Source organism: Triticum aestivum, chromosome 5D (genome assembly GCF_018294505.1).
Source record: "Triticum aestivum cultivar Chinese Spring chromosome 5D, IWGSC CS RefSeq v2.1, whole genome shotgun sequence".
In the NCBI taxonomy this organism is placed as follows: domain Eukaryota; kingdom Viridiplantae; phylum Streptophyta; class Magnoliopsida; order Poales; family Poaceae; genus Triticum; species Triticum aestivum.
Window position 1 is genome coordinate 311,872,785 of NC_057808.1, and position 72,089 is coordinate 311,944,873.

The 72,089-nt window shown below is 47.3% G+C and overlaps 2 protein-coding genes across 2 annotated transcripts; both read left to right on the forward strand.

Moving 5' to 3' along the window:
• Positions 1–13,081: 13,081 nt before the first annotated feature.
• On the forward strand, positions 13,082–15,996 carry LOC123121404 (uncharacterized). Its single transcript, XM_044541363.1, has 4 exons — positions 13,082–13,354; positions 13,453–13,645; positions 14,064–14,070; positions 15,721–15,996. The coding sequence occupies exons 1-4, from the start codon at positions 13,121–13,123 to the stop codon at positions 15,938–15,940; spliced, it is 654 nt and encodes a 217-aa protein (XP_044397298.1). The 5' UTR covers positions 13,082–13,120; the 3' UTR covers positions 15,941–15,996.
• A 16,343-nt stretch (positions 15,997–32,339) lies between these two features.
• Positions 32,340–34,207, forward strand: LOC123124754 (serine/threonine-protein kinase BLUS1). The gene has a single exon (XM_044545314.1). It carries the CDS (start codon positions 32,406–32,408, stop codon positions 33,960–33,962), a length of 1,557 nt encoding a protein of 518 aa, XP_044401249.1. The 5' UTR covers positions 32,340–32,405; the 3' UTR covers positions 33,963–34,207.
• Positions 34,208–72,089: the final 37,882 nt, after the last annotated feature.

The window sequence follows — 72,089 nt, forward strand, 5'->3', positions numbered from 1 at the left end:
GAGCCTGGTCTTTACCCACGCGCCGCCGCTGCAGGTGGCGCGCGATCTTGACATGGTGGTGCGGGGAGTGCAGGAGCATCTTCTTGGGGCCGCGGGATTTCTCGGCAGCTTCCTTCTTCACGCGCGGGTGCCCTGCATGGTGGGTCGCGCCGCAGGGCCGCGCGTCTTGGTGCAAGGGCGACGTCTTGATGTGGAGGTGGTGGAGGCGCTCCGTGGGCCACGTCGCCCGCAGCAGGAGGCGGACGTGGCAGCGAGAGGGATGGTGTAGGAGAGCCCCCAGCTGTCGGTGTCAAAACCGGCCGATCTCAGGTAGGGGGTCCCGAACTGTGTGTCTGAGGATCGAAGGTAACAGGAGGTGGGGGACACGATGTTTACCCAGGTTCGGGCCCTCTTGATGGAGGTAATACCCTACTTCCTGCTTGATTGACTTTGATGAGTATAGGGGTTACAAGAGTTGATCTACCTCGAGATCGTAATGGCTAAGCCCTAGATGTCTAGCCTGTATGATTTATCCTCCCTCTACGGACTAAACCCTCTGGTTTATATAGACACCGGGGGGCCTAGGGTTGTACAGAGTCGGTTTACAGAGAAAGGAATCTTCATATCCGAACGCCAAGCTTGCCACCCACGCAAAGGAGAGTCCCATCCGGACACGGGGGAAGGCCTTCTATCTTGTATCTTCACGGCCCATCAGTCCGGCCCATACCACATAGCCCGGACGCCCGGGGACCCCCTAATCCAGGACTCCCTCAGTAGCCCCTGAACCACGCTTCAATGACGATGTGTTCGGCGCGCAGATTGTCTTCGGTATTGCAACGCGGGTTCCTCCTCCGAATACTTCAAAGTAGTTGATCAAAAGAACTATATCTGGCTCTGTATAATAGTTACAACTCGGAACCACAAGGGCAAAATGTTTAAACAAGTCACGTCTACTGACAGCTTTTCCGGTGAGACGTTATGTTCCGACCTTATTATTATGTTGAATCGTTTTTCAGCCTCCCGCTTCACGTTTCAAGGCGCGGTCTTCATTGGCACGTCTTGTCAAAGCAGAGATCGTGTCCCCTTATTGCAGGATTCTCATTCATACGGGTTTGGGTAATCCCAATCGTGCCGTTTGCACGACCCCTTGGGAATAGGCGAGTTTTAAGGCTCGTGGGGGGACGCTTGATATCCACTGCGTTTATAAGAAGATAAGGATCCTTCTTTTTACCCCACGCCTTCTTCCTCCTCAGCCCTTCCGTCCTTGAGCTCCAGCGCCCAAGTTTCAAGCTTTCCCTTCACCACCAATTACTCCAGCCATGTCCGGATCTAGAGCGCATGGCAAATGGATGGCCTCCTCCGTCACGGAGGGGAATATCAAGGAACTCCGAGGAGTGGGGTACTTAGCCGCGGAAATCGCTCACCGGCTCCCTGCCAAAAGGCAGATCATTCCCGCCCCGGAGCCCAATGAGAGGGTAGTATTCATCCCCCACTTTCTTTGTGGGCCAGGGTTTCCACTCCACCCTTTCGTCCGTGGGCTCATGTTCTATTACGGGCTAGACTTCCAAGATTTGGCCCCGAATTCCTTCCTCAACATCTCAGCATTCATCGTCGTGTATGATGCATTTCTCCGCATTCCCCCCCACTTTGGCCTATGGCTCAAGGTCTTCAATGTGAAGCCGAAAGATGTCAATGGTCAACACGCGGAGTGTGGCGGCGCCATGGTGAGCAAGCTCCCCAATGTCGCCTGGCCAAAGGGAACCTTCGTAGAGACCGTGAAGGGATGGCAACAGGAGTGGTTCTACATCACAGAACCTCGCGACCCCACATGGACCGCCACCCCTGAGTTCAAATCCGGGCCCCCAATGCGGCTTACATCATGGATCAAAAAGGGCCTGGACTGGGCGTCGTCCGACGAGGTGATGACGCTGCAGAAGCGGGTCAAGAGTATGATGGAGAAGAATACCAATCTTGCCGTCGTGATCCAGGTGATGATTTTTCGCTGGATTCTCCCCTGCCAGCGCCGGACTCTCCATATGTGGGAGTTCGATCCAGCCAGTCCCCGGACCTTGCAGCAGTTCTTCGGCACAAAGCACGAAGATATTTGGAAGCTACTTTTCAAGGCCCAGAAGTCATGGCCGAAAACGACCGAAGATCTCGGCCTCGGCTGCACTCATCCGGCTACTCTAGTAAGTTTTTCAGATTTCCGAACATATCCTCAACTTGTAGATCCAAGGAGCATGTTGAGCCTTCCCCTTATCTTTCAGGGCTGGACGAAAAAGGCAGAGCGGATCCAGTGCCCGGCTCCACTACCCGAAGACCCGGCTATTCCTCTTCTGATGAAGATGTTGGTTCCGGCGCCGTACCAGGCGCCGGAGAAGAAGGCCAAGAAGAAGGGCAAGGAGGCCAGAAGTGGCCTCCACCATAAAGGTACCTCGGATATTACGTCTGAAGATACCGAAGCTCTCTCCTCCCACGAGGGAGATGAAGACGAAGAGGGAGAGGAGGAGAGCAATTCTCCCCTTAAAGAGGGGGAGAAGAAAAGGGCGGCATCCGTGGACCTAGAGGCGGAGGCGTCCAAGAAGGGGAAGATCTCCCTTTCGGACGATTCGGATTCGGGTACCGAAGTCATCCCCAAACGGCGCCTCAGGCCGAAGCCCCGGCTGAATCGTAAGTATTCAAAGATACCATACATATATCCGACTTTTTACAAATTGTAGGATAACATATCATTTGCGTATTTCAGTCCAGCCCGTGATCTCCCCAAACCATCGTTGTCTTCGGGGAATTCACTGGCGCCGGAGATGATGGAGAGTGAAACGCCTCCGCGAGCCTCTCCGCCACACGCCGCGGATGACACCAAGGTGTTTTCCCAAAGGACCTTTCCAGGCCAGGGAGAGGTGTGGAAGGCCACTGAAACGGCGGCAGAGGGTAATGCCTCGGCTGCCGGAAACATGGGGGGCACAACCCCCATGGAAACTGATGACGGGGCCTGGATCAGTCCGGCCCCCAGCCGAATACAACTCCGGAGACTCACATGGCTTCGGTGTTGAGCGAGCAGCCCCCTTTAAGGGAGGGGGGAGTGCCGACTCCACCGGCGACCTCTATCAATCCGGAGGCGCCGGATATGCTGAGGGAAGCACTTCGACGTGCTTCTGCCGTGGAAGAGCACCATACCTCGATGGGTACGGTAGTTAAGAAGGTTTAGTCCGCCAAAAGCGGACTGAATGAAGCTTTCACTAGCCTATTAACAGGCTTTGAGGTATGTGCAATAATATGCTTAGCCACTTTTCGCATTGGAAGAATATGCATGTATATAGACAGTAGCCCCTGAGACTCTGTTCGGTTCTTTGGAAAAAGGAGCCGGACAGAGGATCAAAATTCGCAGGAGATAACACCGTTAACTATTTTGGCAAACATGCTTCAATGTTGGCGGCTGCAGCCAAGGACGCTGAAGTTTCCGAACTCCAGCGGAAACTAAAGCTGGTTGACGATGAGATCGACCGCATTAACAAGCGGTTCGATGAGACCCAAGGTATGCTTTTAAAAGACCCCTTACAAGACTAAGTTATAATGCAAACTCAGAGTTTCCGCTCATGTGCTGCTATGTATATGATTGTAGGGAACGCGACCGAGGTCAGGGCCCTCAAGAGTGCTCTTGCTGAAGCCAAAAAGGAGGCGCAAGCAAGCAAAGCGACCGCTGACAAAGCGGCTGCGGATTTAGAGGCCAAGCAGGTCACCCATCGCAAGTATGAGGGGCAAGTGACCGAAGTGGAACAGGTGCTTCAAGACGCCGCCAACAAGTGTGAGGCGTTAGAGGAGAGTAATAAAGCGCAAGCGGCCGAACTCAACAAGGCTCTTCAAGAGGCGAAGGATGCACGGGGCGAGTCCCGAGAGGCTTGCGAGGAGATCAAGCAAGCCAGACAGATAGCGGTTGGTAAGCCTTTTCTTTTACAGAGTATATTTGGAGGTCGAAGGTCTGCTTTGCTGAATCGACTATGGAGTGCTCCAGACGCTTTTGCGGATCTCCCAAGGAGTGCAGCCGACGCCACACAGTATTTCCGGGCCCAAGAAGGGAACACGATGGACAAGCTCTTCTGGATATAGTACCTGGCGCCAGAGCGGCCAGCGCTGCTAAACAACCAGATGATGCAGCTGGCGGAGCTGCATAGAATGCCCGGATTGGCCATGAAGGACCTTATAGTCCGGCTGTGGCCAGCCGGACCCATTTCGAGCAACTACTTCGGTTTGGTCAAGCGGCTCGGCGATGCCTTGCCCCGAGTTGACGCTGTCAAGCGCTCGGCGTGCATAGAAGGTGCACGGATGGCCTTTGCCCATGTCAAGATGCACTGGGCAAAGATGAAGGTTGCCGACGTAGCCATTGAGGGTCCACCCGGAGGCAAGGACCACCGCAAGCCGGAGCGCTACTTCGAAGACGTCCTTGAGGGTGCCCATTTGATAGAGGGTTAATGTTCGAAGGATATAATGTTTGAGTAAATGTATCTGAACTGCCCAGACGGTGTATAAACCAATGATTTTGTAATATATTTATGTTGTTTATGTTAAAGTGTTTTTCCTCCTGTGCGGCCATTTTTATTACTGAGACTTTGCCAGTCGTCGGCTTCAGCCCCCACGTAGATACTACGGGGGTGTTCGGGATGGCACGTAACCACACTTGACCCAACATCTTTGTCCGTGAAGGAGGTGTTAGTGCGGCGAACCAGGCAATCGGACTATGCGGCTTTATCATTCTCACTTAGCCATAGGAGTTTGATATTGGGACTGTGAGATAGCCCCTAGTGCGTGTGCGGCTATCCGAACTTGGATGCCTTAAGCACGTGACTGGCAAAAGCCAGACCTTCGTGTAATATGGAAGAAATCGCTAGAGATTTAGTAGGTCACCGAATTGCTGACTAGCTCTTGCCGCATCACGACAGTCAGTTTTCGGCTTTCTCTACTGAGGTGTTTGACCGGGCCAGCAGGAAACACAATCGCAGTGGTTCTCCCTTTACTGCCTTAGCCGAAAACGGAATGTAAGGTAGCAAGTGCTACCTCTTGAGCACTGCATTGGTTTTCCCTTGAAGAGGAAAGGGTGATGCAGCAAAGTAGCGTAAGTATTTCCCTCAGTTTTTGAGTACCAAGGTATCAATCCAGTAGGAGGCTACGCGCGAGTCCCTCGCACCTACACAAAACAAATAAATCCTTGCAACCAACGCGATAAGGGGTTGTCAATAACTTCACGGTCACTTACGAGAGTGAGATCTGATAGATACGATAGGATAATATTTTTGGTAATTTTGTGATAAAGATGCAAAGTAAAATAAAAGCAAAGTAAAAAGCAAAGGAAATAACTAAGTGTTGGAAGATTAATATGATGAAGATAGACCCGGGGGCCATAGGTTTCACTAGTGGCTTCTCTCAAGAGCATAAGTATTTTACGGTGGGTGAACGAATTGATGTTGAGCAATTGACAGAATTGAGCATAGTTATGAGAATATCTAGGTATGATCATGTATATAGGCATCACGTCCGAGACAAGTAGACCGACTCCTTCCTGCATCTACTACTATTACTCCACTCATCGACCGCTATCCAGCATGCATCTAGAGTATTCAGTTCATGAAAATAGAGTAACGCCTTAAGCAAGATGACATGATGTAGAGGGATAAATTCATGCAATATGATAAAAACCCCATCTTGTTATCCTCGATGGCAACAATACAATACGTGCCTTGGTGCCCCTACTGTCACTGGGAAAGGACACCGCAAGATTGAACCCAAAGCTAAGCACTTCTCCCATTGCAAGAAAGATCAATCTAGTAGGCCAAACCAAACTGATAATTCGAAGAGACTTTCAAAGATAACCAATCATACATAAAAGAATTCAGAGAAGATTCAAATATTGTTCATAGATAATCTTGATCATAAACCCACAATTCATCGGTCTCAACAAACACACCGCAAAATGAAGATTACATCGAATAGATCTCCACAAGAGAGGGGGAGAACATTGTATTGAGATCCAAAAAAAGAGAAGAAGCCATCTAGCTACTAACCATGGACCCGAAGGTCTAAGGTAAACTACTCACACTTCATCGGAGAGGCTATGATGATGATGTAGAAGCCCTCCATGATGGATGCCCCCTCTAGCGGAGCTCCGGAACAGGCCCCAAGATGGGATCTTGTGGGTACAGAAGGTTGCGGCGGTGGAATTAGGTTTTTGGCTCCGTCTCTGATCGTTTGGGGGTACGTAGGTATATATAGGAGGAAGGAGTACGTCGGTGGAGCAACAGGGGGCCCACGAGGGTGGAGGGCGCGCCCTGGGGGGGTAGGCGCGCCCCCCTACCTCGTGGCCTCCTCTTTTGTTTCTTGACATAGGGTCCAAGTCTCCTGGATCATAATCTTCCTAAAAATCACGTTCCCGAAGGTTTCATTCCGTTTGGACTCCATTTGATATTCCTTTTCTGCGAAACTCTGAAATAGGAAAAAAAATAGCAATTCTGGGCTGGGCCTCCGGTTAATAGGTTAGTCCCAAAAATAATATAAAAGTGAATAATAAAGCCCAATAATGTCCAAAACAGTACATAATATAGCATGGAGCAATCAAAATTATAGATATGTTGGAGACGTATCAGCAAGCACAAGAGCCGGGCAACCCAACTATTGACCAAAGACGTGATTCAGAGCTGATGCATATAATGTAGTATTCGGGACGCCGAAGTGTACTCTCAGAGTATTCAGACTTTATATTGTGGAAGATATATATATATATGGCTTGAATAGAGCCCCTGGCGATTTAAGTCGTACCAAGGTGTATATGTCAATTCGGACATGAAGTGGAAAAATGGATTAAAAGATGAGCCAATACCGAACAGGGTTGGGCGACACTGTTTCCATTATAGTCTGATTGGTACATCAAAACGTGTTTTTACAGGAGATGCGATAAGCATCACGGCTATTTTACATGCCGAGGACAAGGGAAACCTGTATACAGGCCCTAAAATTAAAAAGATGATCTTGAAGATCATTTGGACACTATGCCGCACGTCTGTGCTGCTTTTCGCCTTGGTGTATGATCCTTTGAGAGGATCAACGATCTAGTATTTATAAGGGGCCTAGAAAAAGGGCCCTTAGTACCATCAAAAGGTGATATGGGTTGTAAAGAACCTGAAAAATAAAGAGAAGAGGAAAGAGAGAAATATGAGGGTTCGGATAGGGTCAAACTGTATTGTGGACCTTATTTTTGGTAGGCCTCCATCCTTGCCCATGGTATCTTTAGTGCGTAGTGATGTACACGCGGTACGTATGCCGCTGTCAGGTTGAGGCCTTGACGGAGGCTGAATTACTAGTGTAGCTCTGAACGAGCCAGACTTCCATTCTGCAGGGTAGACCGGACTCGTTTGACAGTGTTCGGGGCTTTGACTGCCGATGTAGTATTCGGTTTAATGATCCTACCCTGTACTTCGGCTGCGAGGGCCGCGGTATGCTCCTCAGTACGGAGAGAGCGCTCTGTATTTCCATTGATTGTTATGACGCCGCGTGGTCCGGGCATCTTGAGCTTTAGATAAGCGTAATGCGGGACTGCATTGAAGCGGGCAAAGGCGGTTCGTCCGAGCAGTGCATGATAGCCACTGCGCAAGGGGACGATGTCGAAGATCAAGTCTTCGCTTCGGAAGTTATCCGGTGAGCCGAAGACGACTTCCAGCATAATGGATTCTGTGCAACAGGCCTCTACGCCGGGTAAAACTCCTTTAAATGTGGTTTTAGTGGGCTTGATTCTTGACGAATCAATACCCATTTTAAGGACAGTGTCCTGGTAAAGCAGGTTAAGACTGCTGCCGCCGTCCATAAGGACTCGCGTGAGGTGGAATCCGTCGATAATTGGATCGAGGACTAATGCGGCCGAACCTCCGTGACGGATACTGGTCGGATGGTCTCTGCGATTGAAAGTGATTGGACAGGCTGACCATGGGTTAAATTTTGGGTCGACTGGCTCTATGGCATAGACGTCCCTTAAGGCGCGCTTGCGCTCCAGTTTAGGGATATGAGTGACGTAGATCATATTCACCGTTTTGACCTCGGGAGGAAATTTCTTCTGTCCCCCTGTGTTCGGTGGACGAGGCTCTTCGTCATCGCCCTCGTTGGGCGGCCCTTTCCCCTTATGTTCAGTGTTTAGCTTACCGGCCTGCTTAAAGACCCAACAATTTCTGTTGGTATGATTGGTAGGTTTGTCAGGGCTGCCGTGAATCTGGCAAGACCTATCGAGTATTCTGTCCAAACTGGATGGACCATCTTTGTTTCCTTTGAATGGCTTCTTTCGCTGACCGGATTTAGAGCCGCTGAAAATCCGGCGTTGACCGCCGTGTCTTCAGTATCTTCATTTTTGTTTCGACGCTTGCGTTTGTTGCGTCGTGGCTTACCATTGCCATCCTTGGCCTCGGAGGTGCCAGGGTCGCTAGTGCTATTGCTTCTACGAGCTAGCCAGCTGTCTTCTCCCGCGCAAAAGCGAGTCATAAGTGCGGTAGGGGCTGCCATGGACTTCGGTTTTTCTTGACCGAGATGTCGGGCGAGCCACTCGACCCGGACGCTGTGTTTAAAGGCTGTGAGGGCTTCGGCATCCGGACAATCCACAATTTGGTTCTTTTTAATTAAGAACCTGGTCCAGAGCTTCCGGGCTGATTCTCCGGGTTGCTGGACTATTTGACTAAGGTCATCGGCGTCTGGAGGCCGAACATAGGTACCTTATTTGTCTCTAAAGGCATCTTCCAATTCTTCCCAACTACCAACAGAGTTTTTTGGGAGGCTGTTCCGCCAATGCCGTGTTGTCCCCTTGAGTTTTAGGGGCAGGTATTTGATGGCATGGAGGTCGTCACCGCGAGCCATGTGAATGTGGAGAAGAAAATCTTCAATCCATATCGCGGGATCGCTCGTACCATCGTATGATTCAATGTTCACGGGGTTAAACACTTCTGAGAACTGATGTTCCGTCACTTCGTCGGTGAAGCATAAGGGGTGTGTGGCGCCTCTGTACCGGGCGATGTTGCGACGCAGTTTGGATGAAGTCCGTATGCGGTTTTCGGCCCGGGTGAGGTTGTGCCTATCACGCCAGGCCTGATGGCCGTCCTCTCGCATTGGAGCACGCCCCCTAGATCCATAGATTGATCTTGTCTGACCGGCTCTATTATCCAGGTCCTTGCGTAGGTCGTAGGTATAGCCCAGGGCTGTTGCCTCCTTGCCTCTACGGAGGGGTGGCGCGGGCTAGTGTTCGGCATAAGTAGCCGGTCTGTCCCGTCCACGTGGTGGTCGGTCGGGTTCGTCAGCAGTTTTGTGCTTTGGCGGTATTGGCTCCAGGGCCTCGTCGTCAAATTGTGGTAGTAGCTTGCGCTTTGGGTAACTCTTAGTTGGGCGTTCGAGGCCGTATTCCTCGGCTGCCAAGACATTAGTCCATCTGTCATTGAGTAAATCCTGTTCAGCTTGAACCTATTGCTGCTTCTTTTTTAGGCTTTTCGCAACGGCGATTAGCCGGCGCTTAAAGCGCTCTTGTTCGAGGGGTTCCTCTGGTACGATGAAGTCTTCGTCGCCGAGGCTCGCATCCTCTTCGGAGATCGGTAGGTAATTACTATCCTCCGAGTCCTCGTTCCCGATAGGATCGTCGGGGTTAACTTGCTCATCCTCCCAATCGTCCTGTTCGGATGTTGGTTCGACAGGGGCTTCTGGGTCTTCGGCATTCTCCGGGGTGTTGTTCTTTCGGTGCCGGTATTGCTGTCTTTGTCGCAACGCGATTTTGAGCGGCGCCGCTGACGTCGATGTTTTGGTGGTGCTTCAGCAGGCTTGTCCTCAACCAGATCCTTCTCGCTGTCATACTCTTTGGGTGTGTCCACCATGTACACGTCGTATGTGGAGGTGGCTGTCCAACGTCCGGTAAACGGAGGGTCTTGGCCTTGTTCGTCTCCGGCATCGTCGTCCATGCCGTCGATGTCTTCGGAGGCGTAGTCCAGCATGTCGGTTAGATCTTCGACTGTGGCTATGAAGTGGGTGGTGGGTGGGACGTAAAATTCCCCGCTCTCAGCCCCTATTCCGGGCTGGGCGTAATTCAGAAGCGATTCCTCTGTAATGGCGAGGGATCACATTAAGTCCAGAGCCTCGTTTAGGAGCGAGGATTGGACAGAGAAGCGAGAGTCCGCGGGGCTGACTGGGGTGAGAGCCTCCTGGCCGCGCCCGCTTGACGCGGACCTCGAGAATTCAGATTTAGAGCCCGAGGGAGAGTCCGGCACTTTAGCGACAAGAGGAGCTCGGTTCGTCTTTGGGTTTGCCGATGACGCCGTCCCCTCCAGATCCCCGGTAGCAAGTTCCATAATTGCAGGGAGTCCGGCGGGCTCTAAACTCCCGTCTTCGGACCTGGTAGTCTGCTCTGGATCTAAGGCCAGAGCGGCGGTCGGGGCCACGAACCCTTCGAAGATCAAGTCTCCTCGAATATCGGCAACATAATTTAGGTTCCCGAAACTGATCTGATGACCAGGGGCGTAGCTGTCAATCTGCTTAAGGTGGCCAATCGAGTTGGCTCGCAGTGCGAAGCCGCCGAATACGAAAATTTGGCTAGGGGGGAAAGTCTCCCCCGAAACATCATCATTGTAGATGATCGAACGAGCCATCGGACCTTCTGTCGTCAGCATAGAGGAACTCTCAATGAAAGCACCAATGTCGGTGTCAAAACCGGCCGATCTCAGGTAGGGGGTCCCGAACTATGCATCTGAGGATCGAAGGTAACAGGAGGCGGGGGACACGATGTTTACCCAGGTTCGGGCCCTCTTGATGGAGGTAATACCCTACTTCCTACTTGATTGACTTTGATGAGTATAGGGATTACAAGAGTTGATCTAAGCTTTCCACCCACGCAAAGGAGAGTCCCATCCGGACACTAGGGAAGGCCTTTTATCTTGTATCTTCACGACCCATCAGTCCGGCCCATACCACATAGCCCGGACACCCGGGGACCCCCTAATCTAGGACTCCCTCACCAGCGGCGCCGACGAGCTCGGCGATGCGGTCCAGCTAGTCCTCGTAAAGGTCGTCGACTGGGTGGTAGCGCGGGAGCTCACGCGCCATGAGCAGCGCAGCCTGCGCGTCCGCGGGCCCGCGGCGAGCGTGGGACAACGAGCCGGGCGGAGTCAGCGACGGGGTGGCGGTGCAGCGATGAAGCTTGCTGCTCGTTTCCCGCCGGGCCGGTGGCGGCGTTGGCAGCAAGTGATGGAGAGCGACGGGGAGGCCCGCCAACGGGCGCCATCTGGGCAACGCGAGCGTTGAGAGCGGCCCGACGCTCTACGCGGGCTCGACGAGCATCAGCCATGGATGCGGTGGAGCAGTGGAGCGTGGATCGACGGAGGAAAGCTTCGGCGCACCCCTACCTGGCGCGCCAAAATGTCGGATTACGGGTTCCGGCAAACCCTTGCGAGGTTCGAACTCTGGGGTGCGGACGAAGAACACTCTCTTCCTATCTCGCTCGCTCAATGATCTCACGGCCTAGCTCGACGAACCCAAAGAACACGAGACACAGAGGTTTATACTGGTTCGGGCCACCGCGTGGTGTAATACCCTACTCCAATGTGGTGGTGGATTGCCTCGAGGGCTGAGGATGAACTAGTATAGTGGATGAACCGCCTCAGGAGGAGAGGTGTTCTTGAGCTCGATGAGCTGGTGGATGTGAGGATGGAATGGATCTAATCCAAGATGAGTTGGTGAGGGGGTTAGGGTTGAATCGATCCCCTCCATGGTGGTGGCTAGGTCCTATTTATAGTGGCCTTGGTCCTCTTTCCAAATGTAGGCTGGAAGGGATCCCACAACGGCCAATTTTGAAGGGAGACAACTAGTACAAGCTATTCTGACAAAAGTAGTCTTCGCCTGCTAAAGGCTCTGGTGGTGACGCTATTGTGGGCTCCGTGGTGACCTCCTTCCTGCCGTCCTGCTGGTCTTGGTCTTGTTGCATCGATATGGAAACCTTTGCCTGATGCCTCGGGACTCCTCGCTTGCGCTTGCCTCTTTAGCACTAAAGAGGAAACTGGTGCACTGCGCCCGCTGGCGCCCACCTGGCCTTGGTCGTCACGTCTCACGTCATGTGAACCTCGCGAGGTGCCCCCTGCATAGATATCTCAGCTCCTCGGGAGCCGGCCTAGCGAGGCCGCCCCCAGGGAGGTCTTGGTATTGTCTGCCTCGCGAGGCTTGGCCCCTCACGAGGGTCTTGGTTTGTCGCTGCTGAAGCTGGGCCGTACCAGGCCGTTGGTGGAGCCACGCTTCGGGCCGCAGGCAGGCAAGTCTGGGCACCCCGGTCCCAGAACCCCGACACCCAGGGCTTGTGGCCTCCCCGTAGGTCTTCTGGCCTCCTCTCCAAGTCTCCTGGGTGTCTTCTGGTCCAAGAAAAACCATCGCGAAAGTTGTATTCCGTATGGACTCCATTTGATATTCATTTTCTGTAAAATTCAAAAAAAGGAAAAAACAGAAACTGGCACTAGGCTTTGAGTTAATATGTTAGTCCAAAAAATAATATAAAATAGCATATTAATGCATATAAAACATCCAAAATAGATAATATAATAACATGGAACAATCAAAATTATAGATACGTTGGCGACGTATCAGTAGGCACAAAGTTAAAGAAAATGGAAGGCCCCGTCAAATTTTAAAACATTATAGCTGTGCACCTTAGGAGCCTCCTCAGACATTCTGCCTTTTCAGCCATCCGATCAAGCTTCTGAACATTCCTGGCCATCCGATTGGCAGCACTTCCCGCAGTAGATAGATTTACGGGCCAGCATTGTTGCGGGTCGGGCGCATCGTCAATTGGGCAGCTGCTCCTGGAACAAAATCTGTAGATTCTGGCTTATTCGGGTTACAGGTACGTACGCGGACCCGTTAAAGGCCAGTTCTTTTGGTGGCTTCTAGAATAAGCTGCAATAAGCTGCACCCTACCTAATCTATAATACCTAAATAGTTCATCCCCACTAACTTATTTCTCTTGACATGCAGCCTATCCACCTCAGCAGTTTCACCACATCATCAACTCTGCCACGTCATGTGTTTCGTTTCTGGCATACCGTGCTGTGCGGCATGTACGAGGATGGCCTGCTAGCCGTTGGCCCATCTGCTAATGGCGCACGTCGGGGTCAATCGCCCAGACTGCTCATCTTCACCGCTTCTCCTCCTGACTCTCAATCTCCCCACCACAAATGCGCGCATGAAACGGATTGGGGCAGGCGAGCGATCGTATCCTTCATCACAATGGAGGTGTAGAAGAAACTGGTGGAGACCTCCGGCAACTGTCCACCCTTTAAATATTGTTCTGCAGAAATTTGTGCCGGCGCCTCTGCTCGAGATCTGCAAGGTGCCCGTCTGTCTTCTTCCCCACGCTATTTTCCAAAAGAACCTGATGGATTTTCTTCTTCCTCACCATTTTCTCCATTCCCTTCGTTACCACCACAGCTGGGTGTACGTGCTTCATCTCCAGATTCGTTATTTTCTCTGCCGATAAGTCAACGCGAGTTGAATCTCCCCACCACCGTCGACGCTCATCTCCTTCCGGTGCGACGCGTGCCGGACGAGGCAGATTGGATCCCTCGCCGCCACCACCGCGTCGCCGCGGACACATGCTCGGAGAATCTGAATGCCTCTACAGGTACACCTTCCTCCCTTATAAGCTGCTCACTGCTACAGCCTTTTAATCCCCAATCGATGGACTCTTTCTTCCTGCCGTTCAATTTTTTCATGTACAAGAATCGAAGGTGGTTGGATTTAATAGGAGGAAGCGAACTGGTACTGGAATTCCTAGACATGTGTTTCTGAGGGAGGCAGGGCAAATAATCTAGATTAGGGGGTTAATTGATGATATTCTGTCAACGTCCCCTTCCTGAGGTAGATATAAGTTCCTTTTGGAATAGGTTCTGAATGTGCCCGCTCTTCCGTGAAAAAAAACACTCCTTAATAACTGAATAATATTTGTGCTTCGAATTTTAAGGGGCTCCTATTAATTTGTATCTATTCTTTTCTTTTCCCTTGAATTTATAGCTTATTGCATACTCTTTTGTTACAAACAGGTTACAGGTAATTGGATGGTGTTCTGGGAGTTAGAAAACGAAATAGGTGGAATGATTGATGCTACAAACATATATATTGGCACTATAATGTTCTTCTTACCAGCTGAAGCTAAATAAAAGTAGTCTTACTTTGCTGGTAACTGCTATCAACTGAAGCTTATTCTGCATGATTTATGAGCATGGGCAACATTGATCTCTCTATATATAACTCCTGAACTTTTGTCCATATTTAGTTTACAGGCAAAGCTTTACCGCCCTATCACTTTTCCTGGATAAATAATGCGCTCTATACTTCCATATTTAGTTTACAAGAAAAGCTTTACAACCATTGGTTTTGTTGCTTTTGTACATTCTTCATTATCTTTACCCAGATTGCAGATTTGCACTGAATTAGCAAAAGTAAAAAAAATGCAGGCAAAGTGCTCTTACGATTGTTTATTTGGTCAGTACCAGATGTTTTGATGAGTTATATCATTGCCTTTTATTTTGAATGACAAACGTAATTAATGATTCATGCATGATGTACATACATGCTTTACTACCCAGTTCTGATGCAATAGTGACAAAGCTTTTTGATCCATCGCTCTCTCAAGTAGTGACCATCAGGATTATACAGATCACAATAGGCATGCCTCTTTTATCATTCCATCACTATATCAGGTATATCTTTCCCTCTAAAGGGTTACAAATGTTTTGACCTACACATCTTAAGTTTATGCTGGAAATATATCTTCCAATGCTACACTGTAGTTAAAGTTGAAAATCGAGGATCTATTTTAGTATTTAACACCATCTCAAATCATGAGAACCTTAAGATTGTGCTTAGTAAATTGCATTTTCAATGACGGTGTTTATTTGGTAGTTATCTCCATAACACATTTTGGCTTATTTTTTCGCATATTATTTTGCCATGCCAAGAACTATAGAACTCATGCAGAGATGTTTGTAAACGTACTGCATTTGGTGTCTGCTTTCTCATCATAAAAAAAGAAGAGGCTAAGGTATCCTTTTTGGTGGCACAAATTTGGTTCATGTCAATAAGAAAAAACTTCGCACCTCAATTTAACTTTTGCAATATATCATTTTTGTGACCTCCAGTTTCTTACGTTTTTGTATGCAACTTGCAATTGTTCCTCCATTATATAATTCCTTATAAACATCTTTTCATCAGTCACAAACCATTACGTGTTGTTCACCGGTGTTTAATGTAGGTCGTATGTAATCCCTTCCAACACTTGATCAGGCTAACTGTGTTTATTTTCCACACAAAAAGGCTAGCTATGTACATGTCGATCTACATTTATTAGGTTGATTTATTATATAATAAACCTATACCTGACAACCAACACACTTTTTTTTCCAGCTATATAGGTTAAGGAGATGTATTTGGCCACCTTGCCTGGATGTTTTTCTGCAAATATGTTATGTAGTACATACACTCTATGATTGTCTCCTTTTTTTGTTATCTCCCATACTTCCTAGGGATTTAGTATGTTGTATATATATTGAACAAGGGCACTGATGAATTGACTTGATGAGTTTTGTTTTAGACATATGGCATTCCAAACCATTTTCAGATTTTCTGTTAACTATGCTATGATGATTACCAATTCTGTAAATGATTTTCATTGCCTGATGACCATTCATATCCATCCAGCCCAGCTTTGGCCATTTCTCACGGAAAGGAAGTTACGGGCTGGCATGGCCCAGTTAAAATCAAGGGGTGGGGTCAGCTAAAATCAAGGAGGGGTGAATTCATGGTGGAGAGGATGACACATCTCCCTGTGAAATCAGTCCGTAGCACACTTTCCGTAAGTGTAGGATTTTTGTTAATACTGCTATTTTGTTTTGGTCCAAGGTTGAGCTTTGGGGAGTAAACACAAGTATTGTAATTTTTTGATTGGGGACCTTCAGTGTGGTATCTCTGCTTTCATTACTTCTCGGTTAATCCTTCATAAGCCCTTTTAGCTTTAATGATTAAAATATGTAGCTTATGTGCCTTTCCTTTCAGTGGTACTCTATGAATAATCTCTTCCCGTGGATTTAAACTCCAAGTTAGCCATTAACACATGGTTCTAGAAATATGGAGTGTTTGGTCGACCAATTCAATGATTTTGGTGTTATATTGTAATGCATGTTTTACTCTAATACGTGCAATACTCATTCTTATGTCCGTCGTGCATTGTACATCTTGGCAAGCAAAGTATTTTTTTTGGATGATCTCCTTCAAAACATTTGTTCCATTTACTATGTCGCATATTGTTAAGTGTGTTACCAAGGCATGATGTACTATCCTTTTTCGTACATTGAGCCTTTTCATGTCTACCGAAATACAACTTTTGTCTCAGATTGTTACAAGAAAAAATTTACTACTACAAGTTTCCGCAGCAACACGCGGGATGTCATCTAGTTTATTCTAAAAGCCCAACTAATTTATTTTTTTAGAAGCCTAGTGGTTAAGAATTAACTAATAGGCTTCTAAAAGGAAAATTTTAGTTGGGCTTCTGGAATAAGCTGGGTACGAGGCAGCTTATTCTGGAAGCCCGAAAAAGCTAGCAAGAGAACTGGCCTAAAGCTGAGCGACCGCTCCATGCTCCACCCCACGAGTCACGACTCATCCACTCATCCCCTTCTCCGTCTGCGCCCCTCCCTCACCCTCTCGTCCATGACCTGAATCCTAAGTGCGCGGCGGCGGCAGATCCTCTCCTCCGTGGCCCCTCCCCGGCGAAGCAAGCGACGCCACATCATTCCTCTTGACATCAAGTTTTGTCTTTTACGGCAACATCGGCCATAGGTTCGCCGCGACTGCCACTGTGGGCACTGATGGAAGCTAGCTCCACTCTTAGGTATGCCGCCGCATCTATCGTCGTTCTGTCCACCTTCTTCCCTGTCTTCCCTACTTCTACGGTTGCGGATGCAGATTTTTGACATCGATGACAAAGGAGACGAGAAAAACTCGAGGCCGCGCTTGGAATCCGTGGTACTAGGGTTCAGTAAAAGAGGAGCACGCGATGCTGTTATGGCCATGTTTACGTAGTTTCTACCGTTTTTAGAATTGTTGATTCCTTCGTGCCGCCGCTGGCAATACGCAACTCATATGGCGAGATCGACACTACAAGTTCCTGGTGAGTTTCTTTATTCTCTCTGTTCGTGCTTTATTTTAATTCACCTATTCAACCGTCACTTCTCTCTCGCCATCGTGGGCCTCCCGTCTCTGGATTCAACAACCAATGTATGTCCTGCACATACTGTGTGACTGTGTCTACTTCATCGGCTACTTATTATCCTGCTTTTTTTATCTCAGTTGTGCTCGAGTGATAAATGTCAGGATACTTAGTGGTTATAGTGGGCGGATAATTGAGCAGCGAACACTACTGCTCAGATTTTGTCTCCCATTTATCCATGATTTGGTGCTACATATGGACAAGTTTAATTAATATCATGATTGTGCAAAAAATAAATTGAAAGGAGATGAACTGAAACTAATCTCACAAAAAGATCACTCGATGCAAATATATCTGCTCAATACAGTAGCTGATTTGTAAAATGAACAAGAGGTAGAAAAACTAACCAATTTGTGGAAGCGTAATGCAAGACAAATTCATATTCATATGTTATACGAGTAGTATATAAGTAATTCCTACTTTATAGTAGGAGAATCCATGTCATACTGGTGAACGTGAACCTGCAATATTTAGCTCATTAGTCCTTGCATGACAAAAATTGTACTATATATTATATGGCTAACTAGTTTTTGGAGAATTTATATTTCGTACCAAAAAATTGCAGGTGTGGTGTTACTTAGTTACAAATATTGTAGGGTGTTTTTTGGCTTAGCAAACTTGACTGCGGTATGTAGCATTCAGACTTTCAATTCATGTGTGTGCTAAGCAATCTGGTTTGGTTCAAGTTTCAAATCCATGTATAAACAGATTGCTGGGTGTATTACGTCTTAACAAACCTTGACATATGCTATATGTAGCTTTCAGACAACCAACTATTTTCATGTAGATTCTGGTGGTCAACTAAATCATGGATAAATTAGATGTTACAACAAGAGAAAATGTACAAAAGTGATGCAGAACCATAATGATCAATGGTTTTACATTTTACGGGGCAATAATGGTTTGATGTTACGAAATTTTGTAGTAACAGGCATGGGAATCCTTGAGGAATACCCAAGCCAAAGTCAACATTGTTAAATTTGTTATGTGTTTCTCCAGGTCTGTGATCATTGGGATTATCCCAACATTTGAACATGACTTGTGCTCGAGGTAATCAACCTTACTTTGCACAGTAAAACATATTGTTTTGAATACAAAGCATCTTTGCTAAATTGAGGAAAATGACATAACCCTATTTTAGTTCACAGGTTGCACAGAGGTTATCCAAGCTGAAAATGTGTAGGATAAAAGTTGTTTGATTGCTTGTCCTTTTTTTCCTCCGTATCTTTATGCATCTTTCTACTATTAGTAACTTCCTTCTTTCACTCTATCTTATCTTTCTAGGCTACCATTGTTTGACGTGATGCTGTAGAAAAGTGGAACTTTGTTTTTGGCTCACTAGGCATTTATTCATAGGCAATGCAACCTCCAAATATTACCTCATCAGTCTCAGTCAAAACGAAAGCTTCGAATTGGAATTGACACTAGAGAAATTACAGAATTACAAATAGAAGACCGGACTTCCTAATCCTGGGTGTAGGTGTACTCCCTTATCCAAGTTTTTCTTTTCGAGACAATCGAGACGTGGATCATGTACAGAATATCTAACCATGCTTGCAGGCTATAGCAACAGTAATCCCGCTTCTGTTATTTGCGTCTTTTTCCACTTTCTCTTGTGAAAAATTGCTTGGCTCTTATATTTCCCTTTTTTGAGAATGTTGGCAGTTATTGACAAGAGAACATCATTACAATCATGCTCTTATATCTCTGAAGTCTTTGTGAGACGTTCACTTAAGGTTGTATAAAGTGAAAAGACATGCAAAGATTCGCAATATTTATTTTTGTCTCATGTTGAGCAGACTCAATGTACGGGACTTCATAAATTTACTACGGGATCTTTCAGTATTGATTCAGTTGCTATGTGTGCACTTGAACTTTTTGTTGGGAGTATTTTAAGATGCTTGAATCATGTGAAAATACATAGCTATTGTTCTTAATTGTCATATAGCAATATATTTGCAATATAAAACGAAAGCTGAATCTAAAGTTGTTCTATACCATGTGAACGCATTATCTTTGCAATATATTTCCTCCGTCCTTAAAAGAGTGTACTTCCAACTTTATTGGAAAGTCAAACTTTTTTATGTTTGACCGTATTTATACAATAATAGACCAACATTTATGCCATCAAATTAGTAGCGTTAGCTTTATGATAAAATATATTTTTCATCATATACCTATTTGGTTTCACAAGCATTAACATGTTTTTGCACAAACTCGATGAAATTTTGAGATAGTTTGACCCTCCAACAAAGTTGGAAATATACTCTTTCAAGGACGGAGGGAGTATATTTCAATACATGTTAGTGACCTCTGACGTGGTTGCGGCATGGTTGGTGACAAGATAACCTAACAAATATAGAAGAATAGTCACATAAAATGGTCAATAGTTGGTTGGGGTAAATGAAACGGATAAGAAATTCAAGTGTTTCGCCGAAAATAGGAGTTTAATTCTCTCATGCATCCATATATTTAAGATATTCCTACCATTCTATAGGAAAAATAGACGGGTGCAGCAACGCGCACCGTCATGGTCTAGTGATAATCTGAAGCTCAATATAGACAGTGTGCATATATATGGTCAAAACCTTGGAGGGTCTGGATCGGTTGCATGGGATGGAGAAGTGGTTACAGAGAGAGAGAGAGAGAGAGAGAGAGAGAGAGAGAGAGAGAGAGAGAGAGAGAGAGAGAGAGAGAGAGAGAGAGAGAGAGAGAGAGAGAGAGAGAGAGAGAGGTGATGTGAATGCATTGATGATCCGTTCATGGCGCAACACTTTAATGAAGGAAGCAACAAACTTGTCCTCCTCAATTGTGTCGGTTCGTGGATGCAAATGGACCATTGGTCAAGTAGGACCTCAACAACAAGGTTTCGGATTTCTCCCTGGTGACATCGCTTATGTAAAGATCTGTAAGTCCAGTATCGAGATGCCAACGATGTAGCACATGAGTTTCCCTAAATCAGTGTTTGTATTTGATACGTTTCAAACATATCTATAGTTTTTGCTTGTTTCATACTACTTTTATATAATAATTGCATACTTTTGGCACCAATATTTAATATTTTTCTGGAATAACATATTAATTCAGTGCCCACAGTCAGTTGTTGTTTTATGGTATTTTTGGACAGGAATCAATTTTGCAAGGACAAAAAAATCAAATAAAAATACATCGCGAAGTTTCAGAAGGATACAAAGTTGGGATCAGCTGAGATAGTGAGAGAGGTGCCCTAGGGGCCCCAGGCGGCGATCCCATGAGGTCAACCCATAGGCCACGAGGTGGGTTCCTGGAGGCACATCTCCACTGCCTCGCAGAGCAGACGCCTTTATATTTCCCCCAGAATTTAAGTTTTATTTATTGAGGAATATTCCGTCGCTACCACCTCTCTATTCAGTGAAGATCCAATCTGGAGGCCTTTTTTGGCACTCTCCCGGAGGGGCGATCCATCGCTGGAGCCATCTTCGTAAACCTCGCTGCCACCATGACCATGTGTGAGTAGTCCTCCTTGAACTATGGGTTCATAAAAGTATCTAGATGGCATTTTCCTCTACCTTGTTCTTCAATACAAATATCTCATGAGTTTTCCTACATGATTGAGATCAATTTGATGTAATTCTTTGCGTCATTTTTCGGTGTGATGAATTGTTACCTTATGATTAGATCTTCATGTGATTTCATTGTGCACGTGCAGCAATCCATGAGGAGCTTACCAAATGGTTTTCTTTATTATACTATATTACTCAACATTTTATAATTATTTGTATTTAAATTTGTAGATATGTATCTTTACATTCCCTCAGCGCATACATGCAGCAATGCGCGGGGTATCATCTAGTTATAAATAATATGCAATCCTCTTGTAGACGTTGATATTAGTACAAAACATCACCAAATAAACTTGTAGCATACACAATTGGTGACTAATCTAGGCTAGCCGTCACACTAGATTTCTCTAATATGATACATGATACGTCCATTTTACACCATAATTATCTAATACTCCCTCCATCCCACAATGTAAGACGCTTTTTGCAAAAAGATCTTACATTGTGGGATGGGGGGAGTATTATTTAGGTTATTTCAATGTTATATTCCATAATATGATGCAATTCTAATGTCTTTTCTCTCTTAAAATTCAAGATATATCAAAGGAGGGAGATTGCCCGCACCTGGAAATCTGACCTGAAACAATGACAACAGAGATAGCAATTCTCCGGAGCTCAAATTGACGTGAAATTTTACGGAGACTTGGAATAGATAAAAAATACTGAAGCAAAAATTACGCTAGAGGGGTGATGCGCCTTGAAACTACGTCGGTATTTTCCCAAAGAGGAAGGGATGATGCAGTACAACTAAGGTAGGTATTTCCCTCAGTTATGAAACCAAGGTATCAATCTAGTAGGAGAACCAAGAAACACTATGTAAACGGTACCTGCACACAAAGAACAAATCCTCGCAACCCAACGCGTAAGAGCGGTTGTCAATCTCTCATCGGTAAAAAGATAGATTGGTTTGTATGTGTTTGGATAAATAGATCTGAATAAAACGTGAAATAAAAGATGCAAATAAAAAGTGCAACAAAGTATTTTTGGGTTTTTGTAAAAGTAGATCTGAAAACAAATATGGTGAAAAATAGATCTGAAAGTAATATGATAAAAGATAGACCCGGGGGCCGTAGATTTCACAAGTGGCTTCTCTCGAGAAAATAGCATACGGTGGGTAAACAAATTACTATTGGGAAATTGATAGAAGATCGAATAATTATGACGATATCCAAGGCAATGATCAATATATAAGCATCACGTCCAAGATTAGTAGGCCGACTCCTGTCTGCATCTACTACTATTACTCCACACATCGACCGCTATCCAACATGCATCTAGTGTATTAAGTTCATGGAGAAACGGGGTAATGCAATAAGAATGATGACATGATGTAGACAAGATCTATTCATGTAGGAATAGACCCTATCTTGTTATCCTTAATAGCAACGATACATACATGCCTTGCTACCCCTTCTATCACTGGGTGAGGACGCCGTAAGATCGAACCCATCACAAAGCACCTCTTCCCATGGCAAGAAAAATTGATCTAGTTGGCCTAACTAAACCAAAGATTCGAGGAAGAAATACGAGGCTATAAATAATCATGCATATAAGAGATAAAAGAAACTCAAATAATATTCATGGATATAGTCTGATCATAAACTCAAAGTTCATCGGATCCCAACAAATACACCGCAAAAAGGTTTACATCAAATAGATCTTCAAGAGACCATTGTATTGAGAATCAAAAGGAGAGAAGAAGCCATCTAGCTATTGCCTACTGACCCGTAGGTCTATGGTGGACTAATCACGCATCATCGGAGAGGCACCAATGAGGATGATGAACCCCTTCGTGATGGTGTTAGATCGGATCTCGTGGTTCTAGAACTTGCGGGGGCTAGAATTGTGTTTCGTCTGCTCCCCTAGGGTTTCTAGAAGATTTGGGAATTTATGGAGCAAAGAGGCGGTTGACCCCTGTGGGCCCCACAACCCACCAGGGCGCACCTGGGCTCCTACGCGCCATGGTGTCTTGTGGTCCCCACGGGCCTCCTCCCAGGTGCTTCCTTGGCTCCCAAGTTGTCTTCTAGTCCAAAAAAATCTCCAAAAAGTTTTGCTCCGTTTGATAGGGATAGTCTGTGAAGTAAAAAACAACAACTGGCACTGGGGACTATGTCTATAGGTTAATCCCAAAAAATGATATGAAGTTGCTATAAAATGATTGTAAAACATCCAAGAATGATAATATAGAACAATAAAAAATTATAGATATGTTGGAGATGTATCAAGGGGGCCCACCAACCAGCCACATGGGCAAGTAGCGTGGCGACCCCCTGGTCGCGCCACTTGGCCACCTTGTTGGTGCAATATATGCCTTCTTGTGTTTTGGAGATTGTTGGCAGAAACAAGTATGGACTGATTTATTTGCTAGTGCATACAGAGAGAAATAGTCCATACAGAAACCAAAGAGAATGTTGTCTCTGGTGCCAAGTTCGAGGAACTTCACCGAAGTATATCTGCGCTGCAGAGAAGAATGAGCTACATCTAGTGAAGGTACGTAGACGAGAAGACTACTGTAAAGGAATTATCCCCTCGAAAGATTACTGCTGAAGCAAAGCATTTGGCTCGGTGTTATTGTGCGAAGAAATTGACTGCAGCGAACAAAAGTCGAAGACAAATTGAAGACGTAGTATTCTTTTCGTCTTTCTTCTTTGGTTCATTTGAGTAATAGGACCTCTAGACTATTAAGAGGGGTATAGGCTCTCGAAGCTTAGATCCGTTGTGATGCTTAGCCCGAACCTATGAAAGTTGCGAGAGAAATCTCTTTATGTTCCGAGCAAATACTTGCCAGCAAGAGACTATGATCTTTTTCGCTGCGAGAGATTTGTCTCAGACCGAGGAGTTAGCATTACTTGCTCCGCAAGTAATGTTACCGTTATGCTCAAAATCCGATCGTTGGACTCGTGTCATTCGGCCATTGGCTGCTCTCGATGTCCAATTTGGTCATTTCCCTTCAGGGAAGGCTGCGGCTATAAATAGCCACCCCGCATCGGCTTTGTCTGGTGGCTGCTCTGCCTAAGATTTCTGAGAAGATTGATTTGAGCACCCCCTCTCCGAGTGATTTGAGTTTAAGATCTACCGAGAGAAAAATCAAGAGCCCAAACTTAGACAGTGGTTGAGCATCACAGTAGTTCTGAGTTAGAGTTCTTGTACCTATTACTCTTGAGAGCTGCGCACTCTCTAGACGGATAGGTTTCGGCTCGAGTGTTGAAGAGTTGTTGTCTTCCCCGAGCTAGATCTTCAGCAACCAAGAGTGATTGTGGTTCGCGAAGGTCGACCGAAGGTTTGGAGATCGCCGACAAGTATCTACCACGAGTGAAATCAACAGAAGTCTGATCAGCTTTGAGTTGAACGAGAATAGGGTGAAGAGAGTTTATCTTCCGTGTTAAGTCACAACGCCTCCAACCAGACGTATCCCTTTGGCAGAAACATGAACTGGTCTACCAAATCTCTCTGTCGCCATCGAGCACCACTGGTTCAATTTACTTCACTTCATTACTTTCGGCAGTCTTCATACGTGCTCTGTGACGATAGTTATCTCATCAGTTATTTTCTGTTGCATATCATTCGGCTCCACTCTCGCTGTGACAGTTATCATTCGTTGCTCACATTGTTGCACCCTCATCATTCTGTCATGCTACCTTAGTTCTTTTTATCCTCTGTGCTGTGATCTTTTACATCAGTATAGTTATTCTTCATAGTTATCCATCGCAGTTTAATTCTAGCTATGTGTCATGATATTGTATCTGTTGGCATATTGCATTACCATCGGTATCATCAAGCCTGTTGTATCCTATGCTCGAACCATTATTGCATCCCACATCGAAGGTTTTGTTCCTCAATAGCAAGCTTGATTGAGTTCGTATCTACCATAGCTTATTTTTGTTGCTGTGTTTGGGATCAGTTCAAAACATTTGAAAGAATTTTTGAATCTCCCATTCACCCCCTCTAGTCGATATACTCTCGGTCCTAACACACCTAGGGCCCTAGAGGCTCTCCTCCCGATGTCCTTCTCCTATATGAATCCATTAATCCTAGAAACAAAATCAAAGAAGACTTTCGGGACCAACCGTTGCTGTCTCGAGGCGGAAACAGAGGCGGAGAACTTTTGATCTGCGCGGAGCGATTCTATCGGGGAAACTTCCATACGGAGGGGAGAAATTGAAGCCATCATCATCACCAACGCTCCTCTCAGCGTGGTAGGCATCATCCTGATCAACATCTTCACTAGCACCATCTCATCTCAAAACCCTAGTTCATCTCTTGTGTTCAATATTTGTATCAGACCTCATATTGCTACCTAGGGGTGCTAGTAGTGTTGATTACATCTTGTACTTGATGCTAGTTGGTTTACTTGGTGGAAGATCATTATGTTTAGCTTGTTGATTGCATATTTATAACTACTGAACATGTTCAAAATTATGAGTTGTGAGTGGGTCTATTTGTTCTTGAGGACATGGGAGAAGTCTTGTTATTAGTAATCATGTGAAGTTGATCACCGTTCAATGTTTTGACATTATGTTGTATTGTTCTCTAGTGGTGTTATGTGATCATCGACTACATGATACTTCATCATGTTTGTACATAGGGGAAGGTATCGTGAAATTAGTTTGTAGATGATGGGATGCGGGAGTGACTGAAGTCTAAACCCTGCTACTTGTGACCTGCGTTGGGATTTCCTCGAAGAGGAGAGGATGATGCAGTACAGTGGAGATAAGTATTTTCTCAGTTCAGAACCAAGGTTATCAATCCAGTAGGAGAATCAAGCAACATTATGTAAGTAGTACCTGCACACAGGATAACAAATCCTTGCACCCAACGCGAACAAGGGGTTGTCAATCCCTCGACGGTTAATTGCAAAATTAAATTATATGGCGATAGATAAATAGATCGCACAAAAATATAAAAACAATAAAGAAAGAAAAATTACAGCAAGGTATTTTTGGATTTTAATATATGATAAAAGTAGACTCGGGGGCCATAGTTTTCACTAGAGGCTTCTTTCGAGAAAATAGCATACGGTGGGTAAACAAATTACTGTTGGGCAATTGATAGAAAAATAAATAATCATGACGATATCCAAGGCAATGATCATGTATATAGGCATCACGTCCGAGACAAGTAGACCAAAATAATTCTGCATCTACTACTACTCCACACATTGACCGCCATCTAGCATGCATCTAGAGTATTAAGTTCATAAAAAACGGAGTAATGCCTTAAGCAAGATGACATGATGTAGACAAGATAAACTCACACATGAATAAACCCCATCCTTTTACCCTTAATAGCAACGATACATACATGTCATGTCCCCTTCTATCACTGGGATTGAACACCGCAAGATCGAACCCATTACAAAGCACCTCTTCCCATTGCAAGATAAATCAATCTAGTTGGCCAAACCAAATCAATAGATCGGAGAAGAAATACGAAGCTATAACCATCATGCATAAAAGAGTTCAGAGAAAACACAAATAATATTCATGAATAATTTGATCATAAACTCACAATTCATTGGATCCGAACAAACCCACCGCCAAAAAGAATTACATTGGATATAATTCCAAGAACATCAAAGAGAACATTGTATTGAAGAACATCGAGAGAGAAGAAGTCATCTAGCTACTAACTATGGACCCGTAGGTCTGTGGTAGCCTACTCACGCATCATCGGAAGGGCAGCAAAGTTGATGTATAGCCCCTCCGTGATCAATCGGCCCTCCGGCGGAGTGCCGATGGAGGCCTCCAGATGGGATCTCACGAGAACAGAAACTTGTGGCGGCGGAAAAAGTATTTCGTGATGCTCTCTGCTCTGAGGGGAATTTTTGGGTATTTATAGAGGCAAAATTAGGTCAAGACGCTCTGCGAGGGGCCCACAAGCCTGTGGGGCGTCCCCCCCGGAGGCGCGCCCCACGAGCTTGTCACTCCCTCGTGGGCCTTCCGATCTCCCCCCGAACCTTCTAGGGTCTCTTCTGGTCCAGAAAAAATCAATCCAAAGTTTTTTCTTTGTTTGGACTCCGTTTGATATTGATTTTCTGAAAAGTAAAAAACAGGACAAAAACAGCAACTGTCACTGGGCACTAAGTTAATAGGTTAGTCCCAAAAAATGATATAAAGTTGCTTGTGAAGGAATATAAAACATTCAAGATTGATATTATAATAGTATGGAATAATAAAAAATTATAAATACATTGGAGACGTATCAAACTCCAATTTATGAATTGTTTCATGAGGGGTTGTTTTGGATCTATATGTCTAATGTTATGGTTAGATTTAGAGCTCATGTCACTGGGAGTCAGAGAACTTGCATCACATTTCAGTTTGGTGCTATAGCTTTGAAAATACGGATTTACGGTCACCTAACTTGACTCAAGTGTGCATATACGATCACAATATGCGTATATGTGCAATGTATTTTTTTACAAATAACACCCTCATAATTTTATTTTCCAAAAAAATCAACAACCATGACGCATTTTCACACAAAACCTTCTCATAATTTTTTATTTACAGAAAAACCGGACCAAAGTACTGCACGTATGTGCGAAAATTGTAACACCAAAAAACCCGCTGGGATCAAACCCATGACCAGCTGTTTAACACGACATAGTCAAGCTACTTCACGTGTTCACGTCGGGGTGTCTAACATGGATAAGGAGTATGTATGTATTAACCGATGATGCATGTGGAGCTTTAACGGGCTGCGGATACTGCTGCCCATTTTGCGCGCACTATTTTTTAATATATTTGTAAAACTAAGTTGTAATGTTATGTTCAAATATTTGTACAGACAATAATTAGTAAATAAAAACATACAAATATAAACCGGTGTATTACATACAAAATATTTAGTACACCGTAATTAATAATTATGCTTGTGTTAAAAATATTATACATATTAGATGATGATTAGTAAATATTTTTTTTAAATATAAACACGTATATTATATATTAAATATTTAGTAAAATATTTTATAAACCTGAGTATTATATAAACATGTGTGTTATATAAATGTGGGTATTGCATATTTCATTTTCAAATGTACAATTCCAAAATATTATTTAATTATACAAACATTCAATAATTATGCACGCATTTGTATAGTTCAATGTTTGTCTAATTCAAAATATTCATAACTTAAAATTTAAACTGTTAATGTGAATATTCAATCGTCGCTAATATTTAAATTATATAATATTTTTGAATGTAAGTCACGAGTAAAAATTATGCACAAGTGAATATTCATAAATATTTGTACTCATCATTTTATATAATTTAGATATAAGCGCATGTGTATACATTTTTAGATTCATTAAATATATTTATTTATTTATTTAATAAAAAATCAATGTTGGTTAACTAAATATTTTTTATATTATTCACGTGTTTATATTTAAATGTTTTTATTTACTAATCATTGTTTGTATGTATAGTGTTTTTAACACAAAATATTTGACTACAATTTTATTACTTATGTTTTATAAATCTCTTAAATTCTTTTATTATTTGCAACACCAACAACAACAAGCCTTTAGTCCCAAACAAGTTGGGGTAGGCTAGAGTAGTCCTGGCCATGGGCAGCCCGGCCCGGCCCGACCCGACGCTGCTCCTGGGCCGGGCTCGGGCCTAGATTTTGAGCCCGATGGTCGGGCCGGGCCGGGCCCGTACCCGTCGTTTTTGCGCTTTTCTGAAGGGGCCCAGCTCGAGGCCCGGCGGGCTTTTATGCGTTCGGGCCGGGCTTGGGCCCAAAAACCAGGCCGGGGCCTAGGTTTTTTGCCTCGGGCTTGGCTAGGCCCGGCCCGAGGTTTGGCTAGGTATAGGCTAGAAGTGAAACGCATAAGATCTCGTGAGTAACTGATGGTTTTGGCAAATGGATAGCAAGCTTCCACGCACTCCTGTCCATGGCTAGTTCTTTGGTGATACAACGGTCCCTTAGATCTCTCTTGACGGACTCCTCCCATGTCAAGTTCAGTCTACCCTGACCTCTTTTGACAGTATCAGCACGCTTTAGCCCTCCGCGATGCACTGGAGCTTCTGGAGGCCTGCGTTGAATATGCCCGAACCATCTCAGACGATGTTGGACAAGTTTCTCTTCAATCGGTGCTACCCCAACTCTATCTCGTATATCATCATTCCGGACTCGGTCCTTCCTCGTGTGGCCACACATCCATCTCAACATGCGCATCTCCGCTACACCTAACTATTGAACTTGTCGCTTTTTAGTCGGCCAACACTCATCGCCATACAACATGACGAGTCGAATCGCTGTCTATAGAACTTGCCTTTTAGTTTTTGTAGCACTCTCTTATCACAGAGATTGCCAGAAAATGGGTACCACTTCATCCATCCGGCTTTAATTGGATGGTTCACATCTTCATCAATATCTTCATCCTTCTGCAGCATTGACCCCAAATATCGAAAGGTGTCCTTTTGAGGCACCACCTGCCCATCAAGGCTAACCTCCTCCTCCTCGTGCCTAGTAGTACTAAAACCGCACCTCATGTACTTGATTGTAGTTCTACCAAGTCTAAAACCTTTCGATTCCAAGTTTTGTCTCCATAGCTCTAACTTCCTATTGACCCCCCTCCGACTATCATTGACTAGCCCCACATCATCTGCAAAGAGCATATACACATAAACAAATAAGCAACTGGAAGACAATAGAAGATGTCTACTATTTGACTGAACCCATGTTTGAACGATTTTTCTATTTGTTTGTTGTCTTTAGTTTCAATCACTTATTGTTGAGGTATATATGCAAGTTCTATGCAATCTGTTTGTGAATCATACCGTCGTCTGAAAATTACGCTACTATATGCTTGCTCTTACATATTATGCAATAGTGCAAGTTTACACGATCTATGTGCAAGTTTTTGTCATCATTTGGTTATTTTTTCCTTTGTTTTATCTTTTATTTTAGGATAATATCAATGTCCTTAAGAAATCATATTATACGATAACATATGTTTTTAATTTAGTTTACATCGTTACTGAGAAGAAATAAAGTGATTGGCATGAAAAAACCCAGGCAACTTGCCAATACATGATCCCATTTTTTAGGTATAGATGCAGACAGACTTGTGGTTCAAACTGCCCCGCATCAATGTATGAACATGCAAATTGCCTCTAGATGATAATAATAACTCTTGCAAATTCTCACACCATATTGTTGATTAATGTAAGCATGTATATTTAATGTTTCACCTTTTTGACCACATTAAAACTCACGTGATGTGCCATTCAGCTTCAGCGATCTATGATAGTGGTTAAAACTCGACAAGAGCGTATAACCAATATTGAACTACTTATGTGGAGGACTGGTAGCATGTACATAAGTTTGTACCTAGAATGGGTTCTCAATGCCAGAGATTAACCCTATTGGTTTCAGTTGTTACAATCAGATTTCTTTGTCAACTCAAGGACGGTTATGTGTTAACTCTTCCACCTGCAATCATGTGGTGTTAGTGGATAAAGTTGAATATGAAAATCATGACATTGATCGCTCCTTTCCATATTAATTGTATTTTAGAAAAATGTATTTATTGAAAACATGTTAATGTAAGCAATGACGTGTGTCCAAACAAATGCAGACCTGCATAATGTTAGATGTTGCACTGCATAGACTACACATTTCTCAACAACTATTGTTGTCGATTTAGAAGAGAAATTGACTGGGAACTTAAATCATTCATGGTATTTTCTCGATTAGATCATTAGATTGAACGGTTATTTACTGAAACCCATAGTGGAACATTGGAGTCGGCTGGAAGTATGAATTTAACGAGGTTATCTCTGTCAGTTACTATTCCTGAGAAAACTATGCATGTTTAACCTTCCCAATGTTTCTTCATCACAGTTGATTTTGCTTAAACCGGCCAAGGCGTGAGGTCAAAAATTGCCCATTTTATAATCGGAAACGCTTGCCCTCACCCGGCTGATAACGGGATCACCTTTGCGGTCGTCCGATCCAATTTTGATCCTACGGCGGGCAGTGCAACGTGAACTGATCAGCTAGTTTGCAACATAGGCCTTGCTGCAAAGTACGTTGTGCAACACGATGCTTGTTGCAGTCTAACAACACGTTCCGCTGCCTTGAGCGTGTGCCACATGCCCTCATGGCCCACACACCATTGCATCGACCAACCCAAGCCATGTTTCCTTTCCTCTCCCTTATCCTTTAGAAATTTCTCAGCCACTCGTCTCGTCCCCCCCTCTCTCTCATGTATCTCCATCACCACGCTCACGTCGCCACCTTCCAATCACATAGTCCTTGCTGCAAATGGGGGGCAACCAAGTTGGAGACCCATCACAGGACACCACTGTTGCAAGGGAAGATGGGGCGAGTACACACGCTACAAGGCTGCTCATCGGTGCCGGCTAGTGCCTCGTCACGCCATGACCCAATGCCATCGTCGTTCTACAATTGATGTTGTTGTGCCGGTGCTTCAACGCAACATGGGTTCGTCCATGATTTTGGCAGCCTCCCATGATGAGCAAAACCCCCATAGATTTTACGACCGATGTCGCGTGCAAGGCGGCGCCGGGGACGACGTGCTACCGCAGGGAAAGACACAACATGGCTTTTGTTGCAGAAGGCCGAGTGCAACAAGGCTACTATTGAAGAGATCAGAGGGAAAAACGGTTTGGAAAAAATGGCAACAAGACTCCTGTTGCAGAGATCTGAGGAAAAACGGTTTGGAAAAGATTGCAACAAGACTTTTGTTGCGGAAGGCTGAACACAACAAGGCTCTTGTTGTAAAGATTGGGTAACTATTCGAGGCTCCATCGAGTGGCTATGGAGGCGGCGGATCTTTTCAGGTTATCACCCGGCTGACCATAGCGTTGCCCACGTGTGGCACGAACACATAGCAACTCCAAACATTTTTGATGGAAAATTAGTGACGCGAGGATGACAACTTTCTTTTCGGGTGGCAAGTTTCAGTTTTGTAAGGTTTGTTTTTTCTTTTTGAATGGTAACTTTAGTTGTACAAAAGTTTGGGTCGGAGTGCTTTATGCCATACGTGTGACACTTATCATCTGAATTTATAATAGCAGAATCTTTTTTGGATAGAAGGGAGCTCACCGTAAGGGAACAACTATCCGAATTTTTCTGTTGCGATAATCTTTCATATTCTACATCTTGTGATGAATCAAGGGGCTTTTTTTTTCTAAATGCCTTCCGTGCCTCTTCACCTTGAAAGAAAAAGGAAGAACAACATTTGGAGACCACATAGGTTCACGAGATACCCATCTGTTTCCGGCCACAAATCTCTTGGCGACACTACCCTGTGAGCACCCTCCTTTCATCTTTTTCTACTTCACATGCAGTGCCACCCTGTGATCATCTTTCCTCCTGACCACAGGCGATCACGGACATCTCTTGTGAACGCGGCACGCCCCAATCAAGCCGCTTTCTCACCTAGTGTTTGCTGTATACGAGACGCTACGTAAGTATCATCACCAGTGTAGTAGTATGTACATCCATTCTCTCATTTCCGGCCGGCGTCCCCACAGACATGGCAGACGACGCGGGGGCCGGCGGCGAAGCCAAATACCCGCTCAACCCAGAGTGCTACCGCCTGCTCTGCAAGATCGGAAGCGGCGTCAGCGCCGTCGTGTACAAGGCCGCGTGCCTGCCGCTCGGTTCCGTGCCGGTGGCCATCAAGGCCATCGACCTCGAGCGCTCCCGCGCCAACCTGGAGGACGTGTGGCGGGAGGCCAAGGCCATGGCGCTCCTGTCGCACGCCAACGTCCTGCGCGCGCACTGCTCCTTCACGGTGGGCAGCCACCTATGGGTGGTCATGCCGTTCATGGCCGCCGGCTCGCTGCACTCCATCCTCGCCCACGGCTTCCCCGACGGCCTACCAGAGCCGTGCATCGCGGTGGTGCTCAAGGAGACGCTCCGTGCGCTCTGCTACCTTCACGAGCAGGGCCGCATCCACCGCGACATCAAGGCCGGAAACGTCCTCGTCGACTCCGACGGCTCCGTCAAGCTCGCCGACTTCGGCGTGTCCGCGTCCATATACGAGACCCCGCCGCCGGCGTCGTCCTTCTCCGGGCCCTTGACACACGCCCCTCAGATTGTCCTCAGCTCTTCTTCCTACTTCAGCGAGATGGCAGGGACGCCGTACTGGATGGCGCCGGAGGTCATCCACTCGCACGTCGGCTACGGCATCAAGGCCGACATCTGGTCGTTCGGCATCACGGCCCTGGAGCTCGCGCACGGCCGGCCGCCCCTCTCCCACCTGCCGCCGTCCAAGTCGATGCTGATGAGGATCACGAGCCGCGTCCGGATGGAGGACGCGGAGATCTCCAAGAACAAGAAGCTCTCCAAGGCGTTCAAGGACATGGTGTCCTCCTGCCTGTGCCAAGAGCCGGCCAAGCGGCCATCGGCGGAGAAGCTTCTCCGGCATCCGTTCTTCAAAGGCTGCCGCTCCAAGGACCACCTCGTCCGCAACGTCCTCAGCGTCGTGCCGAGCATCGAGGAGCGCTGCAAGGACGTCACGGGCCTCTGCGGCTGCGCCGCCGGGGGCGCGCGCTGCGTGTCGCCGTGCCACGGCCAGGCGAGCGCGAGCATCGTCAAGAACCGCCGCATGAGCGGCTGGAACTTCGGCGCGGACTGCCCGAGGAAGGAAGACGCGGACAGCTTTGAGGAGCTCGACCGGACCGAGACGACAGCACGGCTGTTCCTTCCACTCGACGACGAGGACACCGTGCCTGAGCGGACCTGCGAAGGCGCCGGAGAAGACGGAGATAAGGGAGTAACGGAAGAACAAGGTGATCGAGAAGAAAACGAGGGATCGTTTGGCGTGAAAGGGGTGGTGGTGCCGCATCTGATGACTATCTTGGGAAGCCTCGAGGTGCAGAAACGGATGCTGGCCCAAGAACTGGAAGGTGGCTGCTGCTATCACCACGACGGCAACTGCTGCGGCGAGACGACGGCCAGGGAGGAGATGCTACTCGCGTACGTACGTCAGCTCGAGCAGAGGGTGGAGATGCTGACCTTGGAGGTAGAGGAGGAAATCACCAGGAATGCCCAGCTGGAGGAGCTTCTTCGTGAGAGGGCTGGTTAATATGGAGATAAGCTGGAGACATTTTGCGGGTAGCCGCACAACATGTATGCGTCCATTTCGTTTGCGGATGCGTGTTCGTGTATTTGAATTGTTACAGATACACAATGGCATCCTCGTAGCACCCAAGAAGTAACAATATGTACGTATAATTGTAACATACATTAGGTCATCATTAGGTCATCATTGCATATCATATTTTTATTGCATTTTGGCTTGATCCTAAAAATTCTACGCAACTCAAGGACCCACGGAGAGAGTTGGGAATTTCGTTATTTTCATATTTGAGTTTTCTCAAATTTTGAAAAGAGGATCGTTTGATTTTAGTTATTTTCTCTTTGAATATTTCTTTTATTAAAATAAAAGAGGGGGATAAAATGGCTTCCCCAAAATAAAGAAAAATATTGGAGATTTAATATTAAAATCAAATAAGAATTTTATTCGAAGTTTATCGCTATTTTATTTGAATTAGGACAAATATGTGTTTTCCAAAATTGCATTAGAGTCTCAAATAAATGTTCACCTTGTCCGATAGATTTTTAGAGGGCGGTGAAAATTTATTTTAGGATTTTTGGAGTCGATTTAGTATTTCTTTACTTTCTTTTTCTACACGTCGGAATTGTTTTTAAAAAAAGAATTCGAACCGACCTACCGGGCCGTGGGCGACCCGGACTCTGCCATCGCCCGGGGGGCTATATAAGCCGGGGCCCCCCTGCCCCTCAGCCCACCCGCCAGCCCACCGCAGCCGCGCCTCGCCGCCGAACCCTAGCGCCGCCGCCGCCTTCCGCCGCCGCGCCGCCAGCCGCCGCCGCCTCCCGCCGCCGCCCGCCGTCGCCGGAGCCGCTGCCGCCGTGCCGGATCTCGCCGTTGACCGCCGTTGACCGGTCAGTTTTCTTCGAATAACCCAGTTTTTTTATTTTTTTTCTCGGTTTATTTTCGTTAGATCGGTTTTTCCGTCGGTTTATTTATTTTGCGGACGTTCGTCTGTACGTTCGTTTTAACGAACGGTTTTCGCCCGTTAGTCACGGACAACGAACGTTCGTTCGTTAGCCTGTTCGTCAGTTTTTCTTTTTCCAGGGTTTTCCGCGATTATTTTCGATCGCGATTTCTGACCCGATTTTTGTTTTAGTTTATCTTTTCGCTCGTTTATCGGAATCAGGCGATTCAAGCGCCTAGAGTTCGTCTCGAAGCCCTCTTTCTGTTTAATCAGCTTAAACAAGTTTTTGCTACTGTAAAATTTGACTTTAGCCCAGATTAGTAATCGAAGCTTGTTTCTTTCGCAGTTTGAGTTTCGTTGCTTCGTTTGATTTGATTCTTTTTGCAAACCGGAGTTCTTAAGTTGAACTTTCTGGTTAGATCTCTTATTTGAGTTTTACCCGTGCTTCTAGTTGAGTGCTTATTGTATGCTTGTTTGTTTGCGATAGAGTACCCGGAGTGCGAAGCGTGCTACTACGAGTCTCTAGGTTTCACGGATCATCAGCAAGGCAAGTAACACTTTGATCATACCTCTTTACTACCCAGTTTTATTGCATTAGATCAATCCTCAAACAATTGCATGATTAGGATCTGATTAATATGTGGGTTTTGGGAAGTAGATGAGGTAGTACCTATTGTCCTGTTTATTACCAAACCTTTGGGAGTTACTTCTACGTTGCTTATATTGCTATGCTATGCTTGTAGACATGGATTGGGTGAGTGTATCCATGACAAATGTGTGTATTGTTAATTAATGGTTAACTTAAGGTGGCTACTTTAATACACATCTGGGTGGATTGAGGCACCTGGGGAACCCAGTGTTGCCTGTATTTTTTGGAAATCCCGGGGTACTGTGTGATTCTTCTATGGACTGCCACCCGGGCTCAAAGGGATCATAAGATTATTCATGCTAGAAACTTCCGTGTGCAGCCACATGCCATTATGGGCTCTGGCATAGTTGAGTAAGTTGTGGGAAACCTTTCCATGACGGGCTAGCAGATGTAGGGGATTTTAGGTGTACCGGCCTATCTATCAGTTAAGGGGACCTCTTCGGAAAGACTGTGTCTCGGTCATCCGTTTCTCAAACATCATGTAGTGCGAGAAATCCAACGGAGGAGATCGAGTCTTGTGGGGAAAAGTGCGCAAACCTCTGTACAAACTAATCATGGTTAGCCGTGTCCCCGGTTATGGACGTTTTGAGTATCTAGTTCTTGGATTATCATGTGGATCTCATCACTCTTAATATAATTTGATTGGGTTTAATGATGATGCTTAATTGGGATTGAGTTGGGTGAACCTTCCCAATGTTTAACAACCACCATGATAGGTAAATAAAATTTATTCCTTTGTTGTAGGGAAAAATTGGCTTTTCACAAAACATATTTACCATACAGCTTCCACCAGCCAAATATGCATGTAGTGATAGCTATTATTCTGTTCATTACTCTTGTGTTACCTTGCCAGCATATTCCATGTGCTGACCCGTTTTCGGGCTGCAACGTTCATGTTGCAGACTTTTCAGACGACGAGTAAGGTGCCTTAGGTCGTGGTCTTTCACTTAGTGATGCCGTTGGAGTTGATGGACTCATTTTATCTTCCAGCCTTCCGCTGTTATCGTATTAGATGGCCTTAAGCCATATTTATTGTAATAAGTTCTCTTTTGAGACATTCGATGTAATAAGTGTGTGATTGCTACTCTGTCATAAATCCTTCAAGTATTGTGCGTGTCAGCATTACCGATCCAGGGATGACACTGATGCACAGAGATCAGACTGTTTGAGGTCTGGTCGCTACAAGATGGTATCAGAGCACACGCTGACTGTAGGACACGACCACTAAGCTAAAGCGCTAGATCACTACTCTCTTCTCATTTCTGACTCCTCTCCATTTTCTACTCTTTAGGATGGCGGATGCAAGGATCAAGTTCACGCAACCGGATGAAGAAACACCTTTTCGACGACACCTGAAGGAAGTCACTAAATACCTGAACATCGGAATACCAAGCTTCACCGGGACCTACATCGCCAGTTTACCAGAAGAGGAGCATTGGATGATTCAAGTTCAGATTCCTGGAAGAACATTCACGCCAGTCACTGAGCCCATAGAGTTTTCCTTTGATGCCCCAACCTGGAGTTTAGGAAAGAGCATGGCAGCCCACATTGTCATGGGATGCATTGGAGAAGTTTACCACAAGGATCTCAAGGATACTATTTACCAGAATTGTGGGCGCCGAGATGAGCAATGGGAAATGATCAGCACTAGGAAGGATAGATCGATTGCCGCTTTCATCCAGGAGTTAAACCAGCACATTCGACGCCAGGAGAACCAGATGTGCGCAGGCATGATAGATCTGAAGAAGGCAATGACCAAGATCACGGAGCTGGAAGAAGAACTCAAGTCTACACGCGATGGATATGAGGAGGAAATGACGATACTCGTGGAGAAGAATGATGATCTGAAGAAGAAGCTAGGAGTGTTCATGGGAGACCCCGCGCCAGGAGGAGAAGACGACGATTCCACTTGCCCGGAGAACTACATCATCATCGACGACAGCGACTCGGACCCTGACGATAGCGATGATGACTATGTTGGTGAAGCTGGAGCGGATATCATGGAGTCTTCGACCGATCAATTTTTCTAGTCGACCACCATAACAGTAGTAGTATTCCTCCATGTACATAGTACTAGTTCGAGCTCTTTTAACGATAGTTCTAGACCGATTGTATGCCCTTGCTTGATTGATTGAGTGATATGATTGTGTTTGTCTCATGTGCATATGGGTAGTGCTTTCTCACTAGACCTCTTTTCTATTCTAATCTCTCCCCTCTAAACCCATCAGATGCCTCTGAGACGTGACACCGGATTTGTTTTCCCACCGGAGATCACCCAATTGATCCAGCAACAGAATGCATTGATGCAGATACTAGTCCAGAATCAGAATCAGGGGAACAACAACAACAACAACAACCCACCACCACCACCACCTCTTGATCACTTAGCCCATTTTCTAAGGCTGAATCCGCCGGTGTTCTCCAGTAGCACCGAGCCGATAGTTGCAGATGATTGGCTTGATACGTCTCCAACGTATCTAGAATTTATGACGTATTCATGCTATTATATTATCCATCTTGGATGTTTAATGGGCTTTACTATGCACTTTTATATTACTTTTGGGACTAACCTATTGACCCAGAGCCCAGTGCCAGTTTCTGTTTTTCCCTAGTTTCAGTGTTTCACAGAAAAGGAATATCAAACGGAGTCCAAACGGAATGAAACCTTCGGAAAAGTTATTTTTGGAAAGAAAGCAATACAGGAGACTTGGAGTGCACGTCAGGGGATCAATGAGGAGAGCACGAGGCAGGGGGGCGTGCCCACCCCCTGGTCGCGCCCTCCACCCTCGTGGGCCCCTCGTGGCTCCCCTTACCGACTTCTTTCGCCTATATATCCCCATATACCCTAAAACCATCGGGGAACAGAATAGATCGGGAGTTCCGCTGCCACAAGCTTCTGTAGCCACCGAAAACCAATCGGGGCCCTGTTCCGGCACCCTGCCGGAGGGGGGATCCCTCACCGGTGGCCATCTTCATCATCCCTGCGCTCTCCATGATGAGGAGGGAGTATTTCACCCTTGGGGCTGAGGGTATGTACCAGTAGCTATGTGTTTGATCTCTCTCTCTCTCGTGTTCTTGAGGTGATACGATCTTGATGTATCGCGAGCTTTGCTATTGTAGTTGGATCTTATGATGTTTCTCCCCCTCTACTCTCTTGTAATGGATTGAGTTTTCCCTTTGAAGTTATCTTATTCGATTGAGTCTTTAATGATTTGAGAACACTTGATGTATGTCTTGCGTGGGATAACCGTGGTGACAATGGGTTATTCTATTGATTCACTTGATGTATGTTTTGGTGATCAACTTGCGGGTTCCGCCCATGAACCTATGCATAGGGGTTGGCACACGTTTTCGTCTTGACTCTCCGGTAGAAACTTTGGGGCACTCTTTGAGGTTCTATGTGTTGGTTGAATAGATGAATCTGAGATTGTGTGATGCATATCGTATAATCATACCCACGGATACTTGAGGTGACATTGGAGTATCTAGGTGACATTAGGGTTTTGGTTGATGTGTGTCTTAAGGTGTTATTTTACTACGAACTCTAGGGTTGTTTGTGACACTTATAGGAATAGCCCAATGGATTGATCGGAAAGAATAACTTTGAGGTGGTTTCGTACCCTACCATAATCTCTTCGTTTGTTCTCCGCTATTAGTGACTTTGGAGTGACTCTTTGTTGCATGTTGAGGGATAGTTATATGATCCAATTATGTCATTATTGTTGAGAGAACTTGCACTAGTGAAAGTATGAACCCTATGCCTTGTTTCCTAGGATTGCAATACCGTTTATGCTCACTTTTATCATTAGTTACCTTGCTGTTTTTATATTTTCAGATTACAAAACCTATATCTACCATCCATATTGCACTTGTATCACCATCTGTTCGCCGAACTAGTGCGCCTATACAATTTACCATTGTATTGGGTGTGTTGGGGACACAAGAGACTCTTTGTTATTTGGTTGCAGGGTTGTTTGAGAGAGACCATCTTCAACCTACGCCTCCCATGGATTGATAAACCTTAGGTCATCCACTTGAGGGAAATTTGCTACTGTCCTACAAACCTCTGCACATGGAGGCCCAACAACGTCTACAAGAAGAAGGTTGCATAGTAGACATCATGGCTTCGCAAGATTGGAAGGGAGTTGACCACTGCAGGATGCACAGATGCGGAGAGAGTGCGTTTTGCCGCACATCAGCTTGATGGACCCGCAGCATCATGGTGGGAGAATTTCACAGCCACTTACCCCATCGACACTGTTACATGGGACCAGTTCCAGCAAGCTTTTCGCACTGCCCATGTATCAACAGGAGCTATGGCCATGAAGAAGCGCGAGTTTCGCAACTTACGCCAAGGAGGACACACAGTTGGCCAGTATGTGGATGATTTTAGTAAGCTAGCACGTTATGCCCCAGATGACGTTGCTACAGATGCAACTAAGCAGGAGAAGTTTCTGGAAGGACTGAATGATGAGCTGAGCATGCAGTTGATGGTTGCAACTTTCAACAACTACCAGGAGTTGGTAGATAGAGCTCTCATGATTGAAGGGAAGCAGCAGCAGATTGACAGCTGCAAGAGGAAGTATGCACAAGGGAAGTACAATTCTGGAGCTCAGCAGAGACCTCGTTTTACCCCGAACTCAGGAGGACCTTTTCAGCATAACCATGGAGGTCACAATCACAATGGAGGAAGTTTGCACAACCATAGTGGCCCCAAGAATGGGAATGGAAATGGAGGAAGCAATGGCCAGAACCGTTCCAACCCAGCAATGCCCGCCAAGAAAGATCTAAGCCACGTTACTTGCGACAAGTGCCAGAAGACTGGACATTACCCCAATGAATGTCCTGAAGCTAAGAATGGAAACGGCAATGGAAGCTTTGGGAAGAAGCTCAACCCTTTCAACAGGGGACAAGTGAACCACGTTAACGTGGAGGAGGTTGAAGCCCAGCCAGATGCAGTAATAGGTAAGTTTTTGGTTAAGTCATTTACTGCAATCGTTCTTTTTGATACTGGTGCATCGCATTCATACATATCAAGGGGATTTGTGGATAAGTATAAACTGCCCACCAAAGTTCTTAGTACGCCTATGTTAGTGAGCTCGCCAGGAGCGGAGTATATGGCAAGCCAAGGATGTTTTCAGATGCCATTGACCATAGGTAGGCCTGATAATTTTGGAGTCGCAAGGTTTGGATGTGATTCTGGGTATGGATTGGCTATCGATGTATGGAGGAAACATCGATTGCGCCAGTAAGACGATTTTGCTCACCACCCCAGAAGGGAGAAGGATTAAGTATGTATCCCGGCATGTGCCGAAGAGGACTCAAGTAAATTCCTTATCGGGAGTTGTACAGGAGGAAGTACCAGTGGTGAAGGATTTTCCGGATGTATTTCCAGAAGAGTTGCCAGGCATGCCACCGGATAGAGACATTGAGTTTTTGATTGAACTTTTACCAGGCACAGGGCCAATATCTAAGAGACCATACATGATGCCCGCAAAGGATTTGGAGCAGATTAAGAAACAGATTAAGGAGTTACTGGATAAAGGCTACATTCGCCCAAGTTCGTCACCTTGGGGATCACCAGTGCTTCTAGTGGAGAAGAAGGATGGATCGTTGAGGATGGTTGTTGATTATCGTGGATTGAACGAAGTAACGATCAAGAACAAGTACCCACTGCTGATGATCAATGATTTGTTTGATCAGTTGCAAGGAGCTAAAGTATTTTCTAAGATCGATCTACAATCAGGGTACCACCAGCTGAAGATTCGAGAGCAGGATATACCTAAGACAACTTTTACCATCATGAGTATACCGTTATGTCATTTGGCCTGACTAACGCACCTGCCTATTTTATGAACATGATGAACAAGGTGTTTATGGAGTTTTTGGATAAGTTCATTGTGGTGTTCATTGATGATATTCTGGTCTACTTGAAGAATGAAGAGGAGCATAAGGAGCATTTGTGTTTGGTACTTGGGAAGCTCAGAGAACATCAGCTATACGCCAAGTTCAGCAAGTGTGAGTTTTGGTTGAAGGAAGTTGGATTTCTAGGACATGTTATATCCGGAGAAGGAATAGCAGTAGACCCCACCAAAGTTGTCACTGTGACAAATTGGGAAGCACCCACGTCAGTTGGAGAGATCCGGAGTTTTCTTGGACTCGCAGGATACTACCGGAGGTTCATTGAGAATTTCTCGAAGATTGCGAAGCCCATGACGAAGTTGTTGAAGAAGGACACCAAATTCAAAAGGACTGAGCAAAGTGAGGCCAGTTCCCAGGAGTTGAAGAAACGTTTGGTTACATCACCAGTGTTGATTCTGCCAGATCAACGCAAGGATTATGAAGTGTATTGCGACGCTTCTCGTCGAGGACTTGGAGCCGTACTTATGCAGGAGGGAAGAGTTGTTTCATATGCCTCACGACAGCTTAAACCCCATGAGTTGAATTACGCTACCCATGATTTGGAGTTAGCAGCCATAGTGCATGCGTTGAAGACTTGGAGACATTTTCTCATCGGAAACCATTGCGAGGTATACACGGATCACAAGAGTCTGAAGTATATCTTCACGCAGAAGGAGTTGAATCTCAGGCAGAGGAGATGCCTGGAGCTCATTAAGGATTTTGATATGAGATTGCATTATCATCCCGGAAAGGCTAACGTAGTACCCGATGCGCTGAGCCGCAAGAGTCATGTCAATACACTCATGACCGGAGAGTTACCCAAGGAGTTAGCAGAGGATCTTCGCGAGCTATGTTTTGAGATAGTTCCGAGAGGCTATGTAGCAGCATTGGAGATTCAGTCTACGTTGATGGATAAGATCAGAGAAGCTCAGAAGACGGACAAGGAGATTGCCGAGATAAAGGAAAGGATGAGCAAAGGAAAGGCTAAAGGATTTCGTGAGGATGAGCACGATACCTTATGGTTTGAGGACCGCGTATATGTGCCAAATGATCAGGAGATCAGGAAGCTGATTTTGCAGGAGGCCCATGATTCGCCATATTCGATTCACCCAGGAAATACCAAGATGTATCTGGATTTGAAGAACAGTTTCTGGTGGAGCGGTGAAAGATCGTGGATATCGCCTAGAGGGGGGGGTGAATAGGCGCTTTAAAATAATTACGGTTTAGGCTTGAACAAATGCGGAATAAACCTAGCGGTTAATTTGACAAGCACAAAACCTACAACAACTAGGCTCACCTATGTGCACCAACAACTTATGCTAAGCATGATAAACAACTAAGTGATAGCAAGATATATGACAAGAAACAATATGGCTATCACAAAGTAAAGTGCATAAGTAAAGGGTTCGGGTAAGAGATAACCGAGGCACGCGGAGACGACGATGTATCCCGAAGTTCACACCCTTGCGGATGCTAATCTCCGTTTGGAGCGGTGTGGAGGCACAATGCTCCCCAAGAAGCCACTAGGGCCACCGTAATCTCCTCACGCCCTCGCACAATGCAAGATGCCGTGATTCCACTAAGGGACCCTTGAGGGCGGTCACCGAACCCGTACAAATGGCAACCCTTGGGGCGGTCACTGAACCCGTACACTTTGGCAACCCTTGGGGGCGGTCACCGGTACCCGTCAAATTGCTCGGGGCGATCTCCACAACCTAATTGGAGACCCCGACGCTTGCCCGGAGCTTTACACCACAATGATTGAGCTCCGAACATCACCAACCGTCTAGGGCGCCCAAGCACCCAAGAGGAACAAGCTCAAGGGTACCAAGCACCCAAGAGTAATAAGCTTCTCAACTTGTAACTTCCACGTATCACCATGGAGAACTCAAACCGATGCACCAAATGCAATGGCAAGGGCACACAGAGTGCCCAAGTCCTTCTCTCTCAAATCCCACCGAAGCAACTAATGCTAGGGAGGAAAATGAGAGGAAGAACAAGAAGGAGAACACCAAGAACTCCAAGATCTAGATCCAATGGGTTCCCCTCACATAGAGGAGAAAGTGATTGCTGGAAATGTGGATCTAGATCTCCTCTCTCTTTTCCCTCAAAAACTAGCAAGAATCCATGGGGGATTGAGAGTTAGCAAGCTCGAAGAAGGTCAACAATGGGGGAAGAACATGAGCTAAAAGGATAAGGTTCATTGGGGAAGAAGACCCCATTTTATAGGAGGGGGAAAATCCAACCGTTATGTGCTCAGCCCGCACACGAGCGGTACTACCGCTCGGGCGGAAGAAGCAGGGAAACGGATCAACAAAACATGAACCTTGGAGCGGTAGTACCGCTTATAAGCAGTACTACCACTCACCCCAGCGGTACTACTGCTCGACCGGAGCAGTACTACCGCTTATAGGCAGAACTACCGTGCCTTACTGCCGCGCGACTACCGCTGAACCCGACACGAAAAGAGCAGACCCAAAATCGAGGCGGTAGTAGAGCGGTACTGGAGCGGTACTACCGCTTGACGCTACAAGCGGTACTACCGCTGCCACCGCGGTACTACCGCTTGACGCTACAAGCGGTACTACCGCTGCCACCGCGGTACTACCGCAGGGAGAAAAACAGAACTACCAAAACTTCTTCATATGAGCTCCGAATTGAGAAAACTCAAGCTTGTTGGATAGAGGAAGACGAGTAGAATGAAAACAGCGGAGTGAAACCTCCAACCGAGAAGAACCGACATAACCTCCAACATCAAAAACATCATAGAAGATGCGAGTGAACTTCGTTTTCGATGAACTCGAGCTTGTCATCAAGATGACCATAAGCTCCAAAACTCACAAAGAGAAGAACCAAACAAGAACCAATAAAGATGATGCAAGGATGCAATGGTTTGAGCTCTCTATGAACGATACGATCAAGCTACTCATCGAGAGCCCCCCTTGATAGTACGGTAATCGATCCTATAACCCGGTCTCCCAACTACCATCATGAGACCGATAAAATAGAAAACCTATCAAGAGCAAACCTTTGCCTTGCACATGGTCCACTTGAGCTAGATGATGACGATCTTGACTCCCTAAAGATGGACCACCTTTCTTGATTGCGTTGGCTCGATGAAGACTAGTTGATTGCTCCCCCATACTCCACTATGGGTGAGCCACCCTTCCACACATCTTCACAAGTCCATTGTCACCACAATGGCTTCAAGCATTTGATCTCTTCGTGATGCTTTACTTGAACTTGCCCGCTTCACTTGAACTTGCACACCGCAACCTAACCCCACAAAGAACTCACACAAAGACCATGGGTTAGTACACAAAGCGTAATTGACAATGCTTACCATACCATGGGATCGCTTGATCCCTCGGTACATCGTGTGCGCTTTGTGTGTTGATCAACTTGATTCACTCTTGACTTAGTCTTGATCAATCTTGACTCTTTCCAACTCTCTTCATTTGGATGATGTCTTGAAGGTAAACATGAATGATCACACAATCTTCTTCTTCAAGACATGCTTGCAATAAGCTCAACTCTCACATGACCAATCTTTGAATAATTCCTTAATAACAGCTTGGTCACCACATAAACTCCTTGAAACCAACACATGGACTTCAAGAAATGCCTATGGACAAATCCTTCAAATATAACTCAAGGCAACCATTAGTCCATAGAGATTGTCATCAATTACCAAAACCAAACATGGGGGCACCGCATGTTCTTTCAACCGGAATGAAGAAGGATATTGCGGACTATGTAGCAGTTTGTGATGTATGTCAGAGAGTGAAGGCAGAACATCAGAAGCCAGCTGGATTGTTACAGCCATTGCCGATACCCGAATGGAAGTGGGACAAGCTAGGCATGGATTTTATCACGGGATTGCCCAGGACTCGTTCAGGCTATGACTCGATATGGGTTGTAGTCGATCGTTTGACGAAGGTAGCACATTTCATCCCAGTGAAGACCACTTACACCAGTGCTAAGTTGGCAAAGATATACATGACCCGGATCGTATGTTTGCATGGAGTTCCGAGGACCATTGTATCAGATAGAGGAACCCCGTTTACCTCAAAGTTCTGGAGTCAGTTGCACGAAACTTTGGGAACCAGGCTAGAGTTTAGTACAGCCTTTCACCCACAGACAGATGGACAGACTGAGAGAGTCAATCAGATTCTGGAGGACATGTTGAGAGCTTGTGCGCTAGATTATGGATCTAGTTGGGACGATAATTTGCCTTACGCAGAGTTCTCTTATAACAACATTTATCAAGCCAGTTTGAAGATGGCCCCTTTCGAAGCTTTGTACGGAAGGAGGTGCAGGACACCATTGTTGTGGGATGAAGTTGGAGACCGTCAGTTGTTTGGACCAGATTTGATTAAAGAGTCTGAAGAGAAGGTTAAGCTGATTCGCGATAGACTCAAGGTAGCCCAGTCCAGGCAGAAGAGCTATGCAGATTCTAAACGCAAGGAGACAGTTTACGAAGTCGGAGACAGAGTGTATCTTCGTGTATCACCCCTCCGAGGAGTGAAGCGTTTTGGAGTTAAGAGAAAGTTAGCACCACGTTTTGTGGGACCATACAAGGTTTTGGAACGTATGGGAGAAGTTGCTTACAAGTTGGAATTGCCAGAAGGATTGTCAGGAGTTCACGATGTGTTCCACGTTTCTCAGTTGAAGAAGTGCCACACAGAGATGGCTGATATCCCTCTGAGAGATACAGTGCCACTGGAAGCGATTCAGTTGGATAGCGATTTGACCTACGAGGAGAAACCAGTCAAGATTCTCGAGTTTGCCAGCCGAGTTACACGCATCAAAGTTATCAAGTTCTGCAAAGTTCAGTGGAGCCACCATACCGAAGATCAAGCCACTTGGGAACGAGAGGAAGACCTATGGAAGGACCACCCTCACCTATTTTCTAGCCAACCCGAATCTCGAGGGCGAGATTCATCTTAAGGGGGGTAGGTTTGTAACATCCCAAATTTTCAATTTTGAATGTTATACATTAGGTCATCATTTCATATCATATTTTTATTGCATTTTGGCTTGATCCTAGAAATTCTACGCAACTCAAGGACCCACGGAGAGAGTTGGGAATTTCGTTATTTTCATATTTGAGTTTTCTCAAATTTTGAAAAGAGGATCGTTTGATTTTAATTATTTTCTCTTCGAATATTTCTTTTATGAAAATAAAAGAAGGGGGATAAAATGACTTCCCCAAAATAAATAAATATTGGAGATTTAATATTAAAATCAAATAAGAATTTTATTCAGAGTTTTATCTCTATTTTATTTGAATTAGGAAAATATGTGTTTTCCAAAATTGCATTAGAGTCCCAAATAAATGTTCACCTTGTCTGATAGATTTTTAGAGGACGGGGAAAATTTATTTTAGGATTTTTGGAGTCTGTTTAGTGTTTCTTTTCTTTCTTTTTTGGACGTCGGAATTGTTTAAAACATTCGAACCAACCTACCGGGCCGTGGGCGACCCGGACTCTGGCACCGCCCGGGGGGCATTATAAGCCGGGGCCCCCTGCCCCTCAGCCCACCCGCCAGCACACTGCAGCCGCGCCCCGCCGCCAAACCCTAGCGCCGCCGCCGTCGCCTTCCGCCGCCGCGCCGCCAACCGCCGCCTTCCGCCGCCGCGCCGCCAACCGCCGCCGCCGTGCCGGATCTCGCCGTTGACCGGTCGGTTTTCTTCGGATAACCTCGTTTTTTTTCTTAGTTTATTTTCGTTAGATCGGTTTTTTGTCGGTTTATTTATTTTGCGGACGTTCGTTTAACGAACGGTTTTCGCCCGTTAGTCACAGACAGCGAACGTTCGGTCGTTAGCCTGTTCGTCAGTTTTTCTTTTTCTAGGGTTTTCCGCGATTATTTTCGATCGCGATTTCCGACCCGATTTTCGTTTTAGTTTATCTTTTCGCTCGTTTAATCAGAATCAGGCGATTCAAGCGCCTAGAGTTTCGTCTCGAAGCCCTCTTTCTGTTTAATCAACTTAGACAAGTTTTTGCTACTGTAAAATTTGACTTTAGCCCAGATTAGTAATCGAAGCTTGTTTCTTTCGCAGTTTGAGTTTCGTTGCTTCGTTTGATTTGATTCTTTTTGCATACCGGAGTTCTTAAGTTGAACTTTCTGGTTAGATCTCTTATTTGAGTTTTACCCGTGCTTCTAGTTGAGTGCTTATTGTATGCTTGTTTGTTTGCGATAGAGTACCTGGAGTGCGAAGCGTGCTACTACGAGTCTCTAGGTTTCATGGATCATCAGCAAGGCAAGTAACACTTTGATCATACCTCTTTACTACCCAGTTTTATTGCATTAGATCAATCCTCAAACAATTGCATGATTAGGATCTGATTAATATGTGGGTTTTGGGAAGTAGATGAGGTAGTACCTATTGTCCTGTTTATTACCAAACCGTTGGGAGTTACTTCTACGTTGCTTATATTGCTATGCTATGCTTGTAGACGTGGATTGGGTGAGTGTATCCATGACAGATGTGAGTATTGTTAATTAATGGTTAACTTAAGGTGGCTACTTTAATACACATCTGGGTGGATTGAGGCACGTGGGGAACCCAGTGTTGCCTGTATTTTTTGGAAATCCCGGGGTACCGTGTGATTCTCCTATGGACTGCCACCCAGGCTCAAAGGGATCATAAGATTATTCATGCTAGAAACTTCCGTGTGCAGCCACATGCCATTATGGGCTCTGGCATAGTTGAGTAAGTTATGGGAAACCTTTCCATGATGGGCTAGGAGATGTAGGGGATTGTAGGTGTACCGGCCTATCTATCGGTTAAGGGGACCTCTTCGGAAAGAATGTGTCTCGGTCATCCGTTTCTCGAACATCATGTAGTGCAAGAAATCCAACGGAGGAGATCGAGTCTTGTGGGGAAAAGTGCGCAAACCTCTGCAGAGTTTACAAACTAATCATGGTTAGCCGTGTCCCCGGTTATGGACGTTTTGAGTATCTAGTTCTTGGATTATCATGTGGATCTCATCACTCTTAATATAATTTGATTGGGTTTAATGATGATGCTTAATTGGGATTGAGTTGGGTGAACCTTCCCAATGTTTAACAACCACCATGATAGTTAAATAAAATTTATTCCTTTGTTGTAGGGAAAAATTGGCTTTTCACAAAACATATTTACCATACAGCTTCCACCAGCCAAATATGCATGTAGTGATAGCTATTATTCTGTTCATTACTCTTGTGTTACCTTGCCAGCATATTCCATGTGCCGACCCGTTTTCGGGCTGCAACGTTCATGTTGCAGACTTTTCAGACGACGAGTAAGGTGCCTTAGGTCGTGGTCTTTCACTTAGTGATGCCGTTGGAGTTGATGGACTCACTTTATCTTCCAAGCCTTCCGCTGTTATCGTATTAGATGGCCTTAAGCCATATTTATTGTAATAAGTTCTCTTTTGAGACATTCGATGTAATAAGTGTGTGATTGCTACTCTGTTATAAATCCTTCAAGTACTGTGTGTGTCAGCATTACCGATCCAGGGATGACACTGATGCACAGAGATCAGACTATTTGAGGTCTGGTCTCTACAATAATTGAACAACTTGTATCAATATGTACATTATGGATGACAAGTTGACGCAGAGAGATGGTTGCGTAGCGGTGAGATGCAAATTATGAATGACAACTTGACGCAGAAGGATGTTGTGTAGCGGCGACGGTCACATCGCATGTAGCTGCTGGGATTGCGGAAAAGTGATGGCGGCAACACTTGAGTGACTTCGACGGTGGTGCTACTTGAGCGCCCGGTCACGAGCTCCGGGGTGACTTTGGTCTTAAATGCTTTGTTATTTGTTGGCATATTTTTATGCATGTATTAATAGTGACGGTGTGCATTGATACGTCTCCGTCGTATCTATAATTTTTGACTGTTCCATGCCAACATTATACAACTCTCACATACTTTTGAAAACATTTTATATTATTTTTGGGACTAACATGTTGATCCAGTGCCCAATGCTAGTTCATGTTTGTTGCATTTTTTGTTTCACAAGTATCCATATCAAACGAAGTCCAAACGCGATAAAAATTTGCGAAGAATTATATTGGAATATATGTGATTTTTGGGAGGTGGAATGAATGCAAACGGAGGCCCACGGCCTCCACTACCCACCAGGGCGCGACCTCCCCCTCCCCCCGGCGTTGTGGTGCCTAGTGGGCACACCGTGTGGCTCTTCCTCGAGCGCAAGGAAGCTTATATCTGGAAAAAATCGTGTTAAAATTTCAACGCAATTGGAGTTACGGATCTCCGGATATTTAAGAAACGATTCTTGGCCAGAAAAAAAGGAACGCGAAACAGAAGAGAACAGGGAGAGAGAGATCCAATCTAGGAGGGGCTCCCGCCCCTACACCACTATGGCGGCCATGGACCACAGGGGGGACTATCCTCCCATCTAGGGGGAGGCCAAGGAAGAAGAAGAATGAGAGCGACTCTCTCCCCCTCTCTCTCGGTGGCTCCGGAGCGCCACCAGGGCAATCATCATGACGGCAATCTACCACTACTAGGGAAAAGCTTATAGGCAGACGCTTACTAGTAGTGCGGGTTTATACCCCTCGCTACTGCCACTTACTAGTAGTGCGGGTTTATAACCCTCGCTACTACTAAGTTGATAATAGTAGCGCGGTTTTATAACCCTCGCTACTACTAAGTGGTCTCTACCATGCCCCCGGGACAATGCCATAGTAGTAGCGAGGGGTATAAACCCGCGTACTACTAAGCTGATAGTAGTAGCGTGGGTTTATACCCCTCGCTACTACTAAGTACAAGGTTTTTTAATAGCCCTGAAATCCCCACCTCCTCCCCCAAATCCCTCCTCTCTTCCGCCATTCTCTTATATCTCTCTTTCTCTCTCTCTCTCTCTCTCTCTCTCTCTCTCTCTCTCTCCATACGCTCTCACATGGACCTCTTGCCCATGTGCCCCTCCTCCTCCATGGCGCCGAAAGAGGCCGCTGCCTCGCGCCACCACGCTAGAGCACCTCACCACCGGTGACTAGCCCCGCTGCTCCCTCCATCTCCTTCCCCTCTCCCTCGGTTTTCTTTTTCTCTATGTCCCTCTGGTTTGACTCACCCTCACATGTCCATGCCCGTGCAGGTCGACGCCATGGATGACCAGGAGCTATCTGACATGGTCGGGAAGAGGAGCCCCACGCCATTGCCTTGCTCTTCAATAGAAACGGGCCCTCTCCAACAGCCACCGCCAGATCTGGTCTGCCGTTGCCCGTTCATGCCTCCGGCGACCCCAACCGTCGATGGATCAAACCACTGGTGCCATTGAAGACACGCACCGGATCAAGATTTTTTTGAAAGTAATAGTAGTAGCGCGGGGTATAAGACCCGCTACACATAATTAGTAGTAGCACGGGTGGCACTCGCGCTACTACTAATAGATGTAGTAGTAGCGCGGGTGGCACTAGCGCTACTACTACTAGTTGTTGGGGAAGTAGTATTTCAAAAAATTTACCTACGATCACGCAAGATCTATCTAGGAGATGCATAGCAACGAGTGGGGAGAGTGTGTCCACGTACCCTCGTAGACCGAAAGCGGAAGCGTTTAGTAACACAGTTGATGTAGTCGAATGTCTTCGCGATCCAACCGATCCAAGCACCGAACGTACGGCACCTCCGTGTTCAGCACACGTTTAGCTCGATGACGTCCCTCGATCTCTTGATCCAGTTAGAGGATGAAGGAGAGTTCCGTCAGCACGATGGCGTGGTGACGATGATGATGAAGTTACTCGCGTAGGGCTTCGCCTAAGCACTACGACGATATGACCGAGGTGTGTAACTGTGGAGGGGGGCACCGCACACGGTTAAGAGAAACTTGTGTGTTCTAGGGTGCCCCCTGCCCCCGTATATAAAGGAAGGGAGGGGGAGGCCGGCCGGCCCTGTAGGGCGCGCCAGGAGAGGGGATTCCTTCTAGGACTCCAAGTCCTAGTAGGATTCCACCTGGAGGAAAGGGGGAAGAAGGAAGGGAGAGGGGGAAGGGAAGGAAAGGGGGGCGCCGCCCCCTTCCCCTAGTAAAATTCGGACCCAAGGGGGGGCGCGACCAGCCCCTTGTGGCCCATCCTCTCTCCCCACTAAGGCCCATCAAGGCCCATTAGTTCCCCCGGGGGTTCCGATAACCCTCCGGCACTCCGATAATTATCTGGTACCTCTCGGAACTCATCCAGTGTCCGAATAACATCGTCCAATATATCAATCTTTATGTCTCGACCATTTCGAGACTCCTCCTCATGTCCATGATCTCATCTGGGACTCCGAACAAACTTCGGTCATCAAATCACATAACTCATAATACAAATCGTCATCGAACATTAAGCGTGCGGACCCTACAGGTTCGAGAACTATGTAGACATGACCGAGACACATCTCCGGTCAATAACCAATAGCAGAACCTGGATGCTCATATTGGCTCCTACATATTCTACGAAGATCTTTATCGGTCAAACCCCATAACAACATACGTTGTTCCCTTTGTCATCGGTATGTTACTTGCCCGAGATTCGATCGTCGTTATCATCATACCTAGTTCAATCTCATTACCAGCAAGTCTCTTTACTCGTTCCATAATGCATCATCCCATAACTAACTCATTAGTCACATTGCTTGCAAGGCTTATAGTGATGAGCATTACCGAGAGGGCCTAGAGATACCTCTCTAATACACGGAGTGACAAATCCTAATCTTCATCTATGCCAACCCAACAAACACCTTCAGAGACACCTGTAGAGCATCTTTATAATCACCCAGTTACGGTGTGACGTTTGATAGCACACAAGGTGTTCCTCCGGTATTCGGGAGTTGCATAATCTCATAGTCCGAGGAACATGTATAAGTCATGAAGAAAGCAATAGCAATAAAACTAAACGATCATTATGCTAAGCTAATGGATGGGTCTTGTCCATCACATCATTCTCTAATGATGTGATCCCGTTCATCAAATGACAACACATGTCTATGGCTAGGAAACTTAACCATCTTTGATTAACGAGCTAGTCAAGTAGAGGCCTACTAGGGACACTCTGTTTGTCTATGTATTAACACATGTACTAAGTTTCCGGTTAATACAATTCTAGCATGAATTATAAACATTTATCATGATATAAGGAAATATAAATAACAACTTTATTATTGCCTCTAGGGCATATTTCCTTCAGTCTCCCACTTGCACTAGAGTCAATAATCTAGTTCACATCGCCATGTGATTTAACATCAATAATTCACATCACCATGTGATTAACACCCATAGTTCACATCTCTATGTGACCAACACTCAAAGGGTTTACTAGAGTCAATAATCTAGTTCACATCGCTATGTGATTAACACCCAAAGAGTACTAAGGTGTGATCATGTTTTGTTTGTGAGATAATTTTAGTCAACGGGTCTGTCACATTCAGATCCGTAAGTATTTTGCAAATTTCTATGTTTATAATGCTCTGCACGGAGCTACTCTTAGCTAATTGCTCCCACTTTCAATATGTATCTAGACCGAGACTTAGAGTCATCTAGATTAGTGTCAAAACTTGCATCGACGTAACCCTTTACGACGAACCTTTTGTCACTTCCATAATCGAAAAACATATCCTTATTCCACTAAGGACAATTTTGACCGCTGTCCGGTGATCTACTCCTAGATCACTATTTTACTCCTTTGCCAAAATCAGTGTAGGGTATACAATAGATCTGGTACATAGCATGGCATACTTTATAGAACCTATGGTCAAGGCATAGGGAATGACTTTCATTCTCTTTCTATCTTTTGCCATGGTCGGGCTTTGAGTCTTTACTCAATTTCACACCTTGTAACACAGGCAAGAACTCTTTCTTTGACTGTTCTATTTTGAACTACTTCAAAATCTTGTTAAGGTATGTACTCATTGAAAAACTCATCAAGCGTCTTGATCTATCTATATAGATCTTGATTCCCAATATGTAAGCAGCTTCACCGAGGTCTTTCATTGAAAAATTCTTATTCAAGTATCCGTTTATGCTATTTAGAAATTATGTATCATTTCCAATCAACAACATGTCATCCACATATAATATTAGAAATGCTATAGGCTCCCACTCACTTTCTTGTAAATACAGGCTTCTCCAAGAGTCTGTATAAAACCATATGCTTTGATCACACTATCAAAGCGTATATTCCAACTCCGAGAGGCTTGCACCAGTCCATAAATGGATCGCTGGAGCTTGCACACTTTGTTAGCACCTTTAGGATCGACAAAACCTTCTGGTTTTATCATATACAAGTCTTCTTTAAGAAATCCATTAAGGAATGCAGTTTTGACATCCATTTGCCAAATTTCATAATCATAAAATGCGGAAATTGCTAACATGATTCGGATAGACTTAAGCATCACTGCGGGTGAGAAGGTCTCATCGTAGTCAACTCCTTGAACTTGTCGAAAACATTTCGCAACAAGTCGAGCTTTGTAGATAGTAACATTACCGCCAGCGTCAGTCTTCTTCTTGAAGATCCATTTATTCTCTATGGCTTGCCGATCATCAGGCAAGTCAACCAAAGTCCACACTTTGTTCTCATACATGGATCCCATCTCAGATTTCATGGCCTCAAGCCATTTCGCGGAATCTGGGCTCATCATCGCTTCCTCATAGTTCATAGGTTCGTCATGGTCTAGTAACATGACGTCCAGAACAGGATTACAGTACCACTCTGGTGCGGATCTTACTCTGGTTGACCTACGAGGTTCAGTAGTAACTTGATCTGAAGTTTCATGATCGTTATCATTAGCTTCCTCACTGATTGGTGTAGGAATCACTGGAACTGATTTCTCTGATGAACTTCTTTCCAATTCGGGAGAAGGTACAATTACCTCATCAAGTTCTACTTTCCTCCCACTCACTTCTTTCGAGAGAAACTCCTTCTCTAGAAAGGATCCATTCTTAGCAACGAATATCTTGCCTTCGGATCTGTGATAGAAGGTGTACCCAACAGTCTCCTTTGGGTATCCTATGAAGACACATTTCTCCGATTTGGGTTTAAGCTTATTAGGTTGAAGCTTTTTCACATAAGCATCACAACCCCAAACTTTAAGAAATGACAGTTTGGGTTTCTTACTAAACCACAGTACTTATGGTGTTATCTCAGCGGACTTAGATGGTGCCCTATTTAACATGAATGTAGCCATCTTTAAAGCATAACCCCAAAATGATAGCGGTAAATCAGTAAGAGACATCATAGATCGCACCATATCCAATAAAGTACGGTTACGACGTTCGGGCACACCATTACGTTGTGGTGTTCCAGGTGGCGTGAGTTGCGAAACTATTCCGCATTGTTTTAAATGAAGACCAAACTCATAAATCAAATATTCACCTCCACGATCAGATTGTAGAAACTTTATTTTCTTGTTATGATGATTTTCCACTTCAGTCTAAAATTCTTTGAACTTTTCAAATGTTTCAGACTTATGTTTCATCAAGTAGATATACCCATATCTGCTCAAACCATCTGTGAAGGTCAGAAAATAACGATACCCGCCTCGAGCCTCAACACTCATTGGACAACATACATCAGTATGTATTATTTCCAATAAGTCAGTTGCTCGCTCCATTGTTCCGGAGAATGGAGTCTTAGTCATCTTGCCCATGAGGCATGGTTCGCAAGCATCAAGTGATTCATATTCAAGTGGTTCCAAAAGTCCATCAGCATGGAGTTTCTTCATGCGCTTTGCACCAATATGACCTAAACGGCAGTGCCACAAATAAGTTGCACTATCATTATTAAACTTATATCTTTTGGCTTCAATACTATGAATATGTGTATCACTACTATCGAGATTCAAGAAAAATAGACCACTCATCAAGGGTGCATGACCATAAAAGATATTACTCACATAAATAGAACAACCATTATTCTCTAATTTAAATGAATAACCGTCTCGCATCAAGCAAGATCCAGATATAATGTTCATGCTTAACGCTGGCACCAAATAACAATTATTCGGGTCTAAAACTAATCCCGAAGGTAGATGTAGAGGTAGCGTGCCGACGGCGATCACATCGACTTTGGAACCATTTCCCAAGCGCATCGTCACCTCGTCCTTAGCCAATCTTCGCTTAATCCGTAGCCGCTGTTTCGAGTTGCAAATATGAGCAACAGAACCAATATCAAATACCCAGTCGCTACTACGAGCATTAGTAAGGTACACATCAATAACATGTATATCAAATATACCTTTCACTTTGCCATCCTTCTTATCCGCCAAATACTTGGGGCAGTTCCGCTTCCAGTGACCAGTCCCTTTGCAGTAGAAGCACTCAGTCTCAGGCTTAGGTCCAGACTTGGGCTTCTTCACTTGAGCAGCAACTTGCTTGCTGTTCTTCTTGAAGTTCACCTTCTTCCCTTTGCCCTTTTTCTTGAAACTAGTGGTCTTGTTAACCATCAACACTTGATGCTCCTTCTTGATTTCTACCTCCGCAGCCTTTAGCATTGCGAAGAGCTCGGGAATTGTCTTATCCATCCCTTGCATATTATAGTTCATTACGAAGCTTTTGTAGCTTGGTGGCAGTGATTGAAGAACTCTGTCAGTGACACTATCAATAGGAAGATTAACTCCCAGTTGAGTCAAATGGTTGTGGTACCCAGACATTCTGAGTATATGTTCACTGACAGAACTATTCTCCTCCATTTTGCAGTTGTAGAACTTATTGGAGACTTCATACCTCTCAATCCGGGCATTTGCTTGAAATATTAACTTCAACTCCTGAACATCTCATATGCTCCATGACGTTCAAAACGTCGTTGAAGTCCCGGTTTTAAGCCGTAAAGCATGGCACACTGAACTATCGAGTAGTCATCAGCTTTGCTCTGCCAGACGTTCATAACATCTGGAGTTGCTCCTGCAGCGGGTCTTGCACCTAGCGGTGCTTCCAGAACGTAATTCTTCTGTGCAGCAATGAGGATAATCCTCAAGTTACGGACCCAGTCCGTGTAGTTGCTACCATCATCTTTCAACTTAGCTTTCTCTAGGAACGCATTAAAATTCAAAGGAACGGTAGCATGGGCCATTGATCTACAACAACATAGACATGCAGAATACTATCAGGTACTAAGTTCATGATAAATTAAAATTCAATTAATCATATTACTTAAGAACTCCCACTGAGATAGACATCCCTCTAGTCATCTAAATGATCACGTGATCCAAATCAACTAAACCATGTCTGATCATCACGTGAGATGGAGTAGTTTTCAATGGTGAACATCACTATGTTGATCATATCTACTATATGATTCACGTTCGACCTTTCGGTCTCAGTGTTCCGAGGCCATATCTTCATATGCTAGGCTCGTCAAGTTTAACCCGAGTATTTTGTGTGTGAAAAACTGGCTTGCACCCGTTGTATGTGAACATAGAGCTTATCACACCTGATCATCATGTGGTGTCTCGGCACGACGAACTGTAGCAACGGTGCATACTCACGGAGAACACTTATACCTTGAAATTTAGTGAGAGATCATCTTATAATGCTACCGCCATACTAAGCGAAATAAGATGCATAAAAGATAAACATCACATGCAGTCAAAATAAGTGATATGATATGGCCATCATCATCTTGTGCCTTTGATCTCCATCTCCAAAGCACCGTCATGGTCACCATCGTCACCGGCTTGACACCTTGATCTCCATCGAAGCATCGTAGTCGTCTCGCCAACTATTGCATCTACGACTATCGCTACCGCTTAGTGATAAACTAAAGCAATTACATGGCAATTGCATTTCATACAATAAAGCGACAACCATAAGGCTCCTGCCAGTTGCTGATAACTTTTACAAAACATGATCATCTCATACAACAATTTATATATATCACGTCTTGACCATATCACATCACAGCAAGCCGTGCATAAACAAGTTAGACGTCCTCTACTTTGTTGTTGCAAGTTTTACGTGGCTGCTACGGGCTTCTAGCAAGAACCGTTCTTACCTATGCATCAAAACAACAACGATTTTTCATCAAGTGTGTTGTTTTAACCATCAACAAGGACTGGGCGTAGTGAAACTCGATTCAACTAAAGTTGGAGAAACAGACACCCGCTAGCCACCTGTGCGCGAAGCACGTCGGTAGAACCAGTCTCATGAATTCGGTCATGTAATGTCGGTCCGGGCCGCTTCATCCAACAATACTGCCGAATCAAAGTAAGACGTTGCTGGTAAGCAGTATGCCTATTACCGCCCACAACTCTTTGTGTTCTACTCGTGTGCATATAACATCTACGCATAGACCTGGCTCGGATGCCACTGTTGGGGAACGCAGTATTTCAAAAAATTTACCTATGATCACGCAAGATCTATCTAGGAGATGCATAGCAACGAGCGGGGAGAGTGTGTCCATGTACCCTTGTAGACCGAAAGCGGAAGCGTTTAGTAACGCGGTTGATGTAGTCAAACGTCTTCGCGATCCAATCCATCCAAGCAACGAACGTACGGCACCTCCGTGTTCAGCACACGTTCAGATCGATGACGTCCCTCGATCTCTTGATCTAGTTGAGGACGAAGGAGAGTTCCGTCAGCACGACGGCGTGGTGACGGTGATGATGAAGTTACCGGCGCAGGGCTTCGCCTAAGCACTACGACGATATGACCGAGGTGTGTAACTGTGGAGGGGGCACCGCACACGGTTAAGAGAAACTTGTGTGTTCTAGGGTGGCCCCCTGCCCCCATATATAAAGGAGGGGAGGGGGAGGCCGGACGGCCCTGTCGGGCACGCTAGGAGAGGGGAGTCCTACTAGGACTCCAAGTCCTAGTAGGATTCCACCTGGAGGAAAGGGGGAAGAAGGAAGGGAGAGGGGGAAGGGAAGGAAAGGGGAGCGCCGCCCCCTTCCCCTAGTCCAATTCGGACCCAAGGGGGGAGGGCGGCCAGCCCCTTGTGGCCCTTCCTCTCTCCCTACTAAAGCCCATCAAGGCCCATTAGTTCCCCCGGGGGTTCCGATAACCCTCCGGCACTCCGATAATTATCTGGTACCTCTCGGAAGTCATGCGGTGTCCGAATAACATCGTCCAATATATCAATCTTTATGTCTCGACCATTTCGAGACTCCTCGTCATGTCCTTGATCTCATCCGGGACTTCGAACAAACTTCGGTCATCAAATCACATAACTCATAATACAAATCGTCAACGAACGTTAAGCGTGCGGACCCTACAGGTTCGAGAACTATGTAGACATGACCGAGATGCATCTCCGGTCAATAACCAATAGCGGAACCTGGATGCTCATATTGGCTCCTACATATTCTACGAAGATCTTTATCGGTCAAACCACATAACAACATACGTTGTTCCGTTTGTCATCGGTATGTACTTGCCCGAGATTTGATCGTCGGTATCATCATACCTAGTTCAATCTCGTTACCGGCAAGTCTCTTTACTCGTTCTGCAATGCATCATCCCGTAACTAACTCATTAGTCACATTGCTTGCAAGGCTTATAGTGATGACCATTACCGAGAGGGCCCAGAGATACCTCTCCGATACACGGAGTGACAAATCCTAATCTTCATCTATGCCAACCCAACAAACACCTTCGGAGACACCTGTAGAGCATCTTTATAATCACCCAGTTACGGTGTGACGTTTGATAGCACACAAGGTGTTCCTCCGGTATTCGGGAGTTGCATAATCTCATAGTCAGAGGAACATGTATAAGTCATGAAGAAAGCAATAGCAATAAAATTAAACGATCATTATGCTAAGCTAACGGATGGGTCTTGTCCATCACATCATTCTCTAATGATGTGATCCCGTTCATCTAATGACAACACATGTCTATGGCTAGGAAACTTAACCATCTTTGATTAACGAGCTAGTCAAGTAGAGGCCTACTAGGGACACTCTGTTTGTCTATGTATTCACACATGTACTAAGTTTCCGGTTAATACAATTCTAGCATGAATAATAAACATTTATCATGATATAAGGAAATATAAATAACAACTTTATTATTTCCTCTAGGGCATATTTCCTTCACTAGTTAGTTGTAGCGCCGTAGTAGTAGCGCGGGCACCCGCGCTACTACTAGCTATTTATCCCGCGCTACTACTAGGCTTTTCCCTAGTAGTGTACACCAACAACTTAGCCGCCGTCACCACCAACTCTCTCCTCCTCTATGCAGCATTGTAACCTCTATTCGCGCTGTAATTCTCTACTTAAACATGGTGCTTAATGCTTCATATTATTATCCAATGATGTGTTTCCATCCTATGATGTTTGAGTAGATCTGTTTTGTCCTATGGGTTGATTGATGATTATGATTGGTTTGAGTTGTATATTTTATTTTGGTGATGTCCTATGGTGCCCTCCGTGTCGCGCAAGCGTGAGAGATCCCCATTGTAGGGTGTTGCAATACGTTCATGATTCGCTTATGGTGGGTGGCTAGAGTTATAGAAGCTTACGCTCGAGGAAGGGGGTTGTTGCGTATAGAATAAAGAGGACTTGATACTTAATGGTATGGTTGGGTTTTACCTTAATGATCTTTGGTAGTTGTGGATGCTCACTAGAGTTCCAATCATAAGTGCATATGATCCAAGTATGGAAAGTATGTTAGCTCATGCCTCTCCCTCATATAAAATTGCAATAATTATTATCGGTCTAGTTATCAATTGCCTAGGGACAAATCTTTCTCTTGTGTTACAAAAAGGCATCTACTTTTATTATCTCGCAAAGTACTCCTAGTTTTATTCTTGCAAAGTAGTTCTAGCAACACATCTACAAAATAGTTTCAAATTTTTCTAGGTAAAGCGAACGTTAAGTGTGCGTAGAGTTGTATTGGTGGTCGATAGAACTTGAGGGAACATTTGTTCTACCTTTAGCTCCTCGTTGGGTTCGACACTTTTATTTATCGAAAAAGACTGTAAACGATCTCCTATACTTCTGGGTTATCATGCATTCTGTCGGCGTTCTAGGAACGGGGGTCCCCGGACTTGCCTGCCTGCGGCCCACGGCGTGGCTATGCTAGCAGGCCGTACGGCCCATCTTCATCAACAAGGCATTCAAGACCTTCGCGAGGGGCCAAGCCTCGCGAGGTGGATGACGCAAGACCTCCTCCGGAGCGGCCTAGCAGGGCAGGCTCGCGAGGGGCGGAGATATCAAGGCGGGGCAAACCTCGCGAGGCTCTCGTGATGTGAGCCATGACGATCAAGACCAGACGGGCGCCAGGCGGGCGCCAGCGCGCGCAGCGTCCTTGTTTCCTCTTCGGTGCTAAGGAGGCAGGCGCAGGCGCGGAGTACCGAGGCATCGGGCAAAGGTTTCCATATCGGTGCAACAAGACTAAGACCAGCAGGACGGCAAGACGGAGGTCACCATGGAGCCCAAGACGGCGTCATCACCAGAGCCTTTTGCAGGCGAAGACCACTTTTGTCATGATAGCTTGTACTAGCTGTCCCCTTTCAATTTGCCCGCCGTTGTTGGCTCCCTTCCCGCTCCATATTTGGGGAGAGGACCAGGGCCTATATAAGTAGAACTAGCCACCACAGTAGGGGGAGACGAGATCTCATCGGATCGAGTCCTCTCCACACAAGTTAGACAAGCACAAGAACGCCTCAACCTCAGGAGGCTGTTCTTCCCCTTGTACTGCTCATCATCAGCCCAAGAGGCAATCCACCACCACACACTAGAGTAGGATATTACACCACAACGGTGGCCTGGACCAGTATAAATCTCGTGTCTTCTGCGTTGTGAGTTCGTCGAGTTCGTCCGCGAGATCTTAGCGAGCTAGGGCGTGGATCGGTAGGGGGAAAGAACTTCGTGCACACCCCAGAGTTCGAACCTTAAGGGTTTTGCCGGAACCCCACTTCTGACATTTGGCGCGCCAGGTAGGGGTGTGCCGAGGCTTCTCTTCCGTCGATCTACGCCTCACCCGCATGGCCGGTGCACTGTCATCACCTCCGGCGGCCAGCATCGACGACGGGGCCAGGGGGCTCCGAGCCCTGGCCCCCGCCCTGCGGCAGGTACGGTGGCCAACCAAGTTCAAGCCGGAGATGCCGCCGCGCTACGACGGCGCGGCGGACCCACCGGGTTTCCTGCTAGCATACGAGGAGGCCGTCCTCGAGGCCGGGGGCGACGACAAGGTCATGGCCAACTGGCTCCCCATGGCCCTCGCCGGCGAGCCGCGCGCCTGGCTGCTCAACCTCCCCGGATCCACGGTGGCATCTTGGGAGGAGCTGCGCGACCTCTTCACCGCACGCTACGCGGTGCCGGCACACCACGCAGTCGCAGCCCTGCTGGGCGGCTCTCAAGCGCCGCCTTCAGATCGCCACATCAAGCCGTTCCTCCGTCGGGTCGGTGCCGCTTCCAAGCGCCCGGGGGCTCCGCCGGGTTGTGCTGCGCCAGAGGCCGACCTCACCTTCAACTCAGAAGATCACCCCGACTCTACCACCGGCTCGGGCAGGATCCCAATGCTCTGCACGCCCACCATCCGCAACGTGGCTGTTACCAAGACCCTCATCGACGGTGGTGCAGGTCTCAACTTGCTCTCCGTAGAGGCCTTCAGCCTCCTTCACGTGCCACTCGAGCGGCTCAGCCTCAGCAAGCCTTTCTCATGGGTTGGTGGCGGCGCTGCCCACTCTCTGGGGCAGATTCGCCTCCCCGTCACCTTCGGCATGCGCGGCAACTATCGCACTCGAGCTGGTCGACTTCGACGTCGCCCGCATCGGCCTCCCGTACAACGCCATCCTCGGGTACCCAGCTCTGGCCCAGTTCATGGCAACGACTCATCCGGCCTATAACCTCATGAAGATGCCTGGGAGCAAAGGTGTCCTCACCATCAAGGGGGACACCAAGGAGGCCATGACGGCACTCAAGCTTGCCTTCAAGACCGCAGCGGCGGCGCAGCCCGCCAACGCCGACACCCCCGAGGCCAAGGAGGCTGCGCCTACCAAGAAGAAGCAGTTGTTCACCCAAGACAAGGCAGAAACCAAGCAGGTGCCGGTCGACGAGGACGGGTCCTCAGGAGCCACCTTCGCCATAGGTGCCGGTCTCGATTCCATCCAAGAAGAGGCGTTGGTGAAGTTCTTGCGCGCAAACAAGGATATATTCGCGTGGGAGCCTAATCAGCTGGTGGGGGTCCCAAGAGAGGTGATCGAGCATCACTTAAGGGTGTGCCCCAACATGCGCCCCGTCAAGCAACGAGCGAGGCGGCAATCCATGAAGAAGCAAGCCTTCATCGTCCAAGAGACCCGCAAGTTGGAGGCCGCGAGTACCGTTCGCGAGGTTCGATACCCCACATGGCTGGCGAACCCCGTCATAGTACCGAAGAAAAGCAGGAAGGAACGAATGTGCGTCGACTTCACCAACCTCAACAAGGCGTGCCCGCAAGACCCGTTCCCTCTCCCACGCATCGACCAGATCGTCGACTCCACCGCGGAGTGCGACTTGTTGTGCTTCCTGGATGCGTTCTCAGGCTATCACCAGATCAAGATGGCGGTGGAAGATGTAGAGAAGACAGCCTTCCTAACCCCGTGTGGGGTGTACTGCTATACCTGCATGCCCTTCGGGCTGCGCAACGCGGGCACGACCTTTCAGCGGCTGATGCACATCGCCTTGGGGCGGCAGCTCGGGAGAAACACAGAGGCCTACGTCGACGACATAGTGGTGAAGTCTCGGGAGGCAAGAACCTTGATCCAAGACTTGGAGGAGACCATCGAGTGCCTGCGCCAGGTGAACTTGCGGCTCAACCCGGAGAAGTGTGTGTTTGGTGTCCCTTCCGGCAAGCTGCTGGGATGCCTCGTGTCCCATAGAGGGATCGAGGCGAACTCGGAGAAGATCAAGGCCATTGAGGACATGAGCCCACCGCAGACCCTCAAAGAGATGCAGAAGCTGGCGGGACAGGTGACCGCGTTGGGGCGCTTCATCTCCAAGCTGGGAGAGTGCGCCTTACCCTTCTTCAAGCTCATGAAGAAGAAGGGCCCATTCGAGTGGACCCCGGAGGCCGACCGAGCCTTCCAAGACCTCAAGAAATTCCTGACCAGCTCTCCGGTGATGGTGGCACCACGACCTCTCGAGCCCTTGGTACTCTACCTTGCCGCCACCCCGTACTCTGCCAGTGCAGCGCTGGTAGCGGTTCGGGAGGAGCATCAGGCCAAGGGCGCGCTGCGCCAAGCTACAGCTGAAATGACGCAAGATTAGGAAGGCGTCACGGGAGCCGCAGCAGCGTCGACAGAGGACCAAGCTCGGCAGGACGACATCACAGAGCCCCCTGTAGGCGACCAGGCATCAGGAGTTTCATCACCTCAGGAGGCGTCCGGGCCCCTGCAAGACACAAGCGTCACCAACGCGCCAGCCCTTGTCGAGCACCCGGTGTATTTTGTCAGCACGGTGTTGCAGGACGCAAGGGCACGATATCCCATGCCTCAGAAGCTCTTGCTCGCACTCTTGGTGGCCTCGTGCAAGCTGCGGCACTACTTCCAGGGCCACCCCATCAAGGTCGCCTCCGCCTACCCGTTGGAGAGAGTGCTCAGGAGCCCGAACTCTGCGGGAAGGGTCGCTGAATGGAACCTCGAGCTGCAAGCATTCCAGTTGGAGTTCAGCACTACCCGGGTCATCAAGGGAGCCGCGCTTGCTGATTTTGTGGCGGAATGGACGGATGCCCTGGCGCTTGAAGTAGGCGAAGATCGGTCCACCTCGCCGGGTAGCGAGGCACCGGACGGCTGGGTCATGTATTTCGACGGCGCCTTCACGCATCAGGGCGCGGGGGCTGGGGCAGTACTCATCTCGCCCACTTAGGACAAGCTCTACTATGCCGTGCAGCTCTGCTTTCAGCAGGGCGAGAAGGTCTCCAACAACATCGCAGAATACGAGGGCCTCATAGCTGGCCTGAAGGCTGTAGCAGCTCTGGGGGTGAAGCACCTTGTTGTTAGGGGCGACTCACAGCTCCTCGTCAACTTCTCCAACAAAGTATACGAGCCGAAGGACGAGCACATGGAGGCTTACCTCGCAGAAGTGCGTAAAATGGAAAAACAGTTCATGGGGCTGGTGTCGTGGTAACGATTCCGACAATAAGAGAGGGGTAGGATAAAGGAGCATGATCTATCGAGATGCATATGGGTGACACGGTGGTTTTAGCGAGTTCGGGCCTCTCACGGTGGAGATAACAACCCTCGTGTCACCCATATGCATCTCGATAGATCATGCTCCTTTATCCTACCATGGGGCATGGCGTCTATCGAGCCATGATGCATATGGTTTTTCATTCATCTATTTGCGTGTTCATGCAGTTCATACAAACAATTGAAGCGCCGCAAAAGCGGAGGAGAAGATACATCTTCACCCGATACTGCGAGCGTGCATGACCATTCACAAACGTGTCTGGTCAGGCAATTTACTTCTACTCTTCGAGGGCCGGTATCGCTGGAGACGCGCCACCGCCTGGCGGTGTGCGGCTCCTCTTTGCCGAGCACTCCGGCTGTGCCGACGACCTGCGCCGCTACCTTGATTCCACGAGGGACGACCCCGACGCCACAGAAAACACCGAGGGTGAGGCGAATCGCCCGCTCGACCGGACCAGCTGGGGTGGCCACCAGCGCACCTCCCGCTTCCACTTCTCCGTCGAGATCAGCCCAACCGTCTGCCGGCTACGGCATCCGCAAGCGTTCAGCAGTCACTCCGGTGACATGGGTGCTCGGCTGCTCCCCGACCCCCAGGCCTCGGGCGCGTCTGTCTGCGCCAACTGTCGTGGTAACGATTTCAACAATAAGAGAGGGGTACGATAAAGGAGCATGATCTATCGAGATGCATATGGGTGACACGATGGTTTTAGCGAGTTCGGGCCTCTCACGGTGGAGATAACAACCCTACATCTCGTGCTCCGGAGAGGCTTTCTTTTATCTTAGTATGTATCCGGAGATTACAATGAGAGGAGAACGGATCCTCGTAGTCCTGAGACTAATGGTGAAAAAGAGAGAGAGATGGAAGAAAAAAGCCCCCTAGTCTAGTGGAGGGGGTGGCTTATATAGAGTGTGCCACCCCCTCACCTCCTATGTTACAAAGTGGGGCATGAATGCCATAATGCCAGCCCACTATCAAGCCCTCACTATGAGAATGATGCCGACTGCTTTGCTGCCTGCTGGTCTTCATATATCCGAGTGAGTCGTACGGTCGAGTGGTGAACTGTCATCCGAGTGGATGGTATGCTGCTTGGTCGAGTGGATAGTATGCTGCTTGTCCGAGTGGATAATATGTCTCTATGAAATTTACCTAGACCCACATGTTGTGTGGACCCCATGCTTCATGACATTTCAACCCTTCGTGGGCCTACCTGTTATGTGTATCCCCAACATTAGCCCCCGAATCGATTGCGATTTTGCAGAACGAATTTGTGCAAGACACAATTTGGTCCAAGTGATTACAGAAATACTCGGTACATGTCGTCGTGCTTTCAGACAACCAAGGTTTGAACAAAATCTCAATGGATTCCGGCACCGCGCTTCCCGACTGATCGGGGTAAGTGCCTGTGAGGAGCAACTTGGTGACATTCGTTCATCTCTCAGAAGAGGTTAACTCGTGATATGAGTATGGGTGTGTCATTAAATCTGTGCAACAGGATTGACACATGGACTGCTCTCTCAGAGAGATGCCATTCTTATCCTGGAGGAACATCAATACGAGTCGGTTTTAGATCCACACTTGTGAGTTTCACGCTTTGAGTCCTAGAAGAAGGCTCAAAACAGGTCCACGGAGGAGCGTTAAACTCACCTTATAGGAATTTTTTTGGGTAGTCGACGGGATTCTTTAGAACTTGTTTGTTTGTTGTTCGTCACTCGGACTGGTCAAACCATACTGAGTGGAGATTACTCCAGTGGGGGCACGCTAAGTGCACCCACTGGGTGTAGTCCCCGAGACCGCCGTCGACTGCGGGCAGTCGGCGGGGGTCTAAGAGAGAAAATCTTCTTAGCTGGTACTGATTGGACTTGTTCTTCTCCGACTCAATGGTCGAGTGATCTGGAGCTGGGTTTGCGTCGAGCAAAATGTTTCTTTCTGAGTTCTCTTCCAGTGGGGGCACGCTGAGTGCACCCACTGGGTGTAGTCGCCGAGCCTTTGTCGGACTAGATGAGTCTGCAGAGGGTTTAAGTCTCCCGGTAAACCTCCATGCAGTTGGCACGGTAAATATCTTTGTCTGGAATTGAATCAATCGGATGGATCTTCAAGCGCTTGGCATGGTAAATAAGCTCAGCTTGGAGCTGAGTCAGTTGGACTGATCTTCGTGCACTTGGCACTATAAATGAATTCAATCTGGAACTGGATCAATCAAGTGATCTTTGTGCACTCGGCACGATGAATGAATTCGGCCTTGAAACTGCCGACTGTAGAAAAAAGCTGGCCACTCCAGGGAGTAATCGTTCCAGTAGTACTTCTTATATTGACCGTTAGATTTTGCGTGAAAGGGGTATTTGTAAGAGTACATTGTATCCGTAGAGGAGCTTCATTTTTACCCTTTTGCATGAAAGGGGTATTTGTCCAAGTGGACGTGCTTCCCGACTGATCGGGGTATGCTGACCGCAAGGAAAAACTTGGTGGCACTTGTATGTCACCCGGAGGAGATAGACTAGTGGTCTGACATGGACGTGCCATGAAACCCGAGTGACGAGGCTAGCGTGTGGGCTGACTCTCCAGAGAGAGGCCACTCATTATCCCGAGGGAAAACCAGCACATGCTATCTCTGAGTCCAAGTTTGTGAAACTGGCGCCTTGGAACCTAGGATAGGGCCAAGTGTATCCGTAGAGGAGCGTTGTTTTCACCCTTTTGCAGTCCTGAAGATGACTTTAGGTAATGATTTGGGCGATCGTCCGAGTGGACAGTACTACCCTTATAGATTTTCGGCAGACCGAGCATGTATGGTCGAAAAGATATTCCTGATGTGATCAATGGGTTGATTGAATGGGCGTAACCCCTGAGGGCGGCATGGCCAATGGCTGTGCGTAGCCCCCGAGTGATGCTCGAAAGAGGTAAGCTTGCTATAGAGTGTGATATGAGGTTTGATCATATGAGTAACTTAGTCGTTCCCGTGTTGGGGGTGTAGAGGTAAAGACATGTCCAACTGATGGTGACGCGCGAGGCGGCCGAGGGGCGATGCTGTGTACAACCGAGTGGCGCGGTGCGGGACGGCCGAGTGAGGATGCGCGAGATGGCCGAGTGAAGGACTACGTGTCCAGCCAAGTGCTGATGCGCGGGGTGGTCGAGTGATAGATTGTGTGTCCAGCCAAGTGGCTGAGATGGTCTTCGAAGGAGTTAGCCAGATGCTTTCGAAGCTAATGTAGCGACGAGGTCGGTGTAGTGTGGTTGCGACACAATAAGACCGGCGTGACAACTAAGTCTGAGTAGGAATGAACATGGCGTGAAGAGCGTCTGGGTGATTATAAAACTTGTCAAAGTGGCGGATCGAATGCACTTGTTGAAGTGAAGGATCTGACAGGTGATGAAGTACTCGACTACTCAGGAGAGTGTCATTCCAAACGAGATCCAGCCCCCGAGTGCGGCGTAGCCCCCGAGCGTACTATAGGCTTCGACAACGGACATGTCGGAATACGAGAAATATAGTTTTGAATGGATGATTTGCAATTCATCGAGTCGGGCTCGGGTAAAGATGAGGAGAAGCTTCCAAGTGATGCTCGAAAGAGGCAAACTCACAAAAGAGTGAAGTGTGAAATTTAATTACAAAAGGGACTTATCTGTCTCATGCCTGACGAGGTCTATATCATTGATACAATGAAGAGGATTTCACAGAGGGGTTGGCTGGATGTGTTTGAAGTCAACAGAGCGACAAGGTCGGTGTCGTGGTGCGCTAGGACCGGTACGGTGACCGAGTCCGAGCAGCGATGAAGTTGGCGCATAGAGCCGTCGAGTGATCACGCAACTTGTGTAAAAAATGGCACAAGCCAACGAAATAATTTATTGAGGAAATTTGATGTGTGCTGAAATGATTTGTGTGAATAACACCCATAGACACCCGCTGGGAGTGCAAGGGGCTTGCTGGTTAACCAGCAAGAGTCTGAAAGAGCGAAGGATTCGTTCGAACTTGTCGAAGCGACGGATCCGACTGAACTCATTGGAATACTGGCTCAAGTAAAATGGAAGTGTAGCGTTTCGACTGAGTTGCAGCCCCGGAGGACCAATGCAAACTCGAAATGAAGAACGACACATGGTGTTCGTGAATGATGTATGCGAAAAAATGGAAGCTGGACTCGTGAGTCACATAACCAGTACTAAGCAAGTATGTGAAAATAAGCAGCCGAGCGTAGAGGTACACTCGGTGGCGTGGCCTCGGAGTGAACATGATGTGTGAATTACGGGATACTCGGGAAGACGGAAATAACAGAATGTAAAATGACTTAGCTGTCTAAAGGCGCGCGAGTGGCCGAGTGGTGATGAGGCGACCAACCGAGTGGCGATGCGCGGGGCGTCCGAGTGGTCATGAGGTGACCAACCAAATGGCGACGCGCGGGGCGGCCGAGTGGTGATGAGGTGACCAACCGATGGCGACGCGCGGGGCGGGCGAGTGGTGATGAGGTGACCAACCGATGGCGACGCGCGGGGCGGCCGGGTGGTGATGAGGTGACCGCGACGCGCGGGGCGGCCGAGTGGTGATGAGGTGACCAGCCGAAGGCGACGCGCGGGGCGGCCGCGTGGTGATGAGGTGACCAACCGATGGCGACGCGCGGGGCGGCCGGGTGGTGATGAGGTGACCAATCGATGGCGACGCGCGGGGCGGCCGAGTGGTGATGAGGTGACCAACCGATGGCGACGCGCGGGGCGGCCGCGTGGTTATGAGATGACCAACCGACAGAGAGCGCGGGGCGGCCGATTGGTTATGAGGTGACCAACCGGTGGAGACGCGCGGGGCGGCCGAGTGGTGATGAGGTGACCAACCGATGGCGACGCGCGGGGTGGCCGAGTGGTGATGAGGTGACCAACCGAGTGGCGACGCGCGGGGCGGCCGAGTGGTGATGAGGTGACCAACCAAGTGGCGACGCGCGGGGCGACCGAGTGGTGATGAGGTGACCAACCAAGTGGCGACGCGCTGGGCGGCCGAGTGGTTATGAGGTGACCAACCGATGGCGACGCGCGGGGCGGCCGAGTGGTTATGAGGTGACCAACCGATGGCGACGCGCGGGGCGGCCGAGTGGTTATGAGGTGACCAACCAAGTGGCGATGCGTGGGGCGGCCAAGTGGTTATGAGGTGACCAACCAAGTGGCGACGTGCTGGGCGGCCGAGTGGTATGAGGTGACCAACCGATGGCGACGCGCGGGGTGGCCGAGTGTGATGAGGTCACCAACCGATGGCGACGCGCCGGGCGGCCGAGTGGTGATGAGGTGACCAACCGATGATGATCCGCGGGGCGGCCGAGTGGTTATGAGGTGACCAACCGATGGCGACGCGCGGGGCGGCCGAGTGGTGATGAGGTGACCAACCGATGGCGACGTGCGGGGCGGCCGAGTGGTGATGAGGTGACCAACGGAGTGGCGACGCGCGGGGCGGCCGAGTGGTGATGAGGTGACCAACCGAGTGGCGACGCGCGGGGCGGCCGAGTGGTGATGAGGTGACCAACCGAGTGGCGACGCGCGGGGCGGCCGAGTGGTGATGAGGTGACCAACCAAGTGGCGACGCGCTGGGCGGCCGAGTGGTGATGAGGTGACCAACCAAGTGGCGACGCGCTGGGCGGCCGAGTGGTTATGAGGTGACCAACCAAGTGGCGACGCGCTGGGCAGCCGAGTGGTGATGAGGTGACCAACCAAGTGGCGACGAGTGGGGCGGCCGAGTGGTGATGATTTGACCAACCGACGGCGACGCGCGGGCGGCCGAGTGGTTATGAGGTGACCAACCGATGGCGGCGCGCGGGGCGGCCGAGTGGTTATGAGGTGACCAACCGATGGCGACGCGCGGGGCGGCCGAGTGGTGATGAGGTGACCAACCGATGGCGACGCGCGGGGGACCAACCGATGGCGACGCGTGGGGCGGCCGAGTGGTTATGAGGTGACCAACCGATGGCGATGCGCGGGGTGGCCGAGTGGTGATAAGGTGACCAACCGATGGCGACGCGCGAGGCGGCCGAGTGGTGATGAGGTGACCAACCGATGGCGACGCGTGGGGCGGCCGGGTGGTGATGAGGTGTCCAACCGATGGCGACGCGCGGGGCGTTCGAGTGAAGCAGACGTGTCCCGCGCGGAGTGGCGGCGCGCGGGGCGTCCCAGTGAAGTAGACGTGTCCCGCGGAGTGACGATGCGCGGGCCTCCGAGTGAAATAGATGCGTCCCACGAAGTGACGATGAGCGTGGTCTCCGAGTGAAGTAGAGGCGTCCCGTGGAGTGGCGACGCGCGGGACGTTTTATTGAAGTAGACGTGTCCCGTGCGGAGTGGCGACGCGCGGGGCGTCCCAGTGAAGTAGACGTGTCCCGCGTAGTGACCAGGCGCGGGACCTTCGAATGAAGTAGAGGCATCCCGCGGAGTGACGACGTATGGGGCGTCCGAGTCGGAGTAGTTGATGATGACGTGAGCAGCTTTGTGACCGCGTGCAGGGCAGTCGAGTGCTGAGGACGTGCCCAGTCGAGTGATGGCGCACGGGCGGCCGAGTGCTTGATTGGGTTGGGTCCGAGTGAGCTAGTCCCATCCGAGTGTCCATACTGACTGGAGGGAGTTGTTGCCGAGTGGATGATGCAGGAGGGAATGTGCACCCGTGCTCCAGTTGCGTCGGGTCTGTATCCGCCGCCGAGGGTGCTGCTGCTGGGTAGCTGTTGCCCAGGGGAGCAGCCGTCGTGTGCGAGCACCGTGTTGGGCCCGTGTCTTCGTCGAGCAGCTGTTTGGAGGGAAGAGCCGCTGTGCACGGATGCCGAGTCGAGCGTGCCGAATGCAATTATTTTCCGAGTAAACCTGGTAGGCGATGGACTTGACGCCTTGACGTGAACGGGACCGTCGGCCGGCGCCGTAGAGCAGCTCGGGATGTTGATCTTGCAGATATCGCGGTCTTCGATGGCGCACTGGGCGTGGTGCATCACGTCGACGGACTTGGCAGCGCTGGCAGGCATGATGAACCTGACCGTGGCGGCTCCGCCGGACAGATGTGCCGCATGTGGAGGCATGACCAGCTCCTTCCGACTGAATCCTTTACTCGGACATTAAGGCAACAAATTAATGCTAATTATGTGCGCTTTTGAAGATTGGTAACAGCAAATGGTATTACCAGCATGCAATTACGGCTGCACCGGACTGCACGCTTCGGTTTTGCATGCCACAAATTAAGCTCCCATTCAGCACTGGCTGCAGTTACAGCATGGATGCATCGGTTGCTGCGTTATGTGCGCAGTTAATGGCATGGAAGCCTAACCGATCCAGTGAACATGCAACAGAGAGGATTGAGGAAAATACTAGTACGCATGCATGGATGCTTCAGCGCTGGCCGGAGTTATATACGCAGTTAATGGCACGGGTGCCGAACCGATCCAGTGAGCTTGCAGCCGAGCGGATCGAGGGAAAAAAAAATCTATGCATGCATGTATGCGTATGGATGACTATTAATTAGAGGAGGAGAGAAAGATTATGACCTGGTACGGATGCCGGAGGAGAGCCCCGCTGCGGCAAAAACAGCCGGTCTGGTCGGAACC

What these genes read in the sequence shown, in the direction of transcription:
- LOC123121404 (XM_044541363.1), top strand. Translation starts at nt 13,121, where the DNA reads ATGGCGCACGTCGGGGTCAATCGCCCAGACTGCTCATCTTCACCGCTT. An exon ending in CTCTGCTCGAGATCTGCAAG is followed by an intron (nt 13,355 to 13,452) that starts GTGCCCGTCTGT and finishes TTACCACCACAG; the next exon opens with CTGGGTGTACGTGCTTCATC.
- LOC123124754 (XM_044545314.1), top strand. Translation starts at nt 32,406, where the DNA reads ATGGCAGACGACGCGGGGGCCGGCGGCGAAGCCAAATACCCGCTCAAC.